Here is a 72089-nt window from a genome sequence, read left to right on the forward strand (position 1 = left end):
AGAAGCCATGTCAATGGCTAGTGCAGGTATTCCTTGAGCTGCTACCCCAGCCCAGGGAGCAGCTGCTTCCCTCTCTGCCCAGGTTTCCTTCGCACTCCTCGTGTCCCCAGTACAGCTCTCAGACTGCTGGAGCTCAGGTCCTGTCTAAGCCTAGAAGGTACTTAAAATTAATTTGTTCCTCTGTTTAAATGCACAAAGATCCTAAGGACTGGCTTATCACTTACTCAGAGATGCACTGGCTGAGGGTATAAATGTTCTGCACACCAGTGGAAGCTGATAAAAGGCACAAGGCAGCTAAAGCAACCCTAACTTCTTAGAGAAGCCTGATCCATTAGACATGCTCAGGTCATTCCACACAATAGCCTAACAGAATAGACTAACATTTACAATGTGAGAAATACACACTTTTGACTCTTTTTGGCCTGTGGTAGTTTTGCTGATCCCATTTGAAGAAGGGGTTCTTACTGCAAGGCTGTGAATAGCTGAAGATAAAGACTAATCCCTATCCCTGGAGATACCAAAGGTGTGATGCTGAGCAGAGGGAAAGTGAGACTAAGGGCACTGGGGCAAGACTGATCCAAATGCAGATTTAGTCCAGGAAAGCTGGAGTGTCCTAATTTTTATTAGCATAAATTTTGATTCAAAGAGTGGGTTATATTACAGGACTCTGGGAGTCTGAAGATGGGGAACCAGCACTTTCTGAAAACTTTCCTCATTCACATTCTCTGATAACTTGTAAATACCATGGCCACTGTTGATACCTGCAAGGTTTTTGACACTTCGTCTACTGACTGAGTGTTTTGTTATCTATCACAGCCTGTTCTATATCACATTCAGGTACCATTATCATAATTCATTAACTAGTTCTTGATTAAATCAACTACTCTTATAAGCACAGTGGACAAAAAAGAAAGCATTTTTGCCCCAGAGAAGCTGAGAAGGAATAAAAGGTGTAAAGAGAAATGGTGGAGTCTGGCTTGGTGCTTGCTGAGGGCTCAGCAGGAGTGCTGGCATGAGAACCCCAAGACTGTGCCCTGCAGTTTGGTCTTTCAGTGTCTAGCATACATTTCTTTGTTTCTATTTCCTTTGTTGTGAACCCTGTGCAAAAATGTGCATTTGCAAACTTTACAAATCCTAATTTGTATTTTTTTTTCTGTGGTCCCAAAACACCTGTTTAAAATTTCAGAAATGAGAATGGTAAACTCTTTTGTTTTGGGTTGCTGGTTTTTTTTTCACATTAACTTTTCTAGAAATAGTTGCATGGTTTATTATCTATTGCATCACAAGCTGGACAGAGTACTTGAAACACTGCATGAGTTTGTGTGGGACTACATAAAGATTTTATGCTACGTGGCATTAAAATTCCTTGTAGACTTAAATTCTGGACTTCAAAGTATCTTTTCTGTGATGTTGATTAGAATTAGTGCAGTGACAGCTGGCATGATTTAAACTATATAACTTGAATTTTGGACATTGAAATTGCATTTGTGACCACATGCCAAAGGCCTGAAGAGAGAAATGCTGGACTTGGGACGTAATTGATTTCCAGCATATTTTATAAAAAAAAATCTATTCATGGATAATGTACATTTATCCTTTTATACCTTTTAAGGTACATCAAAATACCATCTATTCTCATTTAAAACACACCAGACTCTAGCGAACCAGACATTTGGAGCTTATACAAGCCAGCTACTGTTTGACCTAGTTTCATTACAAGCCTGAAACTGCCCATTACACACTTAATGATGAGTAAGATGAAAAATTGAATTCAATCTACCTCGCAGGACTTGAAAAACCATCCAGACAAATCTCGTCCAAGAAAAGCAGCTGAAATGAAAATGCCAGATTGTGAACACCAGTGTCTGAGGGAGGAGCTGACACACTCATTTTTCTGCCCCTTCCACAAGTGTCACTTCTCACTAAGTCCCAGCTGTGGGGCTGGTGGGGCTGTACCTGAGCTCACCTCCGCTAAATTCATCAGATCCTTCCTGCCGGAGTAGGCAGCCTTTCAGTCACCTTTCAAACAGCAGCAGCGGGGCTGTCATGCCCAGGTTAACAAGCTTTGCTTTCTCAGCAATGGCTATTGACTTGGGTTTAATATTTCACTCTCCATGATTGCTGTTTTCGAGGATAACTCAGACTCATTACTTACTACAGCCTGTGATACACATAACTGTACACTCAGGTATGAAATAGTACATTTAACTACATGAGACCAAAGTCTCTTTCTTCCACCAACATAAAGAAATAAAAGCTCAACTTTTCAGATTCTTCCTAGCTATCATTGTGTGATGGAAATATGCCTAAAATTTTGTTTAAAACACAGAACAAATCAAGGTCTACCGCTCATGAAAACAGACGCCCAATCCTAGATTTGCACTGGTATGACTGAGAGCAAAATTTGTTCTGGAGTGTCAAAGAAGTATCACAATGAATTAGAAAGTGCAACCAATTTAAAAGAAAAATGCTCATTAGTGTGAATAGAAAGCCATCACACCAGAAAAATGACAGCACTTACTGCAATACATCAGCTATTCCCATTAACATAGTAACTAACCATTTCTGGGTAATATGATTCATGGCTAAACAGAATACTGAAAAATTATATCTTCCATTCACATGACTAAATTAGAGCTCTTCTGTATCTTTATCACCTATCTCTGCTGATATTTTATTGAATATTTTTAGCACAGACAGTGAAAAAGGTAAAGTTTTTTTCTATACAATGATATATGCATATATGAGTTCCCCTGATCCTATATATAAACAAAATAAAATGAGCAAAACCAACCCAAATCTTTGGTTTCAGACATATTCTCCAAAAGAAGTAATCTCTAACACTGCTGGTTTTGAGCAGACTGATTCCAGACCAACTTTGAAAATCCCAGTCAAAGCACATAGTTTTGCAATGGACTCATCTGGATAGTTTCTTAGCCAAAACAATTTCAACAAAAAGGCTGGTTCCAGACATAGCGTATTAAATAACCCTGAATTGGCAAAGAGTGATGCATACATTCCATCTGAGAGTCTGCTGCGGCTCCGGTCAGTTGAGGTAATGTAAGTTCAGCTTCACAGCTAGAAACTGTAACAGCATTTTCAGCAAATTGTCAAAACAATCCTTTTGTACCTTTGGTGTTGAAGTACATATAAAAATCCGAGTAGATAATGTACTGTTTCAGGTTCTTTAAACTTTTAAAAACAAAACAGCAGAAAAGTGGGATGAGTGGTTACAGTGAAAGCAGAAATAAATGTGAGTGTGTAATTTTATTGGCAGACAGGAGTATATGGTCATCATCAAACAAGATCCTGGTTTTTCCCTCAATTATGTCATAGTTCACTGTAATTTTAGTTGCTCTGTGGGAGCTGCTCACAGACAAGAATTAAAGCAGTCTGCAAACTATAAAGACTGCACAAGTCCTCATCTCCTCAACCTAAATTATTTTTTTCCTTCTCATGGCCTTTTCCCTCACAACTGTGGCACGTAGTTTGAAAGTGGCTTACCTATAGTTTGAAAACAATTTCTATAGGCTGGGTAGAGGAAGATGGTGAAGTGCCAAGAGCAAAGCAGGAGCCCTGCTCCTGGCATCCCTCTGCATAGCCAGAAGGAGGGAGGGCAGGGGCTGGAAGGCAGGGATCTGGCCCAGCATCCTCACCCTCTCCCATCAGATCCTTCTCTACAATATTACTCCTAGAATATTCTCCACAACTCTATCTTTCCCACCTTCATATTTTAATTTTTTTAAATCTTAACTGTTGCTCCAATACTTAACATATCCTGAACTCTGCTACATTCAGTGTAGCCACAAAATTGGGCTTAATGTTAGCAGTATAACAGACTTCTGAAAAAAATTAAGAAACTTGGTATTGCCTATTGTGATGTCCAGCTAATATCTGCAAAACCTTGTGTTAATATCCCCTACCACTTATTCCTTTCAGCATGATTCAGGGCCAATCTAGTTTTTACTTAACAGTCGTTTGTAGTAGTAGTTTTCTTGGATCCTTGATGAACTGGAAGGACTGAATACAAATACAATGCAATAATACATATGCAAATATGCAACATTTGCTTTGGCAGCCAAGAAAACAAACCCCATCCTGGGGTGCATCAAGTACAGCATAAACAGCTGGCGAAAATCTGCAGTTATCCCTCTGCATTCAGTGTTGGTACAGCCTCACTTTGTGCTCTGTGCAGTTCTGAGCATCACAGAGGAGACATGACACTGTTCCTCCAGTTCACCCACAAAGATCTTTAGTTGAACTAGTGAGTTTCTTTAGTCTTTTCCTTAAAAAATTTATATATAGAGAGAATATTTCAGAGAACATCATAATACAAAGAATCTTTGCATCACTGGTAACAAAATTTCACCTGCTTCTAATGGTTCTTGATGTTGGGTCCAGAGAGGTGCATGCAACCAAAGGGACAGATTGCCTACTTATCAAAAGATTTTTCCACAGGGTTTGAGGTGTGCACAAGGGATAAAGGAAGAGAATGAGGAAGACAGGTGCACAGATCAATACAGATATTTTTATTCCATGTGAATCTCAAGGGCAGTATGTGCAGCACACTGATTTGGCTTCATGTAGTTTGAGTAAATTCAAACTAGCATAGCTTGCATGGCTTAGGTAGAATGTGAAAACTGGTCCCTGTGCCTCTAAGAGCAGAACAGGCCTCAGTTCACACCTTGCCTACTGTGACCCTTTCTTGCAAGGTTAATAGGTTATTGCTTCACTACTGATTTAATTTCTATGAACTATCAAAACCAACTCTTCTTGTTACAAAATCTCATACTAAAAAAAAAAAAAAAGAGAAAAAAAGTGGCAAGGTCTAACTCTGACAAAGCTTTGAGCAATACTGAAAAGACAGACCAGAAAAAAACAGGACTGTAAACTACATGTGATGAGTGGTGGTTCTTCAGTGGCTCTTGCATTGTTTAAGGTCAAAATCTGAAAACCAAATGTTTACAGCCATTGATATCATTAATCAAACTTAAGCTCTCAGAAGTATTCGTGCTTTCAGTTTGAAGGGATATATTTTAGGGCCCTTCGCAGATCTAGGATAGTTTGTATGCTTAGCACCCTGTAAATCTTTCAAATGCAAAATAGAACATGGCTCAGTTTATGCACTTCATTTAGAGTCTGTTTATATTGATACAAAGAATAGTTTCAGTATGTCATGAGTGTTATTCTAATGCCCTTCAGAAATAATACCTGCATGATGATAGATATTAGAAAAATTTTGGTTATTTTGGTGTGTACAGAGCCCTTCGGCTCACCACAAAAATGGGAGAGACAGAACCATATAAATATAAGAGAAATTCAAACAAATGGAAAAGGGATAATGGTTTGAGCACATATACATTGTAAGACCTCCATCCTTCCCTGACTGCTGTGTTTTCTTTTTTAAATTGTAATCTCTTAGGGACTGACCCTCAACAAATGAACACCTTGACTAGAATATTAGAGATCAACCTTGTTAGGGACTCTAGATGCTAATGTAATAATACAAATTATGTAAATAAGTATGACTTGTAGTCCTTAATCTAGGAATGTCACATTAAAAAGTCAATCACTGAATAAATCTACAAGCATTTGTGGAAGCAAAGGAGAGTCTAAGACTTTATGGGTAATCACCCTCTGTGTTGGCAGACAGAGGTGCACTTTCCTCCTTCGTTTTCCCTGTGGTAGCACAAATCCTTCCCTCTCTCTGCGAAGAAGTCCAGCCTCTGTGGAAAGCCACCTCATGGCTGGTGTCCACCAGAGTGATTTGCCACCAGGAGCTATAGACTCAGTCCCTTCAAGGAGGAGAGTATCTAGGATGGTGATCAAACTGGTTGGCTCCCACAATGGAGAATAATTGTTTCTGAATGAAAACAATAACTTCTAGATTTTCCTGGTACAGCGTGTCAGACACATTCTGAACATGCCTGGTGGTTCACCCAGGAAAGTCAGGAGACATTTAGGTATTTCCCTAGACATCTGTGAACTGCCTAGACAGAAGGCAGGACCCAAATGCCCAAACTGGGATGTGCCCAGGCAGGCAGAGGGTGGACCTGGAGCTCCCAAGTGAGCTGATTTCAGGTACTGCTACAGAAGCCACCCAGACTGCTCTCTGAGAGTTCAGCTCTGCAGGGCTCTCCTGTTGCCAGCCTTGACACAAAATCAGTAACCTGAACCTTGGTGTGGACTCCCAGTTTCTTTGCTATTCTTGCTGTGAAAGTGTTGTAGTAAAACTAGACCTCTAAATCAGCTGAGCTGGAAGAACTTAAAAGATCCACATGCTAGGGCAAGCTAATACCAAGGCTGTCTGAGTAATGGAAACACTGGGTAAATGCTTGCAGAGTGTTTTACCACTTGCAGTCCATATAAGCTGTAAACAGCATGTGTCTAGCATACAGAGTTTCCCGAATAGAACAATATATTCCTGCTGTCCTTGAAAATCCTTGCATGTAAGATGGTTTTCCTCAACTATCCTTGTGCTGAAATAGATGTCAAAGCTTCTGGCACTCCATCAAACCAAATAATCTATTTCCAAAGTAACAGCCCATTTAGCATTAAAATTGGCACTTAAGGGTTGATATAAAATGTAAATTAAATGTAGGATATGAGTAAATGAGGCTACTCTTATACTTCAATTTTTGTATTGGCACCAAGGTTGATAATTTTAAGCAAATCATAAGTACTCTTTCTCTTTTTAAAAGTATGGTTTTCAATTTCATTTGTGGCATTGCTTTCAAAGCAGAGAAACATCACCTTCACTACCAATTCACATGAGAGTAATATGACTATCAATCACAGTGGCTTGGAAAGAGCTGGTAAGATTTCAAAGCTAGGGATAAAGATAAAAGAATTAAATTAAGTAATGCTAGAATGAAGCAATCAAGATTAAATGTGTTCTCAGCTGTTGAGTTAACCTGTTCTGAGTTTTTATCGAACAAAAGGTTAAAGAAATGAACCTTTAACAGCAATTATTTCAGTTTAATGGCGTTTTTAAGCTCAAGCTCACAGCAGTTGAATTTCTTCTGTCACTTAAAGAAAAAGTAAAACACCTGACATTATCATGTCTCGTTAATGGCTCTCAAGAAGTCAATTTAACACTTGTGATGATCAAGTCCAAACAGGTTTTGTGATTTAATTAGAACCCTAAGAGTTTTGAAAATCCCATATAGTAAGTAAATTTATAGGTCGGTGATTTAAAAAAGGCTCAAAAATCTTGAAATGAATTAATTATCTAAATGAATTAAATTAGACATAAATGAATTAAACTGAAAATAATGAAAATATTTCTTAAAATGTTGAGAAAGCTCAAGAAATCTTATTTGGTAAATGCTGTCCTGGGAGAAAAAATGTCAGTGCATGATAAATTAATATCCTTGATGAAACTAGTGTAAATTCAAACCACAGTTGTCATATCAAAGAATTTCCAATTGAAATTTGAGAGCTCACAGCCCAATTCTCTTAAAAAATATGTAACATATTTTCCTGGGTAATTGTTGGTTATTTAAATTCCTTCACCTACCAGCTTCCTCCCAGAACTAAAATTCTTGTAATTGTGGTTTTGCCTTGCACTGTGGAACCAGAGATGGGGGGCCAGAGAGGAGTACAATTTGAGTCAGGGGCCTCATGATGAACACACCTTGCGGTTGTCCTGGAGAACAGACTGTCACCTCCATGTCTTAGGGACAAAAAGGACTAAAGGACATCAGGGCTTCCAGTGGCTCTGCTCTGAGTCATCTGCCCCAGAAATCAACACACAGCCCAGGGCTGCCTGACTACTGTGGTGTCCCTCCTGCTTCTCACAGCATTTGTGTGGGCAGCTGGTCCACTGGCAATGGAGCAGGGCTGCCGGGGCCTGCCAGAAGGGAGGAGGCCAGTGCATAAACTAAAACTGGAAATACAAACCTGGCATTGGAATCACATGGGGTGCACAAGACCCAAACACATAGTTCCTTCTGAGGTTTATTTTAATGGTCTCTCTCAAGAAAAGTAAGACAAATTAACTGAAACACATGAAGTTCAAATGGGGCAACTAAACTTCAGCAAGCTTCAATGTAGATATTCCACCTAGAATTCTGTGCCTTAACCTGGTTTCAGGCTTTTGTATAAAGAGTGGTTAGCTCAAAAATGAAGCAGGGTTCAAAACTGATGTTTATTTCTTTGCCATCCCTGACTCCATCTTTCCATCCTCATCTCACCACAGTCCCCACGCTGTCCCATAGGTGTAAGATCTTGATGTGCTTCTTCACCTGTAGCAGCCTATGCAGTGCTGCTCATCCAGCTCAGGCACTGGGGCCCACCCAACATATAGATCCTGCCTGATCTTTCAAATCCCACACGCTGTCCCATCTCAGCCTCTCCAGCTGCAACATCATGAGACAGACTGAAAACACCAAATTAAAGGCACAGCTCTTTTGGGGGGTAGAAAGGAAAAGGTTCTCTCAGCCATGGAGAGAGGAGAAGAAGAGCAGATGGCTTGGTGCATTTTCATGATTTGTTTAAGGACATTCACAGTGCCAACTGCACTGATGGGCATCTGAGGTGTTTTTTCCCCCACCTCACATCTGCCTCACACTGGGGCTCACGTGGTCATCTGGATCAGGAGCTGATATGGCTGAAAAACAACCCTGTAAATGAGTGAATGTGGAAGATTTATGTTTAACCCAGGTCACTTATCTAATCAAGTTCTCTTCAAAGCCTTGCAAATGGTTGTACTGACAACATGAGGGAGTGATGGAAGAGTGAGAATGAGTAACCGGAGGTATGAAGTAGTAAGGGTTGCTTGTGCTGCATTAGAGTTGAAACAAATGTGGGTCAAATGACAGACTTAGTAGTTGTTTTTTTTTTTTTAACTTTCCCAAAGGAACATCTCACATTGGAAAAATATTAGGGAATTTGAAGAAATTAGGAGGTTTGTCTTGTTCACAAGCATTCACAGATAGATTTCAAAAAGAATCAAGCATCATGATCGTCAGCTTCCCTCTTTCAAACTTGTCAGCACCACATTCTCAAATACCTAAATCAAATCATTTTCCTCTGAGCACCAAAAAAAATGGTCTCCATTTGGTGCCCAAGAGTACTAAGTATGCTTGAGAAATGAGACCCTTGAGGATAGGGAGTGTCTGGCTGTTAATGTGTTTCTTCAGTTTTCAGCATATGCCAAGAGAAGAAGGGAAGGAATGAGCCAAGAATCCCAAATGCTATTTCCCCATGCTGTAAGGATGATGCTGAGCTTAACTTCAGAATTCAAAAATCTTGCCATTTTCTTTCCACACTTGATTTTATTGCTTTTTAGGCTTATTTTCAATACAAAACAGTGACAGAGCCAGTTTCTATAGTAGCTGCAAAAAAGAGTTCCAGCGTCAACCATTGCAACAAGTAGCTCTCACAGGAAAATGCTGGGTGGCAAGTAAAAATGGGGAGGAAAGGTGAATCCACATACATGCTGTTGCATTAAAGGAAGGAGTAGGATTGAAGCAACATTTTATGACTAATCAGTTGAGAGTTTAATTTAGATAAATCAAATATTTGTCTAATAAAGACAAGGCTTGATGCTTTTAAAAACAATATCATGAGCATGTAGGACTCCTTAAATCAACATAAACGGAGGAAGTGCAGGAATGAGAATCAAACCTAAGAACCAAGAATTACATCCCAGAAAACCAAAAACTAAGTGAACATGCAAAATGTTACCCAACAAATCAAGGCAAACAGTATCTGAGTGTGGAGGTTCTGAAAAGTCATTAACGATATTCACATCTTGGAGGGAATGTGAAAGGCTGCAGCCACGTGATGGCAGAGGTGGTGATTTCATCTTCATCTTTCAGCCCCAGCACTGGCTCTCAGTCTTCCCACACCACTCACCCTTTTCCCATGGCATATCCCCAGCCTGGTCATGCAACCAGGGCTTCTTGGCGCCTGTGCTGTGAATGGGATCCTTGAAATATTCCATTTAAAAAATAGTCTGTTTTTACCTCTGTACATTTATTGGTCAGACTAACCAAGTTAGTCCAGTGGAACTTAGGGACATGATTTTCTGGTGGATTTGGCAGAGCTGGGTTCATGATCAGACTCAATCCTTTTAGAGGTCTCTTTTACAACATACATGATTCTATGATTCCATGACTTTTTGTCATAACATTCTCCTTCAATATCTCACTGCCTCAGGCCTTAATTTTGGAAAGGATCTCACTGAATATGCTTGAGTCTCACTGATGCAGGGCATATGGCTAAGTACTTCCCTGATCAGATATGTGCATATGTGGCTTCTCAGATTGATGTCTTAGATCATAACTTATTTGCAAAATACATTATTAATTCTCTGGAATATTTTGTGAGAACAAGAATAAACAGATAAATAAATAAAGTCAAACAGTTTATCTGTTTTTGGGTAAAGAGAATTTTTTTGGCTAATCTTCCTTTGCTAATTTCTGAATACAGTTTAAGTGTATCTTCTACTTCTATTTTGGTTTTTTTAAAACAAACAGATTAGAAGAAAGTTAAAATGATCTTTCATATTTTTAAAGGTTATTAATTATTTTTTGCTATAAAAAGGTAAAATATTGTCTCTGGCAAAATGTTTGTAGGGAGCACGGGGCTGTTTTGGTACAACTGAAGAGTGATAAAGTCTAAATAAATTCAATAGACTTGACATATTCCTCTTTTCTACATTATTCAAATAATAAAGACCCCATTTACATTCTGTCAGAGACCTTAACAGAAGGCTGTCAATTGTGACAAATTTCACAAAGCAATATTTGATGTGTGTTTACATCTTTTTGTGCTTGTAGCTGTCATGGAGTGACTAATTCACAACAAAAGCTTTATTTGATACATTTAAGATCTTAATTATGTCAAATATCCATATAGAGAATTCAGTTTTGAGGATACAGTCAATTATTCAACTTCCCCAGTAATCGCTTTTCTGAACCATTTAATGATACAATCATTCATGGACATTGAAAATCTGGCTGTGTTGTGTAGACATGGTTACTCACATCACTCAAGTGGGATCTTTTTTCTCTGATGTTTGTCTGGGCATTGGAAAGTGTCTGGTGATGACTCTCCCACGTGCACAAGTGAAGTATGTTCCAGTGTTCTGTAGGTGTGAGCTTTGAAAATTCGTCATAACCACATATTTCAACTTAAAAAGTCTATTGAAACTTGTGTAGGAAATGAATTTGAAAAAAAAACAAACTAAACTCTATAGATAATCCACCAAAAAGTGTCAATTTATCAATTATTTGTTAGACTGTTTAACCTTACTTGTCTTTCAGCTATGCTGCCTGGACTTATCCAAACTCAGACACCTGAGCAAGATGTGTCCACAGCTGGAACATCTGGTCTGACTAGTCACTACTCACAGCTTTGCCCCTTGGAAGTGACTTGGGTCACCCAAGACCTGAGCTGCAGTCATAGGGTGCCTCTCCCTCTGAACTGAAAATGTTGAGAGCCCACAGCATCCAAGCCCCACAATGAAAAGGCTCAAACAGATGCAGTGTCCTGGATTAAAGCAGAACCTGAGCAGCTGTGAGCACCCAGTTGTCTACTATTTTATTCCTTGGTTAATTGGTGCAGTTCTGTGATAGCTATCAAAAGTGAAGTAACAGAAAATGTTAGCATTTAGAGGCTCTTTTATAAGGAAGATCTGGCCTCTGAGCTGATCTGGTTGTCTAGAGTAAGAGTTCTTTAAAAGGAATCTGGATCAAAATCCTGGAAAGGTAACCAGGCCAAAGGTGACTTTGGTTTATACTGCTTTTTCATGTGATCAGGCAATCTGTCATGTATTCATAATACAACAAAATGTGTACACACATTCTGAAGTTCAGAAAAAAGGAAAATATAAAAAATATGGAATTGTTTTTTGGGGTGTCATGGTTTGAGCCTGGCACAGAGCCAGTGCCCCCATGAAAATGCCTCACCCTGGTGTCTGCTGTGAGATGTGACCAGGAATAAGCAAAACAGGCTCCAACTTAAACATAAAGAACACTTTATTACCTAAAACTACAGGAAAAATAGGGAAAGACTATAAGGAAAAGAAAAAAATTGAAAACCTTACAAAAACCACTTTTCCTCCTCCCCACTCCCTGACTTTCCCAATCCAATACATTCTCTCAAAAACACCAACTGCCCAGCCCGGCACGACACTTTAGTATACTCAAACTGCAGTTCATGAAGAGGAAAGGAGTCCTTCTTGTTCCATAGGCTTCTGGAAACACACTGAAACCTCGGATGCTTCCTTGTCACTTCGGCACCGCCCGGGGGGAAAAAAAAGTCCTTTTGCCGCTTGTGACATGTTCCTTCCATGCCCAGTGCTCTCACCACCGAGACATGGCCAGAGCTGCTTTTAGGGTGGTCTTTCAAGGATGCCTTGTCTCACTCCAAAAAGGCACAGTCTCTGCTTTTGGGACAACTGTCCCCCCCATATTTTTCCAACCCCCTGGGGCCAGGGGGTCCTCACAAATGAACCCTCCGGGTTTTGAGGCACTGCCTCCCCCTAAATGCAGTCTGTGTCACAGGAACAACTGAGTCCATGGCTACAAGAAAAAGTCCAGCCAAAAGGCCACTCCAAATCATCTCTCCCCATCCAATCATCTCCACAATCTCCGGGCCAAAGTCCTTATCTCATCTCATCTCTCATCTCCCTTCTTATTCAGCTTCGAGGAGGATTAGCATTTTTGCAAGGCCCCAATCATGCAAGAAAGGGTTAAAAGTTTTCAGTCTCTGTCTGTCCTGGGACGAGATGATACTCCCACACGTGCTGCTGCTGCGGCCGGCCGGGCTCTCTCTCCCTCCCCCCTTCTCCTCCTGGCTGGCTGCCATCACATTCGGTGCCGCCGGCTCTCTCTCTCCGGGGGGGGGGGGGGGAGGGGGGCTGGCTGCCCGATGTCTCGATGTCTCTTGGGGCTCCGCCACCCTTCCATCCTTGAAAGCCCCCTCAACCCCCACCTCTGTCCAGGCCCCAGGCCTACCGCATGGCGGCCCCTCCCCCGCCCAGCAGCAGCGGGCCGGGCGGGGGAAGAGATCTGACCTCTTCGCCCGACGATGTCCAAAAGAGGAAGTGCCAGGGCAGTGCCTTGCTTTTAACCCCTGTGTATTCTCGGAGGTGTGTCCAAACCCCACTGGCTACACCAGGTGTCAGTATGAAACCCAAAACCTTCATTGGTTTGACCACAGCTTCCCAGAATTCCCACTCCTTCCTGTCAAACCATGACATGGGGAAAAATAAAAATTAAGCAAACAGAGCAAATTTTTGAATGGTTAACAGAAACATGGTGTCTCAAGTGCATCCTCTGCTTTTAATATTCACTGGAAAAGCCAAACCACAGAACACAAGAAGCATAAGAACTTAGAACAACAGATTGAGAGAATATTATACATATCTGTAGGATTTTGCTTAATTAGGCATCCTCTTTCACTCACAGAGGGAGGACACTGGTTTAGACTGCCTTTCCTCTGATCTGACATTTGTTTCTTTAAAACATTACTTTTAAAACAATCAACAATCAAATGGAATTTAAGTTGAAAAAACATTACAAGACTGCACCAAGGTCAACCCCCTTTTCACTGAAAAGATTTTCTTCATTTATCTAATGCAACTTTAGATATATTATGCTGATCAATGTAGTTGTTCATTGGCTAAATTATCTCCTTCATTGAAGTGTAAAGTTCATAAGGAAAGATGATTAATTCATGTATGTATTGTTTATGCTGTCTTTACTAAAGAAAGTATTCCAATTATCATTTAAATAATGGTATTTGACTTTAAAATGGACCAAATATGCAAATATTATTCTACTGCTGTTCTAAGCTGAGCCATTACATTTCAAAATCAAAAAAGGGTGGGCCAGTTCTGCTTCAATTTATAGCTGTGTGATGACAGAGCTGATTTTCTTGTGCAAGGAAAATTACTTTGTGTTTACCCCAGTGCAACAGATAATCAGATGTGAGCCATTGGAATGAATATCTCTGGGAAACTTTGACATGTTATTTTTGAAAGTATGATATTCACTTACTGTTAGGAATGAATGATTTAAATCACAAACTTGGGGCATTATTTTCCTTGGGCTGTTACACTTTCAGGACATAAACCTAGCTTTGAAAGAATTGCCAGCTATCTCAATTTTCATTAATAAGAGGAACTTCAATCTAGAAATCCATGCAAAACATTACAGATAAGCCAGTAAATAGAGAAAATGTGCTTTCATGCAGCAGCTATTAAAATCAAACTCTGCTCCTGATGAGAAAACTTACACCACCCCAAACCAAAGCAACCCCCACCCCACAGGAAAATCCTGAGGTCAGCAATTCAATACTTTGTTTTTCTTGATCTGTATGGCCGCATATTAATAATGTCTGGGGGTGGGGGCATGTTAACTATGAAGGAATTTGGGATGTTTTCATTATTGCTGGGCAAATAACTCTTGAAAAGTAAGCATCTCTTTTATGCATAGATCAAGTGAACTTGGCAGCAGCAGTGTCATTGATGCTAACAGTGTGTGACAGGAAACAAACCCATGTGACTGCTGTGTTTTGTAAGTCGAGCTCTTGTGTAAGATTCCGGTACATTCTTTTCCAGCTATTCTCTCAGAAATTTGAACTTTTAATTAAAAGGCAACATTGAAGCATGTCCAGCACTGACAGTCTTAATGCTGTTTCTTCTCCACATTAACATGCAAACGGGCTTCAGTCAGCATGCAAGGAGATCCTGTATAATTAGCTTCATCGTCCATGATGGATAAATACGTGTTTTGGGGAGGGAGAGGATGTACCAGTGTTTTCTAATCATATGATCAGGATTTTCAACTCCTAGTAGACATATCATTTTCTCATAGAAACTCTAATGACTATTTTATAAGTTAGAACAAAGTACATGTATCAAATTCAGGTTGTTTGTAAGGTTATATGAGCTATCAGAAAAGCAAATCAATTGACTTAAAATATTTGAAATGTAACACATTTTTAAAGTAAATATCTACTAAAATTGTAGCCAATATCAAAATACAAATACATAGCCAGATACTGCTCTCTGGAAAGATGTTTCATATAATATGCACCATCATTTAAAACCCTAGAATCCAGGTCAGTAATAAGCACAGATGTATGTGCTTGTAATCTTTGTGTATTAAAAATATTCAATAATATCTAACACAGATTTTTAGTAGTACAAACATAGGGACTGACATTACATGACACGGTAACTTTACTACATCAACTGCTGACTTGAATTCTGAAATTAATTTTGAGTGGTAAATTAAAAGCACATTAGCTGACAAGAACCAGAGAATGGAAAACTAAAATGTATATTTTATTATGAAGCTTAATATTACTTTTTTCTGTGGTTTGGGGGTGTATTTTATATGCTACTCAAATAATGAAACGCTTACTTGACAAAAAGAAAACAAGGCAAAAAGATCCCTTCATTTCAATTTCTGAATTAAACATCCTGTAATGGCAACAGAAGATGATAGGATTAGATCTTGATTTCCAGGTTCACAATATCCACATTTTTCTTTTCCATGAAAGTAGTAATAAAGTAGCATGAAAACAGAATCTCTTTCTTCTCAGATTATTGAGTAATGTTTCAGAATTGAATTTTTATAGTGCATCCCATAAGAAGCAACATTGCAAAACAAATCCAATATTTTTATAGTTCAATCCTCAAGAAATAAAAAATCATTTAAATATCATGTTTCCACCTCCAAAGACAACTACCAATCTTGTGGAAATCAGTCTAGACACGTAAACTAATATGTCAAGAAAGCAGTAACTCAAAGATATCAGCATAGCCATTGAGATTTCTGGATTATCCACAGCTCATGCAGAAGATGATCTGACAGTGTTTGCAGATAGTTTGACAGAAACAACCTAAAAGAGAGTATTTGACATAAAGATCATGGGCAAGTACAAAATTATCTATCTGTTTATATGTCTCCACAACTAAATCATAAGCCAAACACTTTTTGTTAGATGTTCCCTCATGGACACAAAATTAAGACTCATTAGATATTTCTTCATCACCCAGATTTGCTTAAATGATGGTTCCCTGTGAAAAGGAAATTTGTTTGTTTCCTAGTTTAGTTCAACCTCATTCAGAGCAAGATGATAGATCTATTCCTTACTATTCTTTTTGGGTTTTACCATTTAACATTATTTCTTCCTCCAGTTGTCCCAAAGATTTCTAAAAACTCAGCTCTAGGCACTGCAGATGAAGGCAAAGGCTCCATAGAAGTGAAATTCTATTACACAAGTGGCTTATCCAAAACTTTTTCAGGTGAGTAACACTCTTTCTGTCTATGTTGGCTGACTTGTAATGAAGCCTTAATAAAAACATAAAATGGAAAATTGCTCTGATGGACATGCATTTCTTCATTATTAAAAAAAAAAAAAAAAGAGGTGGAAAGGGAATTTTCGAGCATCCTTTCTGTCATCACACAAGAATTTCAGTATATTCTGAGAATAATCATAAAATATGCAATCTGCATTATAATGCAGTGAATTCATCAGTGTACAGATATCTGACAATATATCTAACAGGAAGACTTTTTAATAACTCCAAGTGGTATGGATTCTCTTGGCTTGATTCTACAGAAAATGAATGCCTGATACATCTTTGAATCTGACTCACCATAGACCAACATCAGTGAGGAAGCAATATCCTGATAGGTCATGAACTAAAAGCCATCTAAAAAGTAGTCCTGATTTTCTTCCCTTCATAACGTTTTTCAGTCTTTTTCTTACTGCTGAGAAATACAGGCTTTCTCTATTTGATCTAGGCATTCACTGAAAAATTATATATGTTTAGAAAAAAATTACTTTTTTTTTTTTTCCCCAGAACAAGGGAGAGTATGATAGAGTGCTGAAGCTGAAAGTTTCAACATGTACTGAAATATTCCAAGTTCTTTGTCATTTCCTGTCAGAACTGATGTCATGGTTGCTGCCTTCTCCAAAACTCCAAATAACCTTCACTGCTATTAGGAACACAGCTGATTATACACACTTGATCTTCAGGTAAAATAAACCACTCAAATTTGCATTACATGGATATATACAATTGAGAACTCTTTGACTGTCTCCTGGCTGCATCTAATTGTGAAAGACTCTCATGCAGAAGTTTCTAAGAATAACTCTGTTATCTCTGAAAAGCTGAGCAGCTTGGCAAGTGCTGTTAAATGCTCTTTCAGATGCCTAATACATGCCCTACCCTCTGGGATCTTGACCAGCAGGGAGGAACAGGTGGTGTTCATTACTGATGGAATATCTTCAGAGAATTTAGAGATCCACAGAGTTGATTCTAAACCTGTTCTCTCTCTATGCCTGATGAGAAAAAGTATATTTTTCTGATAATCTCTCATTTTAGTTGTGAGTAAAACAATATTAACCTGATAAATGTTTAACTCAAATTCATATTTACAGCATCTGTTGAGAACCATTGCAAAAATCAATTAAAATATTAAAAAACAGCATTTTTTATCATATCAGTTTTTGAGGACCTACTTTACAGAAGGTGTCTACAGGAGCCTCTTGTCAATATGTATAGGCAGTGATGGTCTAATTGCTCAAAGGTTATTTTACATTAGAATTCATAAAGATTTCAGGTATTTCAGAAAAGAGAATGTTCTATAAGACACATTTTTCCTCTCACAAAATCCAAATTAGTTTGTTTCAACAGAATCATAAATTGTTCTCATGAGTAACCACTAAATGGTGTTTTTGCCACTGAAGTTATTCAAACTGATTCAATGAATGCAGGAAAACATGAGTTCTCCTATCCAAGTCCAAAGGCTTTGATACACTGAGACTCCTGAGGTGCTTGTGCATAGCACAGGATCAGGCACATGTTGCCTGAGTTATTCTCCAGTCGTAAAGTGAGTGAAAAGATTGACATTTGATAGGTGCATTCCTGTTGTGTTTCTGAAGATATTCAGCTATTTCTGTTCTACTTTGGGAGTTACCACTTTCATTCACCTGCCTAACACCTGTTAAAACTGAAGATCAGAGTCTGTAAGATTTTGTCTTCACAGCATCAGTGAGATGTGGGACAGGGCTGGTTTCCCCACGCTGTGGAGGAGAAACAGTGGTGTGTGCACATCTACACTGCAGCTCCCAGAGGAGTCACAGGTGAGGAGCTCTGTCAGAAGCCATTTCACAGGAGCCTCATTCCCCACCCTGCCACAGCCACACTCAGTGCTGGGAGGCCACAGGGTCAACACTGTCCAGGAGTTAATTCAGATTCAAATTAACCACTTTTATAGCAAGTTAGTTTTACCCTGATGACTTTCTTGCTCCAGTTCACTGTACAGTTGCACAAACTCTTATGTAACTGAAAGGGAAGAGAGTGCTTGTGGGCAGGAGGGGAAGGAGCTGTGATCTGTGAGTGCCAGAGTACAACGAGCACCAGAGGAGCTTTATGTCAGCTCATGGTGTTGGTGAAAATACAGCAGAGGCTCATCCTTAAAAGCTACCCTGCATCTGACTTCTCCTGAAATTAGTGCTCTGAACCTATCTGACTTTTCAAAGGTCATGCAAAATATTTCTAATAGTGCACAAAATTAACATAATTGTGCTGACTAGAATAGGTGAAAGAAGCCATTTCAATCCTGAGGGCCAAGGAAGCTTTATGCATACCTTTGGCAATCCACATCTTTACTCAATAGTAACACCAAGGAATAAAAAATAAAAAAGAACTGTGGCTGCAGGCTGCATAGAATTAAAGAATAACTCACTTGAGAATTTTTCTGTTAATACAATATAGTATTTTCACTGAAAATTTCCAGGTGCTAAGCAGAAGACAAAGGCACACAGAACTTTTCTGGCTTTTTGCTGAATTAGCCCTTGAATTACACTCCCAAGACAGGCCCATATTTTTAAACTTTGCAAGCTCAACTAGGCCTATTAGGAGCAAAGGCATCTCAGGGCTTTATGTTTATCAACATAAATATACAAAAACCCTCCAAACCCTAGCTCTAATAGGTTCCATTTAACAAGATGACATTGTTTTTTTTTCCCTGTGATGCTTATTCTGACAGTGGTACTGGCAAAGGAGCTCCTTCTCTTGTATGAGCTGTTCCTGCACTGGAGGGAGGAGGGATAACATTAGCTCTAGCAGTGCAGCTATCCCTTTTGAGCACAGAAAAACCTTAAGGAGACAAGATATGGCAGGAGGGCCAAAGTAATAGATTCTGTTGGGCAGGTATCTGTGGAAAAACAAAAGTCCCAGCTGTTCTCTGGCACAATTTGCAAGTAGCAAAATTTTAAAACTGGCCCAAGCTGCCCAAAGTTATCTCTTCCTAATGCCTATTCACAGTGGGATTCTACTGAAGAAGGTGTAGAAGTCAGTTTAGCTTCTTTAGCTGAATCCTTTTCCTGTGTAACTTGAGCTGTCCTGCTTTCTTTGTACTACAGCACACCTGCTGATGCTGAGGGGCCTCCATGGCAGAAGCAGGATGGCAGAACATTTTACAAAGAAATGCAGCCCAGCTATCTTGACAAGTGCTGCATGTCAAGGCAGTCCTTCAGTCCAGTTGCTTCATGGTAAAGTTTTCCTTTTTCCTAAGAAAAGAGAAGGAAAATGAAGAACCTCTTGAACTAAAGACTTGTGTGTCACATGCAGATGAGAAACCAGTTTCATCCACTCAGAGATAGCATGCCTGTCCTGTGTCTGAAGGAGTCCATTATGACAGAACAAGATCCGAGATAGTCTCAAAATACTGATAGAAACTGCACTGATTCTCATAAGTTAATTATGTCAGATCCAGTCAAGTTAATTAGAAAACAATGTTCTTGTTCTGTGATCATCCATGTTTTATATCATTCCCTATTTCCACTAGCTGCTGGGAAAATATTAGCAAGTTTAACATTGAGGATGAATTCTATTTCTCATAGAGCTTTTTTTAGCTTAAAATCCATGTGACAAATCTTTTTTAAGGACTTGTCAGTCACGTTCCTTATCCATCCAGCACCCTTAGCATCAAATGCATCATGTACACTCAGCCAGGGCTGTGCTTAGCCTGGCATGAAGACACAAATGAAAAGTAAGCAGGGAAAAATTTTTCATATCATTTCATATCTCTGTAAGAAAGATATCCATGATAGAAGGTCTGTTTTGAATATTAAAAAATACAGAGGCACATCTTGTCTCCACAAGAATCAACAGTAGTTTCAGGAAGGACAAGTTTAGACTTAAAGACTCTGATAATTAGAGACATGTCTGTTGATGATATTTTTGTATGGATGAAAGTATTGTTTGTAAGGAAAGCTTCCCTGAAGTATATGCCCTGCCACGTGTCCAAAATCCCTCACCTGTACTGATTTTATGTCACTTTAAAATTGTGAATGCTTTTAATGGCTATTGCTTCTGGACAAAAGTACTAGGTCATGAGGAATAAATATTGTTTGCTACTACTCAAAATGATTCAAGGACATTTTATGTTTCTCTGTAGGCAGTTATACTTGTCACATCATTTATTTTATCGGGGAAAGCTACAATTTTCCAGATTCTTTATGTTTTATTATATCTCATTTAAAGGAGGTAGAAATCAATTCTTTTTTTTTCTACATGTGAACAATAAATTCCAAACAATTTAAATGTTATTACTTTATTCATACCTCTGGAATGATTAAATAGCGCACAAACATTGACAAGACAAAAAAAAATTAAGTCCCAGAAGAGCAGGCCTTTTAATTTACTTTTTATTCCCTGTACACTCTAATTAGAGGTATATGCCACATTATCAACTGTGCCTTTAAAATAAAAAGCGTTTATTGAGGCCAGCTCTAAAGTTTGTTAGGGTTTTTAGGTATGGATTCTAAAAAGGCTGTAAGAGCAGTTTACCTTGTATAATAATATTTCCGCAGAAGTTGGCTGTATTTTTTGTTTTCACCAAATGCCAGCCACTGTCCTCTGCCCTCCTTGGCACTTCTGCCTGCACCTCATGCTGGACATCTGCAACAGATATGGCCATACAGAAAGAAAAAGGGACTTGGGCAGAAGTGGGGTTTAGTGGGACTGTGCCTGCAGTGCTGTGTAGGAAACTCTGCAGTGAGGGCAGAACTGAGGGGCTGTGTGATGGCAGAGCCTGGCAGAACCAGTGACCCAAGATCCAGCCCTCCCATCCATGTCGGGGGCACAGGGGCACCTCCAGCCCTTCCACTGTGGGGGCACAGTGGCAGTTCCAGTCCTCCCACCCATATTGGGGGTAAAGGGGCAGCTCCAGCCCTCCCACCCATATTGGGGGTAGGTAAAGGGGCAGTTCCTATCCTCCCATCCGTGTCAGGGGCACAGGGGCAGCTCCAGCCTTCCCACAATCGGGGACACAGGGGCATCTCCAGCCCTTTCATCCATATCAGGGGCACAGGAGCAGGTCCAGCCCTCCCATCCATGTCAGGGGCACAGGGGCAGCTCCTGCCCTCCCATCCATGTCAGGGGCACAAGGGCAGCTTCAGCCCTCCCACCCTATCCATATCCAGGGGCACAGGGGCAGTTCCTGCCCTCCCATCCATATCGAGGGCAGAGGGGCAAAGATTAATGGGGATTAATGGGGTATTTCAGGGTAATTTTTGCTTGATTCTGTGTTCCTTTTGACATTACTCTCTGACTGCTTTGCATGAACATTGCTTCAGCTGAAGTCAGCCAGGGTTTGAGGTACATGCTGACTCTGTTGCTTTTGATGACTGAGTGCACCTTCAGCATATATTTATAGAAATCGCTATGGAAGGGGTTGGATAAGCCACAAGGGCCAGTCCTCAAGACAGGAGCATCTGAACTGTGTCGTTCACAAGAAACATCCTTTGAACCTGCTTTAAAAGTCCCAGACTCTCCCTCTTCCTGCCCAATGATCAATTCCTGTGTCTCTTCTCATTAAAGCTCCTTCCCTGGGATTTCCATACTTTGAAATGCAAGCCACCATTTTTTGTCCTGTAAAGGATACCACAGGGAGCACACAGGTTCACTTTGCAGCAAATGAAATGGAAAACCCTTTCCACATTCCATTTTCTGTGTTCTGTGCAACAGTGCAAAATCTTCTACCATTTATTGTGGCTTTTGGTACCTTTTTTTCATTGTTTCAGAGCTGTTACACTGAAACCTGTGTGCAATAATCCAGCTGAGACTTTACAAATGTTCACTGGTATAGAAAGATTATTTTATATGACTGATGATGACCTAACCTAAACCAAGTTTCACCTTTTTGCAAAAGCAGGTCAACACTGCCTTAAGATCTCATTGAATCACCTGTATCTCCAGATCCTTTCTCTATGAACTGATACCTCTTCCCTTGCTCATTCAGATATTTCTTTTTCACCCCAAGGTGTAGCACTATATGTCTTTCCATGGAAAGTAATCTTACAATTTTGGCTGGGGTTTCCCTGGATTTATAGCTACTCAACAGTTCAGGTTTCTAGATTTTCAAAAATATGGGAAAATGTTCTTGATATCACAAGGCAAAGATCATCTGTACATGAGTCCAGTGCTTCTACACTTTGTTATTCTTGCCGTGATCACCCAAATCCTTTGGACACATCTAGCACTCCCCAAAGATGCCAAACAACAAGTCAGCACAGATGGGACTCCCAGTGCTATCTCTATCTGGCCAGATCTGCAAGAATAAGGAACTTTGTGTCTTTTCCATCTGAGCACTGAAAAACAGCTTCAGACAATAATGGAATTGACACATGGACATATAAACCATTGGTATTTAAACCTGACTTAGCACTTCTTCTCTGCAAATAAGCATGCCCCTCACTATGGCTGGTAAATTTATAGGGTACTGAAAATACTGTATGCAATTAGACAAAATAAAAAGTTCCATCTAACTCATTACATTAAAAAGTGGAAATACCACTTTTGGTATTTCCACTTTTTAATGTAATGAATTAGATGGAATGTAATGAATTAGATGTAATGTAATGAATTAGATGGAATTTGAGGTTTGGATTCAGGAAAAGAATAAAAATCAACTAATGTCAATCAGTTTCAACTCAGTGATCTCAGATTGTCTTTTTTACTACCCATGGAGTTACAAGTGAATTCAATTTTTAGATGGGATTTGAGTGGGTTTGTAAAGTGACTGGAATTAGCTTGTCCTCTATTCACTGGGAAAGTGAACAAACAAATAGAAGTAGGCCATTAAAATGAAACTATTGCATTAAAATGAAAACAAGTCAATGAAATATTTAATAGAGAGACTGTAACAACAATTCCTGCAATTTTCAGGTACCTTTATATTAACATGTCTGTACCCATGAAAGCGTGTTGTTAGACATGTGTGGATTGCATAAATATCCTGGCTCTGACTTGTGATGTTTCTTTTCTATACTCAAAAATGCTTGGCTCTGCACAAGAACTGTGCTATACAAGATACAGCCACAAATGGTGAGAATGTTCTCACTCAGTACCAGCTATTTATAATTTCACTGTGCAATCTTATCTAGCTTGTGTAGTAAACCAAGGAAACATATACAGAGAGCTTTGGCTGGAATGAGTCTTTTCCCCTCAGCCTTGGAGGAGATGTGATCAGTTAACTTAAAAGAGATGATTAACTGTTAGAAGGTCAAAGATAAGTGAAGTAAAACCTGTGATGTTTATAACAGATAGGGAAGCAGACTTAAGAAGGTGTGTAAAATTAAAGGTACAGTTTTGGATTCCTGCATAAGAATTTAAATATACTCTATTTACAAGTCCAAGAAAGTAGATGAGATGGTGATCCAACAGCACAAGTACATGTAGATTATATACATTGCTGCTCAGCAGAACAACTTCTCCTTGCCTTTTTCTTGATAGATTTCTCAGCCCTGCATTACTCTGTCATCACAAGCATTTTTCTGTCAGCACATGATCTTTTGTCTACATGTCAGTGACAAACATGTTAGCCCCATTTACACTGCAGAAAAACCACACTTCAGTGCACAGGTGAGAAATAGATTTATTGCCATGCTGCTTTATTGTGTGGCAATTCATTTTTTGGATTTGCTGATGTGATACGCCTACTAGAGAATGCCAAGAACACAGCCTGAGGAGGGTAATGTTTTCTGGAGAACACTGTAGCAAATCAGTGTATTGCCTTTGATTTAACAGAACTGTACCAGTTAATGCAAGAGAGGGTTTGATTAACAGGACTCCTGGGTAGGAAGGAAAGCACTCTGTGGTCACTCTGTGGTTACTATCTGTGGTTCAATATCAGCTAAATATCTGCATAAGTAAAAATAATTTCAAGAAAAATCCTCCCTTGTTTTCTCTCTTTTCTTTTATAAATTTATGTGTATGGGTTAGATGCACAAGTTCCCATCTGTTTTGGAGCTGAAGTGAAAATGATTAGAAAGAAAGAAACAAGAAGAAAAAAAAAAAGAGCTCAAGATGAAAATGAAAAGCAGAAAGCCTTAGCTGGCCCTGTTGGAAACTGTCTTCAAACAGCTCTCATGCAAACCCCTGGTAAGAGAGATTGTTTTAGCAAGGTGATTTTTAAGAAAAAGTTGTTACTATTTTTAACCATTCAGTGTATCTCTTTTAAGAAAAACTCAACACTAGACAACAACAAAAACAAAAAAAGCAAGAAAGGAAGCAAGCAAACAAAAAAAGCTAACCTACAGCAAGGGATGGAATAAAAAGTGTATTTAAGATAAAACATAAAATCAGCAGAAAAGAGACTGATGTTTGAAAGGAGAGGCCTTGGGAAAAAGCACGTGGAAATGTAAGGAAAAGCAGAGCACAAAAGCTACAGCAGTACAAAGGTGAACTAAGAGGCTTGGTGAGCAGCTGGGAGAGAACAAAACCAGGAAATGTGCCAGTGAGTGGAAAAGATTAGTTTACTGTCTCTGATGCTAAGAACAGGGCAAAATCAAATGGATGACTCAAATCATGTAAGAAGGCAGATCCAGGAATTTTCAGGTCCTAGATATTGAACTGAGTACTATCTAATCAAATATATTTGAATAAACTCATATGGTTAGACTCAATGTTCCTTTGAGTCTAACCATTTCAGACTCTAATTTAATGTAGGTTATTTTTGCTCAGAAAGTGACTCATTTATGGAACCAACTCTCAAGATTCATGGGTCCAATTCTGAGCAAGAACTGTCATGTGGAGAAGAGGTGAGGAACCACACACCTCCCTCTTCCCAGGCTGTTCTTGGCTCATTCACTTCTCTGAGCACTGAATTCATTCACAAATTGGGAACAACTCCTGCTGTTACTTTCTAGCACATTTAGTAAAGTGCTGAATCCCAAATTAGTAGTGTGGTGTAGCTAGGTTTTGATAAATGTTCCTATAAATTTACTGCAGCATTCCCTGCTTAGTTCACAAAGGTTGCTCCTGTCAAAGGCAGAAGTAAGCTTGAAATTAAATATTTTTGAAGAAAACATTTTAAGATATAATTTTCTTCATAAACAGCTACAACAAGACTCAGCTCGATTTACATAATGATAGCATTAGCCTTTACATGCAGTTAATATGTAGGCTTTTAATTAACCTAACAATATTTTGCTGCGTGGCTGATGCATTAACGTGTATAAGTGAGCACTTGTCCATAAGGAATTTGTCAGACTGTCACCATAGACTAAGACAGGCAGAGAAGGCTCTGGGTAAAAACACCTGGGGATCACAGCAATCACTCTGAAGGGAATTAAAGCAATAGATTAATTGACCATAAGAGCAATATTCCTTGTTCATGAATCTGGATTTCCCTTGGCTGCCAGAATTGTAGATAAAAGAGGAAAACATTCTTGACCTTCTCTGTCAAATAAAATGCTTCTCCCTTTTCCTTTGTCTGATTTACAGAAAAGTGGATATTTTTTTTTTAGTGATTTAGAGTGTCTAAGAATTACAAAGAAAAGGTTTCAATAAAATAGTACCCAGGTTCTCATTTATTCTGCTATGTCCTGACCCATAAAGATAGGTAAGAGAATGTTTCAAAAGTTGTCAGCTTGTATCCTTGTAGTCTACCACACTTCCTGACTTCAAAGTCTGTGGCGCACCAGTGAGCCCGTGAATGCGGCACAAATGCTGGAAATAAAACTGCATGGAACTTTGGGAAAACAGCACTGTCTGCAGAGAGGTGAGAGGTGCTCAAATCTTTGCTCTGCCTGTAACTCTGTGCACTCCCTGGCAAGACAACTTGTCTGGCTTCCATTTCTCTATCTGAAAAATATCCCTTCACAGGAAATTCAGGTGCTGTCATTAATTAACCCCTAATTAGAAAAACATTTAAATAAGTGTTCAGTTAGACCTTTTTCTAAAGAGCAGTTAAAACATGTGCTTAAATTACATCCTGGATTAGAGTTTACCACTAACAAAATTCTTCATATCTAAAGACAAAAGATGGTACAGAAGAGTTATATAGATAAGGTTTATTCATACACTGTTCAGTAGAAGAATAAAGTGATCATTTGACAGGGCTGTTAGCTTGTTTGCCTTTTTAATGATAGTGCTTGCTGGCTCTTTCTATGTGCATTATTTCTGGATTAATTATTTTAGTGGACAGAGCTTGAATAAAACACAGGCGCAACAGGGCTAAGCTGAGAGTGAACTGTCTGACCTATGAAATATTTTGACATAACAAAAATGTTCCATTTCCATATCACTAGGAAACCAAAACATTTCAAAGCATTTCAGCAGGGGAAGCATGTCTATGGCAAGGGCATTTCTCTGGGGTGCAAGAGATAAACACTCAAACTTGTGCTTTCTCACTCTCCTGCTGACTGGACAGGTAGTCACAAGCACAATTCTGGAGTGGATCTTCCCTGTCTCACAAAAAAACTCTGCCCTCCTTTTCCCTCTCTCCACTTTTTGTCCAAAACTTTATTTTCCTCTGATATTATTGGATTTGGGTAAATCTGTATATTCTGACCAAGTCAGGTTTCTTTAACAGACCTGTTCTCTCAGACAGCTGGGTCTCCACAGGTCTCACTGAGTCTTTGGTGGGGTCACTGCTCCCACCTTGACCTAGTCTATGTTTAAACTGCTTCTGTGACTACAACATCAAACAATTCTCTCAGAGGAGAGATAATCACTAATAAAAAGGTTAAAGCCTTTCTATTTGTTTTGGGTTTCCATTTCTGTCTCATAATGAACTGCCGGTGGAGGAGAGAAAAGAAAAAATAATATTGGTGTTTATGGTGGCATGTATTCTGTTTCAGAGGGATCAGTATCATCAGCAAAGCCAGGTGAGATCTGCCACTGCCAAATAATAGAACCTTGGTGGGCAGGTGTTCCACCAAGCTGGATTGGCAGTCTCTGTCACACAGAGACTTCCAAAGATTTATTGAACATTTACAAGTAATTTCTTTTCTTCGAGTTGCAATAAATGGACAAATAAAATACTGTAAGTGTTTTGAAGCATCAAAACAAGGACTACACACTCAGAAACAGCTCCAACTAGTGAAAAACAGTCCATCTGCCCAGCAATAGGTGTTACTGTGAAAGCACCACCCTTTGTCTCTACCCTCTGCACCAAAACCTACAGGATGGAGAATCATTTCCATCTCCTCACCCATGAACAAGATACAGCTCCAATGCATTGTCACCACCATGAGGAACTCCTGGGCTCCAGGGGATACAAGAAGTCCCAACCATACTGGCACTGGGACTCTTTGGAGACCTCACCTAGGAGTACCCCAGGTGGCAGAAAGCAGCTCCATTTCAGTACAGGCACAGCAGGACTGGGAATATCAGCTCTGACAGGCACTGGCAAACTCTCCTGCTGGTTCTGTACCCAACCAGCCACAGTGAAATGGACTAATGGATAATCATCTCCATCCTCTGGCCCACCAAATGATGAGGTACAACTCTGTGGTGGGTAAATCTCAAGCATGTCACATGCTGGGTGTGGAAGTTTGGCTGCATCGTCCTTGGGCAAGAGAGGAACATCCACAGCAAGAAGTAAAATCAATTTATGAAGGCCAGTTCAACTTCAATGAGATCTTCATACACTGAAAAGTCATTTTAAGTGATATACAAATAACAAAATCATTTTCGGTACAAATTTGAGAAAAAAACATATACATAAATATGTGTACATATATATGAGTGTGTATGAGTGTGGCAATTGAGAGAAGAAAAGAATAGGACATTATTGTTTGTGATTTTCATTTTTTAGCTACTTAAATCTCTTTATATATATATACTGTAACACAAACCATCTTATTGAAGAGATTATTCTGATGCATTTTTTATTTTTGAATTATTAGTAAGTATACAGCAACTATTCAGGGAATCAAATGGTTAATTTCTTCCAGGAAAAGTAAAAACCCCAAGACTAGGAAAGGAAAATATTAAGCAAACATATAATGCTTGGATCCTAGTGCATCCCAGTGCTTTTTTTTCTCTACTGAATTCCTTATAAGAGAATAACGACAAAAATGTACCTCCACAAAAGATTTGAAAATGTCTTATGGTAGAATAATCAAAATGCTTTCTGTTTACTAAAATAATTCATTTGTTGCTAGAAACACCTTAGAATATATAAAGTTAAGTCATAACTCTATTGGAGTAAATTACATTATTAATAAACATTCCCGTTCAATTCAATGAGGAACAGAACTTCATCAATAGCTCTTTCACCATTTTCTTTAGGTATTTTGGGGGCTTATTCTCTCTGATTTCCACAGACAGTGTTCCCAAGCTTACTAAAATTAGTGCAACTCTCTTCCATGATCTCTTGTCATCCCAGTGCTTCTGGGATCAGGCCCAGAAAGAGTAAGAGACGGTTCTGTGGAGAAAAGATAAAGTGTATGGAACTGGGCCAAAGGAGAAGTCTCAGGAAAAACATGGGGAAAAACCATTGCACAAGTCAGGCTGAACCTTCCCTGGAGCAGCTGGGTCAGCAGGGCTGGGGAAGCCGCTCTGAACCCAACAGAGCCTCTTGCCTTCAGTGACAGCCAACATGAGAAACTGGAGAAAGTTTAAATCCCCAGGCTCCCTGAGCCCTCCTCGCAGAGCTTCCCACCAAAAGGCTTGAAGGGTTGGTAGATTTCATATCATCAGCTGCTCACTTCCATGCACCATTGGAGAGAACTCAATCAAGTACATCAACAGAGGCAACATCTAAAGTTTTCTAGAATATTTCTGTTCCCCAAACAGATACTTAAGCACCAAGGATTTAATTTCTTTATTATTGATATTTTCTTTAGCTACTCTACTATTTGCTTTTAACATAGTACAAACAAGTTAGTGGAGGGGAGGCAATATATCATTGGGTATTATTCAGAGATTTCTTGTAATCTCTAATATACAAATATTGAGGGAAAAAAAAAGGAGAGAATATTTTCTTATATAAGAGAATACAAGATATAAAAGGCATTCCTAGTAAGACATTCCAGCAAATATTTTAGTGATGTCATTAATGGTTTTTCCTTTAAGGAAAATAACATCACTGGCTTCATCTCTATGTATTACTGCTGAGTTGCTTGTGCTTGTTCAGCAAAAACAATTTAAAAGAGTTCAGCACCTATTTGAACTAGATCAGCATCCATGTAAACTGTATGACTGTGATTTAAATGGGTGTCTGTTTGGTTGAATAGATGGTACACTAATTGTTAGTTGATGACGGAAACATATCTTACCAATATTTAATTATAGCTTTGGAAAGAGTTTTTCTTTTGCAAATCAGAATGGTTTTGACATAGTGTGTTGTCTTGGATGCTGTTAGTATGTAACATAGCTAAGGGTTTCAGATAATTGCTCATTAGTAGAAGACATGTGAGTACATGATTCACATGCTGTTAATTAAACTTGTTAATAACTCTTGAAGCAGCTACCTGGGAACTCAGTACATGACAGTTTGCACCTATAAATGTGATGCAGATGACATGTGACTCAGAAGACCATCCACTGTAGGAAAATCTGATTTTCCCCAACACAGAACGGAGAGAACTGGGAAAACATTGTCCCTGCCTGGAAAGGAGACTCTACATCTCTCTCCATTTTCCCTTTTCTAAACACAAAGATTTTCCCTTAGAAAGCAAGTATTAAGGAAGTTTTTACTAGCACACTAACAACACATAAAAACACAGATGAACAAGAAATACGAGAATTGTTAAATGATGCAGCATCACAGGCCTGTTTACAGACTTGCAAATTGGAGAAAACTTGAGAAGACCAGAAACTATTCATTAATTGATGAAAAGGTTAATCCTGAGTAGAACAGTTATTTTCAGTAATATTCAGTGGTTTATTGCACAAAACCCAATCTGAGATAATTAGCAATGATCAATCTTTCCTTCATTATATCCCAGATTTGACTGTAGCAAGATTTCAGGGTGTGTAAGACAAACTCAAATGAAGAAACATAAGGTGATTAAAAATCAGATAAATTCAATCTATTTTGTTTAAGGCAGATATCATAGTGTACTTTCATCCATAACAAAACAGCTCATGGAGAACATATATGAACAGCTGAATACTGAAAAACTACTGAGTGGGAAAACAGTAAAGAAAAATATAACAAATGCCAGTTCCTAATAATTATATGAAAGTCTACTTTGTAAGTAGTAATGAAATAGTCCATAAGTAGTAAGTACTAATGAAGATAATCCATAATCTCACTTCGTACAGTGAAGGTAGAACAAAAAAATTGTCTACTAAATCTGAATGGTGTTACAATACTCTCCTCCACAAAGAAACAAAGTTGAGCCTTAGAAAAGACCAGTTAAGGGTGGTAACTAGGCCAGAAATTAAGTGAAAACAGTAACAGAGGACAAATAAGAGAAGACAAATACAGAGCTACCAGGTAAAGGAGCATATTTCTTTCTTCCTTCTGTTTCTCATGCAAGCAAAACACTATCCAACACTCACCCGCTTCAGATTGCAGTAGGCTGTTTATTCAGAGAGTCCTAAATCTCTGCCCTATATCTGAATTTCCTATTAATGCCTTTGGTGGACATTAATATTGCACTGTTTTCATCTAGATGTACACTTTGAAAATGGCTGAGCCAGACAAATGCTTCCCTTTGTGAATACATTAGAATCTGTGTCTGGGAAAGCAGACAGTCACTACCATGTTTTGCTCCATAAAAGCAAAGCCTGCATTTTGTTACCTTTGGAGGAGGCCTACTCAGCATATATGTTACACCAGCTCAGGAAACAATAAAATGTTAATTTGCCCATTGGATTCTCATTTAATCAAATGATTAAGTGATATGTTTTTCTTATTGCCTGGATTTTAAATTTCCTTCTCTTTCTCTAGCTTTAGGCATTGCTTATCCCTTTTATTGTTTCTCCTAATGGCTTATTTTCTGCTGGTAGATATTTCATCTCTCCCTCAGTACAGCTGTGTTAGTATCTCTATAGAGATATATGGAAAGCTTTACTGAATTTCTAAAAGATTCTGTGTCTGGATTTTTGGAAATAGTGTCCTTTGCACAGTGAGGTATCTGCTGACAGGAATGAGGGACATGTTATAAAAAAGCATGAACATGCAAATGATTTCAACAAAAATTAAGTGCTCAACAATTTTCAAAAATCTCAGAAGTCATAGATTGCTGATAGACTAAATGGTCTTTACCTGATCAAACCACTAGAAAAGTGTTTCATTTCAATGAAGGCAGCAGAGGTTATTAACTGTGGTTCTTCACGCCAGTTGCTGGGAGGTGGCAACCCCAGCCCTGCTTCTCTCTAGTCAGTATTCACATTTGGAGGAGAGGAGAGCTCTCCTGGCCATCCCATCCCTGCAGTTCTGACCATTAGCTGAATCTTATTTGGCAACAGAATATCAATTGGCAGAAGAAAAACAATAAGCAACTATACAAACTAACAATAAATATGTCAATGTATACTAACTCCCTCAACAAATTCAAAAGATAATACAAAATACTATGTTTTGCTACAACGTGGTATCTGAGAAGCAAGAGAAGGGAAATGGAAAACAGCTACCTGTGTACACTCAGCTGAGGTAAATCACCACTGCTTTCTTGAAGCAAACTGAGTTACACCAATTTATAACATTGGTGTATATAACATCCTAAATAACATCCTGCATTGGATAAAATTACTGAGACATTTGGATTTCCTGTTTCTTCCTGATTACAGAAAATGAAGAGCAAAGTAGCTGTGCAAAAGACCTGAAAACTGCATCCACCTGTATGTAATTGACCTAATGATAAAATTCACCATGGCCTTTGCTAGAAGAAAGTGTTCAGCATCTTGAGGCAGCCACCGAGCTGTATGTGCTTGAGGAAATCCTTTCTGACCAGCAGACTATTGATTCTGAAAAAAGCTATATTATCATAAATCTTGAGTGACTTGACACAGGTCAGTGCAGACAAAATATTAACCACTCTAAAGTGCTTTTAAAGATTCTCAGACTGAAATAAAGAAAAATATGATGTACACATCTCTAATATAGATTTTTCTTCCTTGCGTTTACATACCTCATTCACTTTTTCTTTCAGAAAATTGCATCTATGGTAGCCCACAAAAACCTTCCATCTGCAATCACATGAGTAGGCTGCACAAAAAAGTGATGAGGTAGGAATTTCTCTGTTGGACAAAGTAGATTTATTATTTTTTTAATTACTTCTGTGTTGTCAATTGAATTAATTAATCCAGGTCAAACAGCGTGCTCCTTCCCTGAATATCTCTTGAGATATCACCTAGCAATAGGTGATAGTTCTAATTAGCAGAATGATAAATAAACCAGTTCTAAATAGCAGAAACCAGAGTTTTGGGGATTTCTACTTTGTCAGGTCTAAAACATTCAAAATACCTTATATACAGGTCCTTCCAGCACTTACAAATTGGCATTGCCTGAATTAATGATCCCTCTTCCTCGTGCTCAGGGGTGCTGTGTTTGGAGTGCCAACAGTCCCATGGCAGTCCCACAGCTGGTGTGTTGGCATCTGGAATGTCCTTTCCCCTGGGATTTGATGGTGAGGGCAGACCTAGAGACTTTTCCTCATGGTCTGCATTTCTCCTCAGGAGATGGTAACACATAGAACACCACTCTGGTCTATTTTTCACAGGGGGCTGAACAGATAATGGGCTGAGCACCACACCTGTTTCCATCTACCTCAGAACAAGAAACCATTTAACAGGGAAAAATCATTTGAAGGATTTTGTAGTTTTAAGATCTTTAAGGTCTGATAATAGCATGGCAAAAAGTGCTTTAGGCTTCTTAAGTTCAAGCATATCCTGGCTGGGAAGATAGTCTCTCAACTCCTATGATTCTGAATCTGGTGTTATTTTCAGATGGAGCTATTTAACACACCAGAATGAATTTCTTAAAATCAGCCTTTTTCACAGTCTCTCACAAGTACTTACTGTGCTTACTCACTTTCTTGCAGAAAATTGCAATCTTATTTAACTGTGGCTAAGAAGCATGGATTGAAACTTAAAGGAATGTTCATGCAGTGGACAATTTAGGTCCCGTCTTATATGAGCTTCTCATTCTCTTTTTCCATTATCTTCTCACTCACAGACATTAGAGAGAATTCCTTAGTGCTGTACCTTCATATTCTGATTGCTTATATCTAAAAAATCTATCCATAATTTTGTCTGCCTGATTAGCTTAAACTGCGAGAGAGTGGCTTAGCATGGAGCATTTACAATATTGTTAGAGGCATTTATGGTCCTGTTTTTCCCAAGTGACCTAATGAACACTATGCATAGACTGGAGCTGCTGGTTAGTACTGTCAGAGGAGAAATCTCTCTCTCCATTCACTCTGCAATCCCTTTCCTGAAAACAGGGGTCTCACAAAAGAATCTAAATCAACTCTGATTTTTAAAATATTTTACTCCTTGTAAATTTGCCTCAGAGACAAGCCCCATTTCTGTGCAGGGCTAGTTTGAAATCCTGGTGAGTCAAATCTTCTCTGTGACCAGGATAGTCTTCAGATATGTAAAAATACAAGGATATTGTCCAGAAGGGCATTTTCTCTGGAAGTATTAACAATCAAATTACCACAGAGGATGGTAAGCAGAGGAGAACAGGGACACTAAAAATAAAGAGCAGAGACACAAACTGGTAGCAGAGAGATGCTTTATGCTATTCTATATAGCTTATTCTATAAGCTATTCTGTTTGTAGTATATTTCTTGTTTATTATGATTGTTATTTTTTTTCTGCAGAAGGTCAGGTAGTTGAAAAAAAACCCAAAGGACAGATAGCTCTGTAGCAGAGGTCAGTAACAGAAAGGTTGCTGAGTTCTTAGCAGGAATTGAAGGGTTTGTCCTGAATAGTCACGTGTAATTTTTCTCCTTGAATAGTAATTACAACTTGACAGAAATACCAGTTTTTTCTAGATGACGATAGAAGCTAAGCATTGTTTATGAGCCTACACTTCTTGAGTAAATAGATTTCCCCTAATTTGCAATTCTAAAAATATATTTAAACCTATTTTTACATGGCTTCTGTTAACACAGGAAAGATCTAGTCAGGCAGTTTTTGACAAAATTTATTTTCCTTGAAAGGTGTTGTTTCATTTAAGCTGAATCATTAATGAGGCTGAACAGCTTTTGAAGATATGTTAAGTGAGGTTTTTGAACAATAAAATTTTGACCTATGTTTTGGTACAACTAAATTTTGAGAAAACATGTTCCAAATATTTTGTTTCAACCTGAAAATTCCAAACCTCAAAGTTTGCTGTGAAGCAGAACCTGCATCTTCTGCCCTGCACAGAAGTGGTGAGAATGCACTGCAGAACTCTGCAGATTCCTCAGCTGCCTGCAGTTTTCTCAGCAGTTTTATTATAGAATTAAATGAGCTGCATTTTAATTGCTTTCTAGGTTAATACATCCAAGAGCAAACTGCAGTATCTTGTTTAAGGTCTGCAGAAGTTCTTCTTGAGAACTGTGCAGAGTTCTCAAGAGTTGAGTAGAAATGGAACAAGAAAATGAACAAAAATTTCTCTATAGATAAAGCAATATTTCCACCTGGCTTTCTATTGGTTCTCATGGATTATAAGTAATTCTGGAGTGATAGTAATAATTTTCAATTGTTGCAATTTGGTTTTCTTTTTGTCTTCTTTCCTTTGTTTTCCCAGTGGGAGTTCATATTAGCTACCCTTTCCATAGAGCTCAGATGGGTTCTGACAATCCAGCTCAGACAAACACAATTATTGTGTCATTAACAAATCTTGCAGTAACCTGCTGTACAGAAATGTGGAAAGTTGTACCATTCAAATATATAATAGACACAATATGTTTCACATATAACAAATTAATGAAATTGCCAAAAAGCAAAATCAGTCAAACTCAAGAATGCTATTTACTTTTCTGACTAAGCAGTTTGGGCTTTTATAGTAAGATAGCAGTCAAACAGAGGGAAAAATATGTTTGATGAAGTTCCATGCTCTTATTGTTTTGTGTTGCTTTATTTGTAAAATAAAGCCACAAGTCAGGCAGACTGGTAAGTGCTGCTAGCGGGAATTTTCTGAAACTATTTCACTAGTAATGATTTTCTAGATCATGGTGGGTTGTGTGAAAATGAATTCTCTTATTTGCTGTGCATGCTCCCTTGCTCATGTTTTATGATATTTGAATGTTTCCAAAGTAGCCACTGCCTGGGCTTTTAGTTCAAACAAAATATAATACTCAGATATTCAACAAGCAAGAGAACTGAGCTCCTCTCTCATGCCCAGAACAAACTCCCACATACTAAAGCCAAGGGTCAAAGAGTGAGGTGAGAAAATTAATAAACTACTACTGCATTTTTGTACTAATAAAAGCTTAGTCACTATTATGTATTTTTCTAATCATTGCCCAGTGCATGGGTTGACAATTTAAACTTTTAGAGGTCTGATTACACAATAGAGAAGAAGGAAAGGAAAGGAATATTAGAAGGAAAATAGAGAAAGCATAAGACTTAGTGTACATTAACTTACACATCTAAAATGTAAATGTCTAAGCCTGAACAATTTTCCCTACACCCTTTCTAGTCACTGAGGAGGAACAGGCAGGGACAGATTCCTCTCGCATTCAGATAGTGATGAAAAGACAGCTCACAGGCATCATCCTGTTGCTCACCTCTTGCTATATGGAAAAGCTAAAATGATCAAATGAAAATCTGAAATGACCAGCTGTCAGACATTTACAGTTAGATTAGATTACTCTTACCCTAACTAGCCAACAGGGCTTTATTTTATGGAACAAATTGTGTTTTAATGGAACAGCTTGAAGTTTGTTGAAGCAATAGTTTACAAGGGAATGGCACAGTTCCTTCAGCTGGGCTTTTTTCTTTTGAGACTTATCTTTACTCTAGATACTTTAATTTTATAGTCAACTTAGTAAATGTTTTGGGATTAATTAGTATGTCTGTCACTACTAAATGATGGCTGCACTATCACACATGATACCCAGAGCTGAATAGTTAGTTTGACTCAGCACACTCACACTACACCACTTCTGGCAACCTAATTTCCCTAAATGTAGCTGTACAGTGAGGCTTTCAAACGATCTGTGACTCTTTGGTTACAAAACCAGAGGAGCAGGGTGACTTCAGTTACTTAATGAACTGTTCTTGCTGAAGTTGCTGTGTCACCCTTGCATTACTTTTTGACGAAAGCCCTTCTGTAACCTCTCCTGAGCCCCAAAGCTATACACCTCTATGCAAAAATTACCCTGGGGAAAATATTTAAAGCTCAAAAAAGCTGTCACACCTGTATTTCCCCATCTCTGCCATAGTCAAACTCCCATCAGACGTTGACTGGGACAATAGCATCTCCTGTGTAATTTTTGTCAGTCTGGAAAAGCTTTCAGAGAAATTTCCCTGTATTCTATCACTGCCTGTGTTAGAGTTCAGCAAATACATCTCACTATAAAAAACTCCAGAACATTCTTTCTGAAAAGGTGCTTTGAAGTCTAAACTCTTGTCTGTATTTTCTAAATATATAATCTTTCTATACACCTTGTCCTTATGTCTTCACAGATTCTACTTCACTAGTACTATTGCAACTCTTACCACAAATCTCATAATGCATTTTTTTCTTTACAAGGAATGGGAAAATTAAGCTTCCATTGGCATTAAGAGGACTTCACAGGGCAAAATTATTCTCACTTTAGGAAACCTGAATTTGTTTACTGAAACTTTCATTCACGCTTACCGAAAACAAAATTGTTCTGTGAGTGCAGCTTGGTCTGTGCTGATTTGCGTGAGAGTGAACACATCCCCAGCAATGCACAGCAAAACAGCTCACGGCAGCAGGCTGACATGTTGTGTGTCTCCAGGCAAAGCAAGTCTTGTGACAGATCTGAAAGTTCACTACATAATTCAAAACATTGCTGTAAGTATAGTAAATAAGCCATTAAAGAAAATTCCTCACTTATCACTTACTTAAACTCTTAATGCAGCTTAGCAATTCATACATTCATTCTCTTCCTTGCTCAGTGGTTACAGCTACACCACAGTCCACTGAAAACAGAATAAGCAGAGATAGCAATCAAGCTGACCCAATGGGAACAACCTGGTTTTTATTGTTTGTGGACAATACCCTCAAGAGATTACAGACTCTCTTAAGAAGAGAAAGAGTTTCATGGTATTTCTTAGGACAAATCCCAAAGGATTTGATTTTTCACTCAACCAAGGGGTCACAGATTAGCATGGTAGGCATTTTCCTGGTTTCTAGGATTTTCAGTTTTATTGATGGCTGAGGCTATCTTCTCAGGATTGCTTCACCTGTATGGATCAATTTATTCTGAGAAGCCACGCTGGATATGTTCCTTTTTCTGTGCTCAGCTGGCAGCTGCAGAACTCTGGGTGAGGCTGGAGGGGTTCCAGCATGCTGTGCTCCACACACCCCTCACACCAGATAGGATTGCAGGAGGTTCTGAATCACAGGGTAAACCTGAGCATGTTCCTTTAAAGCTTGAAAGGTCCACATTTCTTAAGTGTGAGGCTATTTGTTTAATAATACATTTGTTTTATCTCTGTTTTCACACATCTCCTGATAACTGCCTGACAAGTTCCTAAGGGAAATGGAGCCCAGGCCGGTTACAAAGGTTGTGAACCACGAGGAATTATTAACATGAGTTCCCTGAGTCTGGAGCCTGTGATTGCCTGACTTTTGGCCTGCAGCATGTTCCTGAGAGACAAATAGTGCTCAGTGGGAGCACAGCGAGTGACCTTCCACCTGGGCTATGAGGAGGCCTGACAGATGCTCATGTGCCATGTGTTATTTGTGACACGTGGCAGCTCTGACTGCCCTTCACTTGCCAGCAAGATGACAAGACCCAGAAAAACAAGGAGCCTCTCAGGTTTTGGGCCTGATGCCAGTTGTAGAGCTGAGTTTGATGGAATAACTCGTTCTTTTACCCACTCATCTCCTGACCCTAATTTTCTTTTACCCTTTACTTCTGGAAAAAGTGCAGAGGAGGAGTCATTCCTCCTCTTTCCTTCACATTGCCAAGACTTTTTAAGGTTCTTTTCTCTGGACATGGATCCTCTTTTTCTGACACTTCCCATAATAACTCACCTCATGCCTGCTTTTCCCTTCTTCAGCCTTGCAGGTCTGTTTAGGAGCGCGGTGTTCCTCTGTGCTAAGATGAATTTCACCCTATTCATCACAGCCCCATTAGCAACCTGCAGCTGCAGGGACAGGCATCTGGTGCCCTTGTCTTTCCTGGGGGACAAAGGGAAGAGCTCAAGCACCAAGCACAGCCCCAGGAATGTGCACAGGAAGCTCAGAGCCCTGGACCAATGTGAGGCACACTTTCTTTCTCTCTTCTCTTAGAGGCCAAAAACTTTTCTTGTGTGAGGAATGCCAGAAAACAGAAGCAGCCTGGGAAAAGCTCCAGATTGCTGCCACTTGGCAAGTGGGAGGGGATATGAAGAAAAAAGGGAGCCCTTTAACCTAGGCTCTGGCACTGCCAATGTCAGATCTTGTCTCAGTCAACAGGACTACTAAAGGTAGTAAAAATGTTGTCTCTTTCTTTCTTAGATGTCAAGGAGGAAATTCAGCTGAATTAAATCTGTCCCATCCTGTTGTTTATTGTTCATTATGCTATCACCTTGTGTGTTCCATCCACCCACCAGATTCCACAATCCTTTTCCATTTTTTTTTGGGAACTTTAAAAAGTTGCTTCTGGACCTCATCAAATGTTTTATTTTTGCACAAGTGCATGTGATTGAAGCCAGCATCTGCAGTGCAGGTGTTTACAGATGTTGCTGTAGTGGCCTGGAGTACCCTGGTCCTGGAAAACCCTCTGAGAAAGCTCTCACATGTTTTTAGAGAAGAAATAAACTTTTTCTTGTATACATAAATCAAATTCAAATATAAACCACTGAGAGCTTTGTTGGCCTTGAACTAATACATCCAGAGTTCATACACTCCAGTACTATATAAATAAGAACAAGATTTGAATGTCCTATTTTGACTGCAATGGCCTCCAAATATGCAAGCAGTACTTGTGAAGAATGTGCCTGACATTTAAGTCTGTCAAGGTTCCTGGATAATTTTTTCCTTTACTTCCTTGTCCCAAATTCTTCTCCTCATCAACTTTTAGATGCAGTTTTCTCTTTTTTTCCCCCTTCTCTTCTGAAGATGCAGAATAGAGTTTTTGACATGCTTTGGAGCTTTGAGGCGCAATGTAACATAGTTCAAATCTACAGCTATCAAAGCAACGTTAAATGAATGTTCATATTGGAATTTAGTGCAATTAAAAAGCAGCAATAAGTAAAAAGAAAATTATGCAAAAATGTATTTTACTTAGGATAGGAATATAACTTCTGGGGCAGAGGGAAGTTTCTAGCTAGAAGAAAAAAACAGCTCCTGGTTGATGGGCAATCTTTACAGTCTTTGCTGAGACAAACCATACCTCTGTTTAATAGGAGGGAGGCACCACACAAAAGCAGTAGGTTAGTTCACAGTCATGCATGCTTGATTTACTACAGGTCACAGATCATTTTGTGTGCAGGAACATGTCCTTGAAAGGGCAAATAAATTCACTAAGTTTTCTGATTTTACCCTGGCGTAGTCAACTGTTAGCTGGAGTAAGAGATTTTTAGTGCATTTGTATTTCCTTTGGGCGAAATCTGAATTCCATTTTAACTGTTTCAGGGTGATCAATAGAGGAGGTAGAAATTAAGGCTTTCAATGCCTCTCTATTTTTATATACTGGCAAGCTAAAAAAAAATCTAAATCATAACGGAGTTTTATCTTTTCACATAAAATATGAGTCACTTGAGGATGATACTTGGAACTTAAAATTCACTAGAAGTCAGAAACATCTGCTCATTTACAAAATTAAAAAATTCTCCAATATACTTAGAATTGTGAACAAAGTAGGCTTTACAGTATGATTTCAAACATACAATGGAAGAATCAATGAAAAGTTGTGATGGTCTTCCCTGCTTGAGAGCAAGGCAAGGACAGTATTCAAATAATGGTTGAAACCCCTTCCAGACCACTAGTTTTTTGGGTGATGAACTCTCTTCATATACCTATGAATGTAAAACTAGGTTGGAAATTCCACTAAGTAGCAAGCACTGAAAAGTACTCACTCTGAAACCTCAAATCTGAATGACCTTTAAGAAAATATAGGCCACCCATAGGATTCAGGAAATTACAGTGGTTAAACCATTATGTTTATTAACTTTCACTTGATTTTTGTTCATCCTGGGTGAGCTGCTTTTGGTCAGGGTAACTTGGGGCCATACCATATTTGGGCACAGAAGAGGAAACACTCATCTATATTGCACAATAAATAAAAGCAATACAAGAGAATCATGTTGATCTGTTGCAAGTCTAGAATACTGTCCATCCGAGATAGATTGAAAGCTATTGAAAAGCAAAAGGTAGACTAAATCATATATATCTTCCACCTGGTATATCCTGCAATTTCTACAGTGGAAAGCACATGGTGTGACTCTTGGGGCTCCTGAGCATGGCCAGGAGTTGGGCCAGCTGATCCTGGTGGGTCCCTTCCAACTGTTTACAGTATTGTCCCTTCCAACTCTGATATTCCAGATATGCTTCCAACACAGCATATTCTTGATTCTATGATTTCATTGCCGGTATTAAGAACATAAGCAACAAAATCATATATTTATCCTTGAAAGGGATATCAGGTCATGCTCAATGTAACTTGGCAGAAAGCATTCTGTGGAAGCACAATGTTTTTTTCTAATTGGAAGATGACTGTTTTGTGAGGCCTTTTACTTCATACCTGTGGTCTGGGCTTAACTGACACTTCAGTGAAGATTTTCTTCAGCAATTGCTTTGTTTCCTCTCTGTGAAATGAGGATTCCTCACTTCTGTTATCCCAAACTATTGAGAATGGAAAACAAGATTTTTCCCTTAGGACAGAACTCAACTGCAGTCCATGTCAGCACATGCATAAGAGCAGTGGTTTTGTTTATTATCTGCTGGCTCCTCTCAATAGGTTTTCCTGAAGACACAGGGTAATGCACCATAATATGTATTTAGATTGTTTCAAATGATCTGCAATCATTGACTTGTTAACAATCACCTTTAATTTTGACCCATGAGACTGTAAGTGAGCCCAGAAATTCCTGTGCTCAGAGTACAGTGTGGCTGGGCTCCCAGCACTCCACCATGGTGCCTGATTGATCTCAATCACCTTTTGTGTGAAAGCTCAGAACAGTAGCAAATATATAGCACATATTTACATTATGCTTCATCCCTGTTCCTTTTTCTTCCCAGAACATCTGTTCATTTCTGGCCAAAGCCCCAAAAGGCTCACGAAAAGCAGACATAATTTTTGAAGATTTTCTAGATGTTTATTCCTGTTAGGGAGTAATTCTCATTGCTGAAGTTTAGCTTATGATACCAAGCACCAAACAGTACAAGTGAAATGGATATAAAAAGAAATAGCATTAAGTACATATTATATTTGCTAATATGCATAGGCACTAAAAATAGGCAAAGAACAATTAATCTAGGGTTTTAATATTCTGTGGTGAAGATTCTGTCTCAGTTCAAAACTGTACTGAATTCAATACAGATTTCCTGTATAACAGTATAACTGAGAGAATAATCTGACCTGTTTTGTCTGATTCTTAGGACACTGCTTATAGCCTTGAAGTCCTCAGAACACAAATATGCTCAGATTTAGATAAAAGAGCACCACCTTAATCCATCCATCAGTCAAGATTGTTTAATACATTCTTCTGTCATTTAAAAAAAATATTATTTTTCTTGGCATTGTCAGATGTTTTCAAGATGTCTGGGAAGTTAGGAAAGTTACTCTGTATGGTTGTCACCCTTCTCCAAGCTACTGGGTCATCTGCTGTGGAAGAAAAAAAAATGACATAAAAGTTCTTTGAAGGATTTTCAAAAGAGAGAGATGCATAGTGTATCTGAATAATAGCTTTTAGATTATTTGTGGGATTGGAGCCAGGTTGTGGTTATGTATATTTAAATTTCAAGAGAGAAAGGACAATATTTCTCTTCATGTCAGTTTCCCCATTAACAATAAATAAAGGGTAGCTAACAAAAAGAGGAAGAAGCAAAACTGCGAGGAAAATACCTCAGGTTTTCTATAGAATTCTTACCACTCCTTACATAAGACTATAACTTGAATCAAAACAATTTGAATCAATCAATCATCTGGTTTAGAGCTCAATAGAAGAAAATAAGAGGATTGTTTTAGTCTTGTTTTCTGTTTTCATCATCCACAGTCATTCCATATGGAACATAGAACAATGGAAGGAAAGATCTGCATAATCACACCCCTTTTTATTTATTTTTTTCCCTTTTCTCCTAGGGGTGTGGGAAGGGGAGGTTGCTCCTCCTTTTCTTAGAAGAGAAAGTGACATTATGGAAAATAAGGAAGCAAAACCCTGCTGTACCCATAGTATATTCCTTATTCAAGAGGCAGGAAGTTGTGATTCTGCCTGTCCCTTAGCAGTCTTTGTTTCTCTTGATCACCTGATTTACCCACAGGAATGAGTAAGCTTTTGTTAGATACTACCAGCGATTCACATGATTAAACATTTTTTTTCCACTTCCATAAAACAAAACATAATCCTCCAACTAATTAATCTTGTTTACCTACTTGGCAAATGAATCTGGGCGAAGGTACAAGTGTGAAATAGCTCTCTGACTGTTAATATTTAGTGTCTATTTCATAGCAACTTAGTAGTTCCCCTGAGACAAAGAGATAATAGGCTTGTTTAAAGTATTGTCCCTAAGCTTTTACCCACTATAACCCTGATTTCAACAATAGTGATCCACTTCTTTAGGAATCTGTAATTTCGATGGTGAAGGTGTAATATTTGTTATATAAAATGATGAATACTAGCAGTATATGAATATTTAGGTAGGATTTAGCCCTCAAATGAATACACTAAAATAGAGTTATGCGGGCATTAAATATGTGTCTAAACTGGCCTTGTAAATAATTGAGACTTATTCACTACTGTCCATGAAAAATCAAGACTGATGAACCAAACTTAGGTGCCCAGGTGCCATCTCTCGTGTCTGGATTCGTAAATGCAGCTTTCCTTTGTGATGAGAAGCCTGTGCTTAGGGTGGGATTCAGCTGCCAGGGCAGGAATGTGTGGTGTGTTACCTCACTGATGGGACAAACCTTGCAGGAGTGGCCGACACTCAGAGTGCTGTGCAGCCCTTCAGAGGGGCCTTGGCAGCTTGGGGAGATGGGCAAAGAGCTTTGTAAAATTCAAGAAAGGCGAATGCAGGCTCCTGCCCCTGGTGAGGAATAACCCCCACACCCAGCACAGGCTGGGGGCTGGCCTGCTGGAGAGCAGCCATGTGGAGAATGCCCTGGGAGCCCTGGTGGACACCAAGCTGTCCCTGAGCCAGCAGTGTGTCCCAGGGGCCAGCTGTGTGTCCTAAGGGCCAGCTGTGTGTCCTGAGGGCCAGCAGCGTGTCCTGAGGCCCAGCAGTGTGTCCTGGGGGCCAGCAGTGCATCCTGAGGGCCAGCAGTGTGTCCTGGGGGCCAGCAGTGTGTCCTGAGGGCCAGGAAGGACAGTGGAATCCTGGGGGGCAGTGTGAAGGGCACTGCCAGCAGGCCAGGAGGGGTGACCCTGCCCCTCTACTCAGCTTTAGTGAGGCTGCCCTGGATGCTGTGTCCAGTTCTGAGCTCCTCAGCACAGGAGAGTCGTGGAGCTCCTGGGGAGGGTGCAGGGGAGAGCAGCAAAAATGATTAAGGGACTGAAGCATCTCTCTCATGAGGAAAGGCTGAGGAAGCTGGGCCTGCTCAGCCTTGAAAAGAGACTGAGAGGAGACCTCATCAATATCTGTCAGCATCTGAAGGGAGGTGTCAGATGATGGACCAGGCTCTGTTTGGTGCTGCCAGGCAATGGAACAAGAAGCAACAGGCAGAAATCGATGCACAGGAAGCTCCACCTGAACAGGAGGAAGAACTTATTTACTGTGTGGGTAGCTATGCACTGGAACAGGTTGCCCAGGGAGGTTGTGGAGTCTCTGTCACTGGAGACATTCAAGAGCTGCCCAAATGCAACTCTGCGCCTTGTGCCCTGGGATGATCCTGCTTGGGCAGGGAGATTGGACCCAATGACCCAGAGAGGTCTCTTCCAACCAGATCCATTCTCTGATTCTGTGACTCTGTAACTCTGTGTTGCTACTCTTACATCAGGCTGTCCTTTTTAAAAGAAGATTGTCTGTCATTCTTCTGTCACATCCAGCCCTCAGTGACTAGCTAAATGCTGAAGTCTCAGACAATATGCATATGACAATATTTTGAGGCAACTGAATTAAGCCTTTCACAGAGTTGAGTTAGTAACACTTGTGCAAAAAATTTTATTTAACAAGACAAAAATTAGTGTATGCATGCTGGTATAAAAGAATCCCAGTTCGGAAATCAATTTTAGTGATTTTGCTCCATATTACAGCAATGTCTTATATAGATGAAGTTGAGATTATCTCCAGGCTATGGGGTTAGACAATACTGCTTAGGGTGATAGTTCTGCCAGCCTTGTGTAACCAATCCATCTGTGGCCCTATCAAATTCTTCACTGAGGTTTTGGATTTGTTCATCCTCCATCTACCTCACACAGAAATGTTGTTGCTAACTTGGGACAGCTGAAACTGACACAAAAATCACAGTAATCTGGTTTCATTTGTATTTAAATTTTTCATAGCTCTGTTTACCATTTTATCACTGCTTTTCAGACTTATTATACGCTACTAAGTAAAACCCCTGTTGTTTTATTTTCTTTGTTTTGTCATTTTCCCGGACATTTATCTGCTGTTTTCTTAGCATATAGTGTTTAGTCTCCCACAGACATTTAGTCTTTACGACCCTATGAGCAAACATAACAGTACAGAATCTAGTATACAATAATTCAACTGAAAATAGCTGTGATACCCTGCAGATATGGCTAGCTAGAGCTGTGTCCATCTGCTGGCCCTCGTTTGTTTTCTGATGGTCACCAGAGGTCAGTTCAACAATGCCTCCATTGATCCCTTTCTATCCATTAAACTTTCACTACTAAAAGAACAAAACTCTAAACATACACACAAAAGAGAGAAGGAAGAATGTACTCATTGTGGTTCAGCCGGAATTCACAAATACAGAAAAGATTCTCTCTACTGGCTGTTTCCTCCTGCAACTTGACTTCCGAAATAGAACTATCTTTTTGTACAAGACACAAAAACAAAAATGCAAAAAAATCCCACCAGAAAGCATGTGACTTCCAGAATTGCCTGTAGCTTTCCTGGCACTGGGTTGAGAAATATTTCTTCATCTCATGTTGCATAATCATCCTTGACGCATTGTTTGTTCCAGCTCAGTGCTGTTTTCATCAGATAAGAACCACAAATCTAATGGAATATGAGGAGTGTCCCCCAATGGTGTATGAGGGATTTTTGTGGCTTTTTTTTTTAGGTTTCATAATTATGAAAGGTATTTAAAAATATGTGCTGGAGCAGATAATTTTTGAAACCATAATTCTTGTTAGCTTAAGTTCACAGTGCACATTTCCTGTCTTTTTCCAGTAAGCAGACTGATTACAGCACACTAAGATCTCATTTGAATGAATGAATAAATGAATGAATGAAAGGAAGAGCTAGTAAAGAACAGAAGGAATCTATATTGGACGTAACAGGCTCCAATGATAAATTTGATTTAGGTAACAATTTATCCTGTAATGTTTCAGTGACACACTCTAAGGGATTTACTCCAAATCCCATGAAGTTATCTAAGTTTTTTGTTGGTGTCAGTGGGTCTGGATCAAGTTTCAGAAGGATTAAATAGCTGCTTATTACTTCTTTTTTATTCATAAAGATAATAATTTAATGCAGGTAAATAATTTAGTGCAGGTAAGCCACTTAACTGGATGATCATTTCTTGAGCCTTGTGTCTGTCATTGATCTCTTTTCTGTTCTCTGTGAAAATATCTGTCTAACATTCAGCATTTATTCTTACTTCCAACCCAGATTGCAGTCATGGTTGCTCCAAATTTAATATAGAAATCTTCCTCTTACACACACTCAAGGAGCCCTGTGATATCCTTCAACTCCTTTCATTTAATATTCTAATGATTGATTTCTTTATCTTCCTTGCCACTTTATCAAAAGCTCTATTTAATATTCCAGAGCATACAATTTGCTCCTTCCATGGAAAGACTTCTGCTGGACACTATTACATATCTAGCACAGAAACTGATCACAGCGCCTCAAGAAAACATGAAAAGCCAAGTTGCACCTGACTCATAGCCTGATCAGTGGTTTTCCTCTCGTTTCAGTGTGAAGGGAAGTAAATTGGCTCAATTTATAAATCATCACAGATTGTTCCCTCAAGTTCAAACATAAGGATGCCTTTAGTGAAGCTTATGGGATATCTGGCCCTGATACTTGATATTTTCACTAAAAATCCTGAATGATAGAAAAAAGAGTAAGTTTCAAAGGACTGAAAGCATTTTTGAAGATAGGACCAGAATTCAAAATAACTTTAGTTATTTGAAAAAAAGGCATGGAGAAAAAAATGTCATCCCTGTAAGAAGAAGACCAAAATCACACCGTTGGAAAATAATCTTGATAGGACAGAAAGTGGTAAATAAGTGTAACTTTAAGAAAGGTGGTAAAAACTGTGGTGAGTTTCTTTTAAGTCTGTGTGTCCAGACTACAAATTTCACATGTGTTTTTACAACCAAATGGTTTTAAATTTCAACAAGGGATCTTAACTTAAGATGTCAAGAAGAGGTTCCTAACAATGAAATAGTGAAACCCTGAAATCGATTGTGTGGGATGGTCATGAAAACTCCAGTTTTGAAGGTCTTTCAGGATAAATTAAGTAAGGTGTCAAGAGTCCCTTAGAAAGAATTGATCCTTGCTTGGGCAAGGAGACTCATTGAGTGATTTTCTGAGGTGTTTTCTAGCTCAATTGCATCAATTATGTCCAGCACTATTCTGGCATTGTTTGAACTGCTGAATCTAAATTCTTCATCTTCTTTTGCTGTCCAGTCACGCTCTGTGTATCAGTGTGAGACAGGTAAAATAATTATTCAAGACAGGATATTCAGACCTCCAATTTCTGAAGGGGGGAACATAAATGAGTAAAGAAGATTAAACAACATGGGATACCGTTTGACAATTTGAGGTGGAACTTTGCATTGTTGCTTTGGGAAATCTAATACAATATGAAGGAAAACTGATAAAACCTAGAAAAGTGCAAGTCCTCTTAAAAAAAAAAAAATTGGAGACAATAAAGGTAGACAAGTAAACAAGAATCTTGGTCTACATCACAGGTGCTAACATCTGGAAATTGAAGACCAAACAATTCTTGAAAAATACCATAAAGTTATGAAAATGTTTACCATGTGCCAGCATTGTGAAGACCCAAGTCTGAGTAGGTCAGTACCTTTTTTTTTGTTCCTCGAAATACTTAATTTTTATTAAAGATGGTATGGCCATCTTGAATAAAGAAACCTTTTTCCTCTTCACTATAACTATTTTGTTTATGTAACAGAATATCTGAAAGAGAAGCTGCTAGCTCATGGGCAATTCCAAAGGCTGTACTCAGATTAGGAGAATATTTCTGTAAAAGATACTTTGGTTTTACTAGAGAGTGGCTTTTCTGAACTTCTCTTTCTCTTGTATAATCTCTTTGGCAAGTTTTCTGCCAAAGATTCAAGTAAACTGAAGAGAGTGATGATTGCAGAGGGAATAATATTGCAACTGTTTTAATTGCAAGAAATTCTGACTGAATCATCCTGAGTTTCTTTTATTGCTTTCCAGGGTAGAGGTACCAAAACCAATAGCTTGGAGGGGGTCCTCAAGTTTACACCAGCATGCAGCCTAGCTACCCATCACTGTTTTCAGACACTTCACCAAGGAGCCAGTCTCAAGCCCTGGGTTCTCAAAACCTCTATGTTTGCTGCTCAGCAACGACTGAAGTCCCTGGGCCTCAAAGTTTTCCTTGATGGTCCTGCAGTGTCCTGGGGAGATGCTGATGATGACTCCAATCATGTATTTGCTCAGGTACCAGCATTTTTATGGACCATAAATGTAACCCAATTAGAGGTCTCTACAAATCTGTACTGTTTCCAGAGTCCAAGATGGATTGTTTAGTTTTGGCTCAGGCAGCTGTGCAATGCTGCATTATTTCTACCACTAGCAAGGAGTCACACATTACTCTTTTCTCTCCCTCTCTGAGGGAGAGAGCACATGCGTGTTCTCTGAGGTGTGTATTATCTAGAACAAGGCACAGGAAAACAATAATAAGACTTCCGACACTATTATTTTCTAAGCAGGCATACAAAATTGTGATTAATTACAGGGTGATTCTGATTTGCACACACCTGAACAAAATGTTCTTAGGGCAAAAATTCACTTCCAAACCCTATTAAAATCACATTACAAGGTAATTTTTACATTAAAAAAGTGAAAAAAATAAATGTAAATAAATAAATATAGTATATACCAGGGCGAAAGAAGAACAAATGGTATGGTTGGATTTTAAGCTGGGCTTCAACTGTTTAGTCATTTTGATTAATTTAGATGCTAGAAAACTGATTGTAGTGACTATTAACCAAACTACTCCAATTTGCAATCTCTGCTCTGGTTTTGGAGAGTACACAATGACAGTAAGGCTGTGTCAGTGCTGTCCCTGCACCCGTGGAATGCAGTTGATAGTGTCAAACATGTAAATTAGAATAGTTGTATACCATGAGATTTGGTTTCTATAGGCCTATATGTTCACTTTTAATGTACAAGTACAGAACTGCACAGCACAGAGAGACACAGAGCAGAGGTTACAAAGAAAAATTAATAATAACCAGAGGTTAACTATTCTTATTTCCAAACTTTGCCTGCACTGAACACGAGAACTAAGTTGCTTGTCCTGTGAGCAGGTGTCCCTCATGCTGTCCTTCACTTCTTTGAGAAGGAGGTCCCTATGAAGGGACAATTCTCCTGGTCAACAGACCCCTTTCCCTCTGGGAAGGGCTGCCTTAAGCAGAGGCAGAAAATCAAGCCAGCTCTGATATTAGAACACACTGAAGGGGAGGCCTGAGAAGTGGGCCAATTTTATTTTCTCAGCTGACAACATGATAGTGGTTACTGTTAAAAGGAGCCATTGGATGATATAAAAAGGTTCTCTACATTCCCTGCCAAATCCTCCTATCAGGCTTCCATGAGTTCATATCAGGTCACTATGAGATTCTTTTCATCTCATAACACTGAACTCATTAATTTCCATGACTGATCTGAAACAGTAGCATGTACGGAAAAACCCCTAAATTTAGACGTATGACTAATCTGCTTTTGTTTTCCCTTTCCTGGATCCTCTTTCACATACAAAATGGAATTTCAGCTTTGCTACAAAACATCATTTTGCTTGTTATATTTCCAGAACATTGGCCTTATATCTGGTGTTCTTTGTTCATATTGACACTAATTGATACTAGCAGGGCTGTGACACTGCAGTAAGTTTTCCCACAGTAGAGGCAAAAGCACTGCAGGTTAGGCTGCCAGCCAAAGCAGTTAATGCTTCTCTTTGCATTCTTTTCAGCTCCCCAGAGAAGAGCTAGTTTGTGGACACCTGGCACTTAAAGGTCCAGGACATTATTGCCACTGTTGTTGTTCTTAAAATACTTACCTAGAAATGGTGTCACTGCACAACTATGTTTCAGAAGCTTAACATATGAAGGAAAAATGATCTGAAAGTCTTCAGCTACACAATTTGTGATTAAAGCTTTAAGCTATTTTAATTAAAACTATTTAGACCATTTTAAAAAATGACCATTTCAGACCATTTAAAAAATTAACAACAAATGCACTCCTTGACCTAGGACTGATAAACATAACAATGAGATGAACAGCAAATATTTTTCTGTGTGCAGATATTAACTCCATGCAATATCAGCTGAATGTATGACAAACTTATTTTGCTGCCTTTTACTGTCCCCACCTGTGCTGCAGTTCCAAGACTTCAAGAGGGGAGTGAGAATAAATGGCTACCTGGACCATACATCTGTTTACAAACTTGATATGCCCCATTCCACATAACTGAGCTTGTTGATTAGTTGCTGCCCTAGTATCTGCGTATACAGATTTGTGTGAGTGTCCTCAGAGTAACTCTAACAGAAAAAGAGTCTCAAAGCACAAGCATTAAGTCATGTGATGCCTTTTTATTTTTGTTTTCCCATCCCTTAGATCAAAATGTGAGGATATAAAATTTGACCTACTTCTCTTCTGCCTGACCTAAAACAGCTTTTACATGCACAAAACAGACTATTTTCTCCCAGACAATCAAATTTTGGATAAGTTCCCAAACACAAATAGAGACATTCCTTTGAGTACAATATAAATATTGACATAACAGAATTAATCAGAGGAAAAGGGGATCCATATTCAAAGGTCAGACTTCTAATAATCCTAAACCACACCAATCCCAGAAAGAATGAAGTGTTTATTAAATAGAGCAGAGAATTGAAAAATCGGTTCCAGATTCTATACCTGATCAGTGGGGAAAGTAATCTTCCTCTTTCCTGGCTTTTAGACCCAAGGTTATCCTGTTTCAGCACCAACATGCAAGAGTCAGGCCAAGCCAGAAAAGCATACAATAAAAGACATAGAAATGATCAAAGATAAAACTGAGAGCAAAAATAAAAATAATTTAAAAAATCATTCACCTTTTCACCCTAGAAGAGTTTTGCTTTCTGCAAACATCTGTGTTTGACTTTTAAACTCCTTGGGAGCCAAGGGTTCTTCTCTGCATGCATACAGACTGGCAGCCAGAGCAGCTAGGTCTCTAATGCTGGGATGCAGCTAGCAGTCATCACTTTGTTAAAATTTTCAGGGAGAGGTGGAGGAGTGTCAGCCCAGTGAGTGGGCTTCAAACATACTCATATTAAGACCCTCAGAAAATACAACCTTAAGCAGCATCTCTTTAAAAGAGTGGGTGTTGGGACAGCCCCCTCCAACACATGCATATGCTCATATATGCACATGGGGACAGACTCTCTGTTTTCCTTTTCTTAAAGTCTGCCAAGTGATTGAAGATCTGTCAGCAGATGTGAGGCAAATTCTTTCCTCAGGCAGGCAGGGAGCTCGTTGTGCAGTTCTGGTTGTTCACTGTAAGATATGTGAGCCCAGAGGGAAGGACAGTCACCCCAGGCACCCTTTCTCCGTGTCAGAGGCTTAGATCTGGCCAGCCTTGCAGTCTCCACCCTCCCAAAATCCTGCACTCCCACTTGACAGTTGGCGACTATCCTCCCTCTGCTTTTGTTCATGACTGAGATTGTCCTGAGAGAAAGGAAATGTGGGAAGACCTAGAATACTAATCTGAGCTCATAATGTCACACAGAAAAAACTCATGCATGACACTGCTAGTCATCCTCACTGGTTGCCTTTTAGCATAGCCTGGCTCAACTTTTGTGCAGATCAGACCACATTTGACCACATTCTCTGTCAAATGCTATATATAAGCATTGCTCTAATGGGTTGCACCACAACTTCTCCATTTATTCAGGCAATTCCAGTGAGAAATAAGTGAACTTCATAAGAAAAGATTCCATAAAGGGCTTTAGGAATACCACTGTTGGATAAAAAGTGATGCAGAGCCAAGTGATCTGTTACATGGATATGTTCAGTCTGTACAAGTTGGTCTTAGAGATCAGTCCCATGCTTGGCTGTATTTTGTGGTCTAAACCTGGTCAGTGTCTCCCAGTTGTGACTAAGTGCTCCCACTCTGAAACTGTCCCTTGAAAAAAGGACTGTGTCCATCTATAAAGGTTTACATTTTCTTAAAAGTAATTCCTGCCCAGTTCTTTGAAACTGTCCTCATGCCCACTCTTTAGAAAGGGTATGACAGGAAGAGACAGTGATGGCTTCCTGCATCTCTAAACGAAGAGCGCGGAATCAGGGGAGGGATCAGCTTTCTCTATTTAATAGCTGTAAGCAAATTCCACCTTAGAGTGAATGTCATTCTGGGGTGCCTACCTTGACTTCTGCATTCAGTCCAGAACTTCAATGCCCTTAACTGTGGCTAGGTCACCTTCTTGACCTGACTCCTAAAATACCAGCTGCCTTAGCATCAAAGGTCAGTGCAATCAGGTCTTTCATCAGCTCTAAACTTGCAGAGAACACTATGAAACATTCACTAGGAACATCAGGAAGAACATTAGGACAGCAATGGAGCTTTGCTCTGGCTTTAGTTTCACCTGTGTTCATGCTGCTCCGTGCATTGCTGGCGCCCAGCAGCCTTTAGAAGTGAGTGTGCAGGTGGCAGCCTGGCACAGGACAATGGGGGAGTTCCCCCAGGTGAAAGCAAAAGCCCAGGCCATTGTGTGTGTTGATGAACTGTACCTCCTCTAACTGGAATTTCCCCTTCAGTAGAGAAATCCACAGTGTCAAAATGAATGCATTTTTTCCAGGTCCTGTGAGCCATCAGACTGATTCTCTTTTTTTGTCCCTTATAGCAAGCATTAATTGTCATCTGAAAACATACCCTTTATTTTATTTGGAGCTTTTGTTTGGTTCTGTTTTTACCTGTCTTTTCCCCCATCTCCTTTACTGTCACTACTTCTGCAAAAATATTCTTCCTCCTGATAGTTTGTTACTGAGCTATTTACACCACTCCAGTGTTTGGGAAATATTTAGGGTGGTTTGTTGTCATTATATTACACAAGTTCTATTGTCATTACACTGCAAGGGTTCCATATTGCTAGCGTTTTATACCTCCTTGATGTTTCTTGTAGGCAGCTCCTCTAGGCACTGCCTCTCCCTTGCCCTCATAGTAGCCAACCAACTCCAGTCACCTCAAGCAACCAATCCACTCTTTTATAACACTCTTCTTATTGGCTACAGCTAAGGCCTGTTAAAATCAGGCCTGCTCCTAATCTTTAATAATTGGCTCAGCTGCAACTCTTTAGGAGGTAAGATTACTTTCTATACTACCTTTATTTGCTTATGTTCTATCCCCGTACAGTGGTTATGTAAATATATCACAGAATTCCCAAAAGGCATATGTCTGTTAGGTCTGCGTGATCCCACCTCCTCTTGGAATCTTGGTGCTGGATTATGGCAGTGCCATGTGGGACAGTTGTCCCTCTGCTGTTGCCAGGTCTGCTCATCCATGAAAGACACACTCTGGAGATACAGGAGTGAGGGAAAGGCTCTACATGCTGCTCACTCAAGGACAGAGCTGAGACTGCAAACTAGCAAATTTATCCAGCATATTCAGAGTCATCATCTACCTGATCCATGTGAAAGTCTGAGGGAGAGTCTTTTTATTTCAAGAAAAGGAGGGATACAGTCAAATTTGGAGTCTGGCCTTTTTTTACCATGTGTATTGATAAGCAGAGAGACAGAAGCTCTTCTTTCTTCATGGTCATCTTCACTTTCTGTAAAACTTCTGTAATACTTGAATTTCCTGCAAAATTTACAACCTTCAGCAATAGACTCTAAAGGAAAGGATTAAATTCACCAACACCTTAATGCTATTTGAAGTACAGTGATCTTTCCTGGACAAAGGGAGTCATTGTCTTCATCACTTCTCAGGAAATGTGTTTGGAAAATTATAATATGTGCACACATATTATAATTGATTAAAAATATCACATTGGGATCTCCTATGAAAGATAAAATCATCCTTCAAATTTTTGGACATAGTGGGGTTTTTGGTATGTTTAATAGTTTTTTGAGCTTTGTTCCAAACTAGCTGCTGATGACAGGGTTTGAGGCAACCACATTTTACTGAGCTACCATAAAGAAACCATGACCAAAAAAAAGAGAAATTACCTCAAGATCCTTGATACTGCACAATTTTTTTTTTTAATTTGACTGAAAACACTGTCATGGCAAAAAGAAACTGAGGACTGTGACAAGAAAATGGGATAAACCCTGACAAGTCAGGAATAGAATGAGTTTTACATATTTGTATTTGCCTTAAAGGCATTTTAATTTGTAGAAAGATTACTCCATTGTCAATCCAGTGCAGAAAAGCAGTTATTAGTGGCTAATAACCAGGGGCACAAATCTTTTTAACTTCACTTGGCATAATGTTTTTCAGATTTTTAAATTTACATCTAAGTAACACATTCTAAAGTTGATCAACATTATTTAGAAGTATTTGTTAGCATTTGTCAAACAATTTTGCTTTAAAAATAATCCTTTTCTTTTAAATCTGGAATGTATAGTTTCAATGTTTTTTTGTGAGATACACTTTTATTTTTCTCTTTGGAAATGTTCATTTGAAGATTGAAGCATCAAACAAGAAGATTGATAAAGGAGAAATATAAAACTTTTAGTTGACCTGACACCAAGTTCGTAGTGCTGTTATCAGTTATATTTTAAGGAGAGGTTCTGCAGGGTAAGGTACTAAGCTTCAATTTGGACCCCTTTCCCAGTCAGTCTTGTTGCCAAAGGGCTGCAGCAGAGAAAAGCAAGAAATGGGGATTTTTTAAATCATGACTGTTTTGACCCAGAAATACTTTTTATCCATTTCTGAAATCAAGATGAAAAAAAATTATGTATTTAACAACTTGTTTGTTATCAAGAATGGCAAGTGTATTTGATTACAGTTTCTTCCATCAATACTCAGATTCAAAGCAGCAGAAAAGAAAAAAAGGATAAGTTATGAATCAGGAGAGTAAGTTTTATTGACACCAACGGATCCAAAAAATCCTCTTTGCTTCTGTAAACTTCAAGAAACAGATAAGTGAATGCATCAATGTACCATTTATCTTGTGTCTGAAATGAAAATTGGGTTTAATAGGAAAAACAAACCTACCATCTTCTGCTTAGGAAGTAAAAAACAATCCATTATATCATAATGTTATTTGTTTGAGGATTATGAAGCAGTATAATTCTTTAACAAGATCATGCTGTGTGCTCTTGATGTGGAGAACATTGCTAATTCCATTTTGTCTGCTCTCCCACACAACATAACTTGTGACAAAGTATTGTGTTGGGTTTTTTTTTTTTTTTTTTTCTGGAGAAGTCAGAAGTTGGTGTAAGTGACTTTAACCCCTTAAAGTAATAAAAGACAAAAAGTACTGATGAAGTTGTGCCACCTTATGTTTATAGACTGGTGTCAATAATAACATATCATCAGCCACAGGAAACTTGTGTGATCTCATTAATTAGATTTCTGTTCCATCAGTGATTGAAGACAAAGAAAGCAAGAAATTAATCTTTACCATCAAAATGCAACAGGACAAAGGAGTCAGTTGACCCAAGTACAGTCATTACATGTTCCACCTCTGGAAAATACTACAAACACTTTCTAGCACAAACATCTTTGCCCTCCTGAGGTGTCAATAGGAACCATTATCTACCATAAGCTGTGGGCTGTTCCTTGAATATGTTTAATGGTAGTGCTGGAGTGGAATTTATATAAGCTGTGCTGGCAGGAGGGCACTGAAGTGTGTGTAGAAGTTCTAATGGCATGCATAATGAGAGCAGCTGTATGTCAACATGCTGTTTCTCAACACTTCTTTAGGTCTGCTTATGCTCCTGTCTGGACTTTTCAGACAGATTTCTTGTGCTACATTTATCTCCTTGATGCCTGAGGGGGATTTAGGTGTAAATCACAAAATTAAAGGTAAACATTGTATGCACATTGCATATCTAATATGCAAAACTGGTAAGCACATAGTACATCATTCCTAAAATGGCATGAAGTCAGGGAAGAAGCTGAGAGCCAGAACTCCCAGAAAAATAGTTTAAAGTGGAAGAGTCTGCCAAACTGGAAAAGTCCAGCAAGTTGGAAAAGTCCAGCAAATGCAGCAGAAGTTTAATCTATGCTCATGAGGACAGACTTGTGGAAACTCCTATTAAAAGGCTGCTGTCCATTCCAGAGTCAGGTGGCAAATACCCTTCTGTGGTTCTTTTGACATCAGATTACACATTCTGCAAGCCTTAAGGATAGGTCCCACTCCAGTACAGCTGCTGACTCAGACTGCAGGGAGATAAGGTTTCTGTTTACAGAACCAACGTGGAGCTGAGGGGACGACCCAGTGACATATTGGAGTTCATCTGGGGGAGTAGGGCTTGAAGTGACACTGCATGTGCTACACTGCCAGGCTGCAGATTTATAAAAAGAAGTGCTGTGAAGCAGATGGTTCACTTCCACCACAGACACCATTTTGATAGGCACAACTGAGAAGTAGATCCTGATGATATGCACACATATGCATATATACACACTCTGTGTGTATGTGAGTGTTAGCTAGCAAGTGTACCTTGAATACAGGCTAGGATACAGCACTTATGCCTTTGTGGCTTCCTGAGGTTTCTGTTTCTTCTTTTTTCTTTTTATTAAATTTTTTTTATAAGAAAGAACATGCATTTATGAACAGTTTTATATTTCAGCAATACACATCTTGCAAAATTTCCATTCTTATACTGCTCACTTATATGTTAGCCACTTGGGAAAATCCCTTTTCTCATCACCTCAGCTCAGAGGAGCATACCATGGGCTTTGGAACAAGCCTCAAAGAAAATTCAGGCATTTTTTGGTGAAAGTGGAAAGCCACAAAATGCTTGGGAATAAAAATAGACGTGTGGTTGGTAGGGGATAACTAGGAGTTCCTAAGAATTGTAAGCTTCCCCTGTCCCCCATCATAAATTCAAGCTGGGGAAGGCTTTATACGTTTTTCTTGAGGTATCATACTCCTTTTCCTCTTCCTACTCTTCACCTCAACTTCTGGTTCACCCTTGTCAGTCCCTTCTCTACCACCTTATGGGAGCATATCCAGGAGTTTTCTGGGAAGGCAAAATGGGGAAGGAGCACTCAGGAAATATTGGAGAGTTGTTGGCTTGTGACAGATCATGTACAAAAAGTTCACTGTCTGGCTCTCCCAGTCCAGGCTTACCAAAGTACCCCTACTAAAGCAGCAACAAATGACACAAAACAGTAATTTTAAGTATGTTGATAAAAAGTTGAACTATAAGAACTACCTTACCTGATTTTGCCTTGCAATTCAATGCAAGGGATGGTAAAAAAGCCACTTTGTACTCAAAATTTGGGTAAAGAAGCAAAACCTCTGGGTGTTGCCTCAGCCACATATGTCGTCTTGGACCAAAACTGGAGAAAAGGTAATTGATTAAATGTAAATTTCAAAATTGAAATGGATCTCCTTAAAAAAAGTTGAAAGCTAAAAACTAAAATTGGCACTAAAAAGCCATAATTTAGAAACCATTTCACAAAATGAAATTTTAAAAATGCTTTAGTATGGGTCATATGACCAAAACATGAATCAAAACCACTTTGCTTAACTCTTTTGTGGGGTTTTATTACTTTTAAGTTTGGAGTAACAACCATTAAAAAGATGAAAAAGGGCTAAAAGTGTCAGAGAATATTTTTTTCTTCTTTTTTATTTCAAGATCAAATTTCATCATTATTTACATGTTATAACAAAATCCTGTTAGTTCTCTTTAAAAAGGTTTTTCTTCTGAAATCCAGATTTCTAAATTTAGGAAGCAAAAGCCATGTCTAGCCCTCTACCTACAAGGAAATGATCATATTCCTGCCTGGAAGCTGTATGTTGGGTTTTGTGTGACATTTATGTGACCACTTCACCAGGACACAGTCAGCATGGCAAGACAGTCCTTTTGATCAATTTTAGCTTATATCAAATGGTCCTAACAGCTTGTATTTTCATTTCCTTGAGGTGCTCTCTCTCTCCTGACATATTCACTTGCACTGTCCCTCCTGAAGCATAAGGCTGCCTGTAAAGTAAGGAGCATCCTGGGATTTGTGCAGAATAGGTTGCATGTGCTCACCCTCAATAACTCCTGTGTTGCAGACATATTTTTATGAAAATCCTTCCTTGGGGTTTTTTCCTCCTGAGAAGCTGAGAGGCCTCAGGGACAAAGGGTAAACATTGATTATCTGCTGCTGTGGAATGCAACAGGTGGATCTGTGATTGGCCCATGTGGTTGTTTGGAATTAATGGCCAATCACAGCCCAGCTGGCTTGGATACAGTGTCTGAGCCACAAACCTTCGTTATCTTTCTTTTCTTTTCTATTCTTAGCTTAGCTAGCCTTCTGAGATGAAACCTTTTCTTCTATTCTTTTAGCATAGTTTTAATATAATATATATTATATATATTATATATAATATATCATAAAATAATAAATCAAGCCTTCTGAAATATGGAGTCAGATATTTATCTCTTCCTTCATCCAAAGACCCCTGTGACCACCGTCACACTCCTGTTTGTGAAAGCCAAGCTAAAATACTCAAGAAGGCAGCTCACTTGTGAAAGTGAGCAAAAAAGGAGAGAAAGGAATAGTAACACAAAGTCTGCTAATAAGTGATGAGCTGACATGTGAGTTTAGCTCCTTCTCATGATGAAAGCCATTCCCACGTGGCAGTGCCCATGTTTCTGTAAGGAGACACCCCACCTTTGCACCTCAAGCCCACCTGGCCACATGCAGGGCAGCAGAGCAGCCACAGCACCCGCTGGGAGCTGCACAAGGACACAGGGGCACAGCAGCACCCCAGGCTCCTTTGAAGCAGTGGTGGGAATGAACAGGGAGGGCAGACAGGTGCAGATATACATCTGCTCCAGGAAAGCATGTGGAGAGTGCCAAGATAACAGCCACATTCCACAGGCACCGTGATGCATTTCGGAAATGCTCTGTGAGTGCACTCACAGGGACTTGTGCACATGAACCAGCAGAGTCACACAAGATAACAAAGCTTTGGGAGGCCAGCATGTAACTTTGACTCTTGATCTTTAATTACAAACTTTCTCCATTTGTACTGTGTTTGTTCAGTAGCCGGATACCTTATGTTCCTTTTCAGTTCAGAAGAACTAAAACTCTGCCTTGGGGTACTTATCTCAAATTCCATTCATAAACCACCCTAGAGAGCTCCCTCATGGCTATCATTAAACTCCCTTCCTGCACACACAGGCAGCAGGTATAAAATTCAGAGAACCTGAGTTTAGTGCCTGACTTTGCTAACAAGTTGAAATCATTGTATATCACTGTAATATTGTATGTATCACTTATGTGCTTGCTTTTTTTCTTTCCTATCTTTGTCTTTAGAGGACGTGTTGGTTTTGGTCTGTAGCATTTATACATACATTGGGGCAATGTTTTTAGCAAGAAAGTATTTTTTAAAGCAGGAAACATCAAAGCTGGAGGGCACTTCTAGGCAGGGAACTGGATAAAGCCTGTGACAATGCTTCATATAATCTGTGGCCTCATAAGTTTAAGATGCACAGAATTTTATGGTGCATAAAGGTTGTTGGGAAGTCAATTTAGTCCCGTACTAGGAAATTGTTTTTGCCTCTGCATTATACTATTCAGATAAGATGCTGGCTGTAGCTTCCCAATAGCAGCTCAGAACAGATATCTAACCTTGTGATTTATCCAGGTAATTTACACTACTTGCTTATTGTGAACTCAAACCATTTAAAATCAGCTTAGGTATCCTCACAAGAAGTGAGGATATCCCTTTGAACTCCATTGCAGTCTTACCCTGAAGAAGATAAACAGGTAGCCTCTCAAGTTCTGGTCATGGAGCATAGTAGGTAACAACATGACTGTAATATACATCAAAATATACAGCAAAATAATATACAGCAAAAATGATGTGGGAAATAGTTGGGTTTGGAACTTGGGAATGTATCAGATTTGGGACTGCAGTTTCCTTTTTACAATATGTCTTTCTCTAGTCTTCAATATTTAAATAAAAAACTGTTACCTGTTTCACTTTAAACTCACATATGAGTATTTTTTCATAATTTCACATGGAACACTCGTGGACAAACATCAAGCATTGAAATACTTGAAATACATTGAAATACATAAACAGCAATCCATGAATTTGTTTTCTTTTTTCCATCTATCTTCCAACCAATTCAGCAAATCCTTTACATTTTTATAAGCCTCATTCAAGCACAGAAGGAAACAAAGCATTATTATAAGAAATTGTGGAAAGGGAAACTGTAATGACACAGGCTTGACCTGGATTTCATAAAAGGAATTAAATTACTCCAGTTATTTAAAAGCATATGTTATTCGATTATCTAAATCCATATAAGGAGCAGAATTTCTGCACTAAGTTTCTTTTGACCACAAAATAGAAATAAAATTCTTATCCCTTAAATGTTAACATCCTGATTTACAACCAGATGCATCAGGCACATGGAGGGATAAACAAGAGAAGATGACAGTGTCATGAAAACCTCTGTGTTGTAGGCAAGGATTTCAGTCCAGGATGTATTTAAATTGGTGTATACAACAGAGGCTAGGCCAGCCCTTCACAGCCCCAAGGAGACTGCAATTAGCCTGTGGACAACTGCACCCATGCTAGGGCTCCTATGGAGCCAGACAAGTGGTTATGAGCAGTCTCAAGTGACTTAGGGCTCCTATGGCACTTTCACCTTGGCCTCTACTTCAAGTCCTTCAAAATAAAGCAGAGTGGCACCAGGCATAGCCATCGGCAAAGTGGAGCTGGGAGCAACATGCCAAGAGGGAATTGACCTTTAAGAATCCTTTGGAAGTAACCTCTTGATCACCACTTAGCAGAGCACTTGGATGCAAAATCTGGACCCTTATGTCCCTAAAAAAAATTTCTTAAAACCAATTTTATGGACTAAAATTATTACTGTAAATGTGATTCTTGGCCTAATTTGCCAAGAGTGGTAGGTATTGTTCCTATGAGGGATGATTGTCTTCATATTGGTAATGCTTTTTTTCCCCTAAAATTGTCAGACAAAAGCATAGTTCCTTGGCAAAGGAATAGCAAAGGAAATTGAAAATATGGCTCACTGTTCCCCATTCCCAGTGTTTACCCAGCTCTCTGCACACAGGACTGCCTGTTCCTGCTATCTCTTCCCCAAGCAGGCTCGCTGTTCCCAGTACAAATGCAGAGCAATAGTTTAGAGTGGCTGACAGTGCTTGAGTGAGCATTGGCTAGGGCTGGAAGTACCTGCCTCCCTGAATAACATTAGCATTGATGTTTGCTGGTGTCTCACATCTCCTGCTCTCTTATTACAACTTTGTCAGAGCTGGAAACCACTGAAGAAAATACAACCTAGTGTGTGAAAACCCCATGGTTTAGCAGTGTCATAAAGGTTTTGGAAGAACTGGCCAAGACTTCACATACATCTTTCCTCATTTTGACAAAGGGCAGAGCCTAGCTGAACAATTCATGTAAAAGCTTTGCCTTAAATTTCTTCTTAGCTATACATGTGCATTCAAAATATTTTTTGCAATTAGAAGACGAGAAAGCCACCTAAACTTAAGGAGATAAAAGAGAGGACAGATGTTATTGATGTTGTTTAGTTATTCAGGGGTCTGAATAAGAATTCATCACATGTCATAGTTATGACTGCTTTGCTATCACAGAACACCAGATCTGAGAAATTAAATTCATCTTTTGGGAATGAGATGCTGGGAAATTTTGTCTCTTGCACTTTTGAAGCAGTAAAATTAAAGATAATTAAATTTGCTATGATGAATTGGCACACAACAAATAAACAGATATTTTGTCCCTGAACCATGAGTTTTCCTCCTAGAGGCAGCCCCATGTTTTGAATACCAAGCTGGATTATCCAGGTTAATGGGGGAAGAAGGTTTTCCATTTCTGCTGCACTCACTGGAAACTGTGCAGACATTGTTCCACAAAACTGTGAGATTTTCAATCAAAATATGCTGCAGTGACCTATTTTCTCCATGCAAACCCCTCACCACCTCAATGTGATTCCTGTCACAGGGACTGACATGTTCTGCTGTTGTAGTCTCTGTTTGCAGATCCTCTCTAACATGCTAGGTTGATGCTGCTTCATCCATAGGTATCTCTGATGGTCAGTGGAAGCCAAGCCCAAATGAGAATCCTAGACATTTAGTTCAGCCACCAAGTGTCTCTATGCTTTTCAGCTGTTTGCATCCAGCTTTTAAATAATATTTTTAAAAGTATTAATAATTTTGTCCTTTACAAAAACCCATGTTTTATTGAATTGAAGATCCGGAAAAAACATGAAAACATGACAATGATAAAACATGACTGGAGTGAAATAGTGAAATCCTTGTTCTTAAAAAAATTGCTTTGGCATCTTTAATTGCTTGAAGAGTTTGGGACTGCAGCTTGGCTTTTTACCACACAAGCCATCTGCCTGGCACTGGCCTAGTGCTGACTTCAAGGGACAAATCCTGACTGACTCACCGCTGATGAATCATTGTCTCACTTGGGGATTTCCTCTGAATTGTTCCACTCCAAATCGTCATGAAAAGGACATTCTACTCATTCAATAGCATAAATAAGCAGTATATAGTTACTGTGGCATAGTAAATCTGCTTAGTCCTTGAGTTTCAATATCAGTTTTGCTAAGTACAATGCTTTTGGCTGAGGTTTTTGGGTTGTTTTGTTTTGGTTTTTTGTTGTTGTTTCTTTTTCTTTTCTCCTTTTCTTCTTTTCTTTTCTTTTCTTTTCTTTTCTTTTCTTTTCTTTTCTTTTCTTTTCTTTTCTTTTCTTTTCTTTTCTTTTCTTTTCTTTTCTTTTCTTTTCTTTTCTTTTCTTTTCTTTTCTTTTCTTTTCTTTTTCTCTTTTTTTTTCCTCAAAGGCCTTCACTTACTGTGACAGTTTTACCTATCACTTTAATCACTTCAGAAGTTGTCTATTTATATAAGCTACTAATTGTTCTCCCCTCAAGCAGTCGCACTGCTCTCTGAGGTGTGCAGGTAATTGATCCTGCTAAAGACATGAATATTTCCATTAAATGCCAATCTAGAAAAAGTAATTAGATCAACAGTGGTAAAAGTGGGGGTCTGTTGCCAGGCAGAGGAAAAGCAAGAAATGAGGGCATTGATATTAAGAACAATTAGAAATGAGCAGTGTAGGCAGTGGGAACTGTAGCAGAGAGAGGCAAGATGAATGTTTTGGTCAATGCATGGTATCAGGAAAGGGAAGTGATTTGCAGATAAAAGGAATGACAAAAAAGTAAACAGTGATTTGGATGGAACAGAGAGAGTCCAAAAATCTCTCAAAGATCTTATGTATTACTCAAGTGGGAGAATGAAGTGTTTTCTACTACTTTTATTATTAACATAGACTGCAAATTATCTTGGGAGGGTCTGCAGCTTATGATGTTTGTATAAAATGTCATACAACATAATTGCTGATGTTCTGTAATGTAATACAGAATAGTTTGAAAACATGTTGCATGTTTTAATGAAACAACATACCTTCACCTTCTGTAAGGGCAATTTTCCAGTTCTGGCTCAGTAAAATGTTGAGGCAGCCCTAGAAGATCCTCTTTTGGGCACATCTCTCTCAGCCCACATTTCTCTGCATTTTGTTCTGTTGCAGAATAAAATATCCACAGAAAATTTGAATTGGTTTTCCTTTGCATGTGACTATTAAACAATGAGGTTATATCATATAATATTGATGTTTTTAAAAAATTAATTCCGGTTCCGTAGCTTTTGGCAGCTGGCAGTATGTGCGAGTCCTTATACCTGTGTTTATGCTGAACACACTGTGCCTCAGCATGGTTCTGAGGTGGTGAATAGACTGTGTGCACTGTAAGGTATTACCTCATAGAAATACCAAATGTTGAGATCCGTATTTACGTAATTGCTGCACATTACATAACAGCAGAATACCTACTAGTTGGCGTTTGGTTTTGTTGTTAATTCTTTTTCTTAAGGGAAGTGTCAAATTTGTTCCTGTTTGCTTAGCTGATTTAGAATAGGAGGTCAGTTCATGCTGAACTTCCAAACAACACAAAGCTAAAGAGGTTTTAAACAACCAAAGGCCAAGGGTTAACAAACACCACTGGTTCCAGGCAAGCCTGTGGGCTGGCAGGAGTAATGTGTTACTTAATGGACAAATAATCCCAAGCAGGGATGCCCAGTGGATTAAAACTGCTTGCAAAAATGTTACTTTATAAAACTAAATAGGAAAATGGTTTGTAAACTGCAATTTGCTGTGACAATTGTAGTACTTGCTCGTAAAATAACCAATAACATTATAGAATTTGTGCAACCAGAGGTATCAGAGAAGTTTGTTGTCTTATAATTCTAGCATAAAAGTTTACATTTTAGTCTCTTACTTTTTACAATGCCAAATACAAAGAAGTTCTTATTCTAACATAACTTTATAATTTTATAATTATCTAAAATAAATTTAAAAATATAAAGTTTTGCCTCTTCTTTACAATCTTTATTTTTTCTTAATAGAAAGAAGCAGCAATAAATGCATAGCCAATAAACAATCAATTTCCCAAGTTATTCCTATATTCCAATGGCCAAATGATAAACCTGATTTTAACTTTGTGTAAAAATCATATGGGCATCCATTGAAACTCTTTTAAAGCTACCTTCACTTTATCAAGAATGTGCAAGAAGCCTTTAAGAAAATAATAGTGAAACAATATCTAATGTCAGCTCTTCTGCTGATTTTTATAATAGCAATTCATTTAAAGTGAATATTTAAAGTGATTCATTATATGTCAGGTACCAGCAATATATGTGGCAAAACCTTTATTTCTAGATTGTCCAGAAGAGATTGTAGGTTGATTACCTATGAGTAGCAATAATAAATTTAAAATATTCAATGATATCATCTCTTCTTTTAGTGTGGACACCTATTGTATTTTTGCTACAAAGTCTGGGGCCTAATGAGAGTCTCTGGCTGCCCTCAGTGAAATTAGGATGGTCACTTCCTTAACCTATCTGCCAGCTTCCCTCTTACCTCTCTCTACACTCAGGTGCTCCAAGGAAAGAAATATTCACTGTGGAAGAATATTATGTCCAGATAGAAAGGGCAATGACATATGTCTGTAAGGCAGCAGAAAGACTTTCTCATACATAACTCATTTCTGGCTATCTGTAAGAAAATTTTGATGTTCAGGAAAAATTCTCTTTCTAATTACCAACCAGATTTAATAACAGTAGTAAGTAGCATTGGAGATTAATGCCACAGAAGATATTCAGGGACTCCTCTGATTCCTACTGTATTCAGGCTCAGTTCCAAGTCTGTTACAGTTGGTATGTGTAACTAACAGCAATTAAATTAACCTTTGACTTATAAAAATTAATACATAATGAAACCAAATAGAAAGCAGGGGGTTAATTTTTAAACCTATTTCAGAATAATTCTCTTTTTGTCTTTTACTTCTATATGAAACTTTGTAATATTGCAGATTTTAAGGGAGTTTTTCTATTTTCCCATATTCAGATCCAATGAGTGTAGAGAGGCAACCATCAAAATCAGGCAAGATTTGGGCTTTTTAATGTGAGCTCTGTATTTATGCTACAGAAACTGGTTTTCAGTTAGCATAGATTCAAATTTATTAGCAGGGTAATCAAATGAAAAAGTTACATGAGGTTTGCCCAGCTTGCTTTCAAACAACAGAAACAGAGCTTCCTAAATTATATTGAATTCATCCCAAGGTTTTGAGCAGTTGCTGATCCAGTGATGAAAAATTTGCAGCCAGGCCACAGCACCCCCAGGTGTGAACTGGAACCTCTGGGAAGCACATTGCTTCATCCTTGATTTATATCAAATCTTCTGCAGCTGAAAGAGACACCTTCAGCTGTTCAGGTCAGAATGGATGCAATCATTTTAACCCCACTTAGCCTGGATAAGATATTTGATCTAGTTTCCAGTCAGCAAACACAAGATTACATTCTCAGCTGGTGCCAACAAAATTCAGTGGAGCTGTGTCACTTTATAGCAGGTGGGGAATTAGCCTGGGCTTTTGTTTTCTCTTAAATCAAAGTTAGACCAAAGATAAACCCCGAGCCTCATCACATGGATTTGGGGTTTGTTGATAATCTGTGCAGGTGTTGTCTGTGGTGACCTCTGTATTGTCTAAATATGAGACAAAGCAAAATGCTTGTGTTTGTTGTCCCTGCTTTTCAGCACTGTAGCTGCACAGATACAGGGTCAGCCAGCCTGTTTGTCTACAGGCAAAACACTGGATATCTTACAATAGAGCTCACATAGGGAAATAAAGGGAAGTGATGAACATCATGTGAACATCTTATGAAGTAGATGAACATTAAAAAAACTAAGGAAAAAGAAACAATGCTTATCTTCATTAGAAATTAAAATTTCCAAAAAGTATTAAATAGAAGTTATTCTATAAAGATAATAATTTGTTAATAGAACATAGTATAAATGTCTTTTTAAAACCTTAAAGAAAAAAAAATTTCCTTGAAGAGAGAGGACATTTCATTGCAACCAATATATTTCTCAGTAAAAGCCAGAATCAAGTATGCAAATTCCCTCTGGAAAACACTGCAACCATTTATGAAACCTCACTACTCTGCAGACACACTATCTGGTTGATACCAGTAAAAGATTTCTGTCAATCCATCTCATCATCATTAAGGTAGGCCAGCTGAGCATCACAGAAAAGCAGCAACCAGGAGCATGGTGTCATATTTTGGAGAAAACTCATCTAGTAACTGAAAGCAGAAATCAAAAATGATTGAAAATTTGTATCAGTACACTTTGGAGGATAATCATATTTTAAGAACATCTCAATCTATTTTCACTTTTCAGAATTAATGCTGGTTTCTGTCCATTCTGGTTTTTTAGCACTTTTCCATAGACACATGCAGGCTTGTGTTTGATGCATACATGCAAATGTATTAGGATCGGTAAGAAACTTTGGAAACTGTTGAGTAGAGAACATAGCATTATATGCCCTGTCATGAAAGCCTGAACTGGCATTTGCCAGTATCATTAGGGAGCTGTGAAAACAAAAGTAACTTCAGAACAAGAATGAGAACACGTGATCTTAAAGTCCTGCACTGGGGTTAATTTAATTCCAGTAGGAAGAAGCTCATGTGTCACTTTTAGTCACTTTAGTCTTTTTAACAGTGGAAAGAGCCAGCCCCTGAATAAATCACAACTCAGTAGTTTTAAATGAACTACAGACAGAAGACAAAAACTTTGCCTTGTGAAATTCCTCATGATATCTGACTGTTGTTCCACTAGTACACTATTAGATCTCTGTTGAAACATTTAAGAGACTCATACATGGGTCTTCTTGTTTTTCCTAAGGGATTCAAGGTGTCTCATGATTCAAGATCCCTTTTCTTATCAGATCTCTCCTTGCAGGAATAGTCCTCTAGGGCATCACAGGTTCTGCATTAAGTAGTGCTTTGAAATCCTCATGCTAAATTTCTCCCTTTCCCACAATTCCTCTTTGGATAAGTTAGACAACTTACCATAATAAAATAAACCAAGTTTCTTTCTCCTAAATTCTTCTTATGGCCCAAACACTGCAGAGCAAGGTTGGATATTGCTAACTCTGCTGTCAGATCTCAAGAAAACCTGTGATCTTTGCTGCAGCAGAAAACTTTGCTGAGCATAACAGTTGGGGACTTAAATAATCATACAATATTTTGAGTTGGAAGGTACCTTTAAAGATCATCCAACTGGGCAAGAATGCCTGCCCTGCAGGCTGCTCCACCTACCCTGGGAGCACAGAATGTGTGGCTGAAGTGCTCACAAGGATTTAGTCCAAAAGCCAGTGGGACACCTACAATCCAATCACTGTCTCACAGGTGACTGTCACTGGCCAGAGCTCGTGCATGGCATTAAATGAAAGGATGATTTTGCAGTGGGAATTTGAGGAAATGGTGGCCCTGCAGATCTCTCTACTCCCCAGTTATGGTTTAAGGATCTCATGCAGCTCCCAAATCCACAGCTTTTCTTGCACATTAGCTATGTGTGTAGCATGTGTTTCATCCATCACTGGATTTCTGCAGTTATACCAAATTAAGAAGGGCTGACATGCCTTCTGGATTTAACATGAGCCAATTTTTCCTCCCCAGAAAGGCAACTGAACCTCTCACACACTTCAGCTGACACTAGGCAGTATCGCCAGAGCGTTTGCAGTATTTCGTAGGAATTCCGTGTCGGTCAGAAATAGCACAGCCGTGCCAGTTGCTTATCAAAGGAAAAGTGGAGAGGCTGGAAAGCCAACCTCTATAATAGAGAACAGCAGATTGTGGCCTGCAAGCAGAGTGCCATGTGTCACCAGCACTCAGCACATAGGTGTGCAGCCCTGCAGCACAAGCCCAGAGAGAAGAGCTAAAAAGGGACTCTGAGGACAGCTATGGCAGCTGTTTGCACCCCCCTGCACTGCTGGCTGCCACAGATGGAACCAAGTGGTCACATGCACTGGGCTGTGGAAAGAATGTGTGCTGCCTGGGACAGAGAAGTGTCACTTGGTGTGACTTCCCCACAGTGTTTGACAGTACATAACAGAGCTGTCTCCCCAGCTGACCCCTGAGCACAAAGGTGCTCTCAATAAAAGCTGTACCCAGCCTTCTCACAGTGCATCATCTTTTGGATGTCTAAGGCAGTTATTTGAAGCTAAACAGCAGTTCTGAGGCTGTACTGGACTCTGGTATGGGAACCCCCAAGATACCCCTAAGTGGTTCATTAATTCAGTGAAGGAAAAATTTCAGTCTTGAAATGCATCAGGGTAATATTAGAAAGATCTTGCACCCAAAAGCATCAATCTGGGCAGACTGCCATGGTCATAAGATCAAGGAAAATAATACCAGAAAGGACCTCAAGAGGTCATCCAGCTCATCTCTCTACCCAAAGGCAGGACAAGCTCTATCTGAATAGTTATTTTATTCTTTCTAGTCTCTCCCTGGTGATGGACATCCCATGCCTCTTCTGAGTAGCCTCCTACACCAGTGAACTGCTCCTAAAATGCTAAACATTGCTTCAGCTAAGACTATTATTTCTTGACTTAGATGTGTCAGACTTGGCAATATTTATATTTGAATTTATCCCTTAATTTTCTGCAAAATTTCTTTATATGTTTGAAGATGACTACCTCCCACCATTTTTTTCCCTAGAGTAAGCATAACCAAGTGCTTCAACTTTTCTTTCCATGGCAGAGTCCTTTAGTCAGTGACCTGACCATTGTTGTTCCTTTCCTCTAGACTCTATTTCATTGTTCTCACACTCTTTCTGCTTTCAGATAGAGCTTGGTGCAGACATGCCCTTGAGGGTTCTCTTGGGACACATTTCATGAATATAATTTTCTCTATAAGCAGAGGATAAGCAGAGAATCAGGTACAAGTGAGCACTTGCCACAATTTTCCATGGAGTGTATATAACAGTTATGGTGCCCTTCCACTGTGGCAGCTATAGTTTTGTCAACTAAAACAATTTGAGTGACCTCTGTAAGAGTGAAAGCTGCCACAAGGGACATGGCTGAGATTAGCCACCTGAGCACTCGGCTTCCCAGGAATGAACAGTAAACAGCCCACACTATCACATCCTTCATCCTCCCAGACCACCAGATTTAAAACTCAACTGGCCATGACCATCCAGTCTCTGTTAAGTGCCTGTCAAGTCTTCACAACATCTGTTCAGGGGTGTTGAACAGTTACACATCCATGCAGACTTTTGGTGAAGAGATATTTGATTTTTTCTAAAAACAATTTTCTGCAGACTTGTTCATAGCAATACTGAGGCTACCTTGTGAGACTACCTTTCCTAATGGTAGTCTTCTTTTCCTTTTCCACATTTGTAGAAAAGGAACAGCTAAGTAACAATGATTCTTTCCTCTGAAAACACCTCACACAATATTGAATTAGAAGTAGCATTATGTGCTTTATAAGACTGACTTGGCCAAGCAACATAATTCAAACATGGACTATTCACAGTAAATCCCCAATTCAAAAGAATGGCAAAAAGATTTTACAAAATAGAAAAAAAAATAGAAGGTGCTTCTTTTTACTTCTTTTACCAATGTACATATCCAGGCATATCAATTCCATACTGCTCTGAGAAGGCACATGGCTTGGACAGAGCCCCAGAGCCTTGGGGCTGGAGTAAGCCTCAGGAAAGCACCCACTTCTGTGTCAGACCCACACTCATGCATGTGAGGATCACACTGGCATTATTATTATTATTATTATTATTATTATTATTATTATTATTATTATTGTTATTATTATTATTTATTTTACACTGAGGAAGATAAACCTTCCTGAGCGTGGATGAGGATGCAATGTTTAGCTACAAATGAATTTACTTGATTAGAGGTATTAATTAGATCACTGGGTCATACCTGTGTTACGTGTCAAGGTCAAATGCTTAGATTTCCCCGGAGTCACGGATATAATTTGTGTAACAGCAATACCACAATGTAGACTTATGAAACACTTTGTGTTATTTTAACAATGTAGCCCTAATCACATGTATAGAGTCTAAGAATAATTCTTCTTGTCCTTAGACAAAATTCTTCTGATTCCTTTCTTATCTCAGCTTGTCTCTCTGCTAAAAGCATGCCCAAACACTTTGTGCCACATTTTTATTTATGTTATAATTAAAACATCTTAATAATTTCTTATGGGAAGTGGTCTTGTTCAGTTCAATATGTACTCAGATGATTGCTCTCATAATTGATTGTTGCACATTGTTACACAATTATCTAACTCACTATTATAATCTCACTTCTGATACTTGCTTCCTTTCTAGTTGCTAGTATAACTTCATCATATGACCAGTTCCTGACAAATCATTTGCATCAATATAATTTTAACAATGTTCTTGCTTCCCAGAAAAATATAGTTAAAGGTTAACATTTTTGTATCATTTTTTTTTTTAAGATGGAGCTTCTTGTCCTGATTTAGTTTTGGGGTTTTTAGAACAAATGAGTGTCAGTGAAATCATCTGATTGCAGTGAAAAATACAATGGATGTATATTTAATTTTTTCTTTTTTTTTTTTAACTTTTTTTTACTCTTCATAATAATATAATAATCAACAATACTATCAGAGAAGTGGGCTCATGGAAAAAAAAAATCTTACTGGAGAAATAGCAAGTAGAGGTAGGTGACACCTGGGCAATTATAAAGAAGGCTGGAGAGACAAAAGTCTCCAGCAAATGATGTCCAGAGAGGAACACATGAGCCCAGGCAAGCTGTATGTCTGCTCCTCAGTCCACATTGACTTTGGACCTTAAACAAGCCCTGAGAAGTGATCTTCTACCTGGAGACTCTCTCCAAGTCATCTGCCAGCTGTGTGTATGATAAACACTGTTCTGTGATCACTCTAAATATTGAAAATCTTGAGTCCTCATTGTTTTCCCAATAATTCCTACTTTGTTACTTTTTTCTTGCTGAAGGCTCAGCAACCAAACATTTCACTGATGTTTTCAGGGTCTTTACTGCTGCCTCCAAGAGCAGAAATAGCTAATTGCGAGTAGATCATTGTGAGTGAACAATGAAGGTTATTATTTTTCAGTGTATAACTTTCCATTTATTGACATTGATTTCATCTGTCATTTCATTGCTCAGTATCGTGAGACTGATCTATCACTCCTCACATCCAGCTTATGCTTTTACTATCCCAATTAATTCTTTTCATTACACATAAAATTACCTGTCAGCTCACCACCTTTGCACAATGTTTTTGTATTCAAATCCCTGGAGTGCTGAATAGTGCTGCAAGTTCTTTGCTGTGAAAAATTATTGTTCTCCCTACCCTTTGATTCCTATCTTTTCACCTAGTAGTTTGAAAGTGTGTTTACCCCTTTACCCTATGAAAATTCCATTTCATTAATGTTGTTGTTTATATATTTTTAAAAAGTTAAGTTAGTAAGTTTAAATCAGCATTATCCAAATAATCCTTGTCTTCTTCAGAGGATTGCCATAGTTTTGCAAAGTATGACTTTTTCTACAAAAGTTGTTCTGATTCCAGATCAATATATTTCATTTACCCTTTTGTCTACTAATTATTTGTAGTTATAATTTCTACCAATTTTTCTGATAATC

The 72089-nt window shown here is 38.8% G+C and overlaps 2 long non-coding RNA genes across 3 annotated transcripts; both read left to right on the plus strand.

Annotated features, from left to right (window-relative positions):
- Positions 1-16173: 16173 nt before the first annotated feature.
- LOC135457931 (uncharacterized) lies at positions 16174-20389 on the plus strand. 2 transcript variants are annotated; one of them, XR_010442802.1, is made up of 4 exons: positions 16174-16270; positions 16832-17007; positions 18021-18117; positions 19402-19514. It is a non-coding gene; the product is annotated as an uncharacterized LOC135457931 (long non-coding RNA). The 2 variants fall into 2 exon arrangements; XR_010442801.1 differs by having other exon boundaries at positions 18021-20389.
- An 11642-nt stretch (positions 20390-32031) lies between these two features.
- On the plus strand, positions 32032-49598 carry LOC135457937 (uncharacterized). Its single transcript, XR_010442803.1, has 4 exons — positions 32032-32236; positions 32377-32452; positions 47609-47713; positions 48099-49598. It is a non-coding gene; the product is annotated as an uncharacterized LOC135457937 (long non-coding RNA).
- Positions 49599-72089: the final 22491 nt, after the last annotated feature.

The sequence above is a fragment of the Zonotrichia leucophrys genome, chromosome 1A, assembly GCF_028769735.1.
Source record: "Zonotrichia leucophrys gambelii isolate GWCS_2022_RI chromosome 1A, RI_Zleu_2.0, whole genome shotgun sequence".
NCBI classification, from domain to species: Eukaryota; Metazoa; Chordata; class Aves; order Passeriformes; family Passerellidae; genus Zonotrichia; species Zonotrichia leucophrys.